Source organism: Glycine soja, chromosome 1 (genome assembly GCF_004193775.1).
Source record: "Glycine soja cultivar W05 chromosome 1, ASM419377v2, whole genome shotgun sequence".
NCBI lineage: Eukaryota > Viridiplantae > Streptophyta > Magnoliopsida > Fabales > Fabaceae > Glycine > Glycine soja.
In genome coordinates this window covers 41512325-41584413 of record NC_041002.1, presented here as the reverse complement: position 1 = coordinate 41584413, position 72089 = coordinate 41512325, and the positions used below count along the sequence as shown (strand labels likewise).

General features: G+C 36.0%; 3 protein-coding genes and 2 long non-coding RNA genes across 7 annotated transcripts; 1 reads left to right on the top strand and 4 right to left on the bottom strand.

The window, feature by feature from the left end:
• Positions 1-36341: 36341 nt before the first annotated feature.
• On the bottom strand, positions 36342-37061 carry LOC114405106. Its single transcript, XM_028367772.1, has 2 exons — positions 36791-37061; positions 36342-36604 (listed from the first exon to the last, which is right to left on the bottom strand). The coding sequence occupies exons 1-2, from the start codon at positions 36979-36981 to the stop codon at positions 36433-36435; spliced, it is 363 nt and encodes a 120-aa protein (XP_028223573.1). The 5' UTR covers positions 36982-37061; the 3' UTR covers positions 36342-36432.
• A 5723-nt stretch (positions 37062-42784) lies between these two features.
• Positions 42785-45357, bottom strand: LOC114377733. Its single transcript, XM_028336332.1, has 7 exons — positions 45282-45357; positions 44856-45142; positions 44541-44753; positions 44186-44449; positions 43415-44107; positions 43055-43308; positions 42785-42956 (listed from the first exon to the last, which is right to left on the bottom strand). The coding sequence occupies exons 1-7, from the start codon at positions 45355-45357 to the stop codon at positions 42785-42787; spliced, it is 1959 nt and encodes a 652-aa protein (XP_028192133.1).
• Positions 45358-45457: 100 nt separating this feature from the next.
• LOC114377629 lies at positions 45458-48478 on the bottom strand. The gene has a single exon (XM_028336276.1). It carries the CDS (start codon positions 48476-48478, stop codon positions 45458-45460), a length of 3021 nt encoding a protein of 1006 aa, XP_028192077.1.
• Positions 48479-49002: 524 nt separating this feature from the next.
• LOC114405102 lies at positions 49003-52181 on the bottom strand. Its single transcript, XR_003665170.1, has 3 exons — positions 52064-52181; positions 51898-51973; positions 49003-49086 (listed from the first exon to the last, which is right to left on the bottom strand). It is a non-coding gene; the product is annotated as an uncharacterized LOC114405102 (long non-coding RNA).
• A 1099-nt stretch (positions 52182-53280) lies between these two features.
• LOC114416122 lies at positions 53281-56362 on the top strand. Of its 3 annotated transcripts, none has more exons than XR_003667432.1 (5): positions 53281-53637; positions 53903-53976; positions 54261-54335; positions 55564-55638; positions 55872-56362. It is a non-coding gene; the product is annotated as an uncharacterized LOC114416122 (long non-coding RNA). The 3 variants fall into 3 exon arrangements; XR_003667431.1 differs by having other exon boundaries at positions 54540-55638; XR_003667430.1 differs by having other exon boundaries at positions 54261-55638.
• Positions 56363-72089: the final 15727 nt, after the last annotated feature.

Sequence of the window (72089 nt, the reverse complement as noted above, 5' to 3'; positions counted from 1 at the left end):
AAACCTTTTCAATTTTTGTCTTTCCAATCTGTCTCCTACAAAAACACTTACGCCCCTCCATCAAGTGTTGCCACTTTTTATGTTTTCACAAACTTTTTCTATACATGTGAGTTTTATATTTTAATAAGTTTTGAATATCATTAACATTAATTTTTTTAAAAATTATAATAATTAAAAATATGAAATAAGAAAATTTGGTACAAAATATATTGTAGAATTATTCATATTTTTGAAAAAAATAATAAAAATTTATATTGTTTTATTAAACTATTAGCCTAAATGAGTAAAAAATAAAGAAAAACTACACATAAATTTGTATAATAAATTCACTTAAAATATTTATTTTAAAAAATAATAATAAGTCCAACTTGCGCAGCTTTACACTAGTAAAATTTAATTTTTAAAATTTAATGTCCTAGAGACAAATAAAGAGGAGTGGGTAGTGTTTTTTTTTTTTTTTTTAAAAAAAAGGTGACCAACTAATAGAAAGAAATAAAAATGAAAACCAATTTGATAGACTCCTAAAATCACATATTAGATATAACGTAATTATAATAAATAAAATACAATATAGTATTTTATTATAAATGTGTACTTATCTATTTATGATATTGATAGAAATAATCACTTTTTTTGAACTTTAATTTCAAAAGAAAGTATGTAAGAAGAATTCGAATTAAAAGAATATAAATAAATGATAGAAGTTAGAGTACATTGAGGTTTTAGATATATTAATTTATCATTTTCAATCATAAAAATTTATACTTAAATATATTTTTGGTACTTATAAAACAAAAAAAAAATACTTAAAATTTGAAATCACTTTTCTTAGTTTATGTAAATGAATGGTTTTGGTTTTGATCCTAGTAAAACACTTTTTCATTCCTTTAAAACCTAAAATTACTATTTTTGGTCTCTAAGGTTAATTTTAAAATCAATAAATAACATTTATTTTAGGGATCTAGAAATAATTTTAAAGGTATCACATTCGGGTATGGTATCATAGACACCAATAAGTGTTATGGTTGTTTGGCATTCCAATAAACATATAAGAGTTATCAAGTGACACATAATAGTAGAAACTAATAACAATTTCAGCTTGAAACCTAAGATTTTTTTTACAAGAACTAAAATAAAACTCACTTAGTTTACATGGACTAAAAGTATATTTAAGTAAAAAAAATAAATAATAAAATTTTGAATTTGACTAAGACTTTTCTTTATGATCTTATTGAGACATGCAAGGAATTAGTCTACCCCTCAAAAATCAAGAAAAAAATTAAATATATTTAATTACTTTTTATCCTTTATTTTAAGGGTGGTTCCTTTAACTTTTCAAAGTCAATAAATTGTGTTCATCAATTAAAGCAATTTTTTATGTGATTCACACCTCTCCTTAAATTTCATGAAACGGTTCAATAAAATTAGTTTCTTTCATTTACACTTGTCATACCCTAATTTCGTCCGGGGATTATTATTTGATGATATACAACCTTTGATTGGCCGCTTCAAGATACTTGGCACCCTTTGTTGCACAATATGTGAAGTCCTGAGACGTGCCGAAAATCAAAAGGAAGCAGGCTTACGCGATCCGTGAAAATTCCGTAATGTGACGGAAATCGAAAGGAGGTGTTTTTCGCAATCCGTGAGTTTTCGTAACTTCTTCGAAAGCTAAAAAAGAGTAAATACATAATCCATAAGGATTCGTAACCTTGCGGAAGGAAAATAAGTATCGTTATGAAATTCGTAAAGTTTCATAACGTTACGAAAAAAGAATTACCAAAAAAGGTAGGGGTGCATTTAGTAAAAAGGGGGGGTACAAATAGCAATCAGGCCCACTTGGGCCTTCCAGATTCTTCCTCCAGAAGGCTATTGCTTCTGGAGGAAGCAACCTTGCTCGCCTGGGCGAGCTGGGTGGCAAGCTCCTCCCATATTTTGCTATAAATAGGGGGAGGAATGAAGGGAGAAGTGGTTTAGCCTTCTTGGCACTTCTTATTCTCTCGAAATTGCTGAGGAAAATTGTTTCCGTGAAGAAAATCCAAGCCGAGGCGCTTCCGTAACGTTTCCGTGAGTAATTACGCGAAGATTTTCAACCGTTCTTCGACATTCATCGTTCGTTCTTCGTTTTCTTCAGTCTTCAACTGGTAAGTACCCCAAACCGAGCTTTTCAATTCATTCTATGTACCCGTGGTGGTCCACATTTTGTTTCATGTATTTTTATTCTCGTTTTCATTCGCTTTCTATACCCCCTTTTGACGTGCTTCAGTCATTTATTTAAGTCATTTCTCGCCTAATAAAAAAATAAAATAAATTTCCACCGATCATTTGAATTGTATCATCCGTTAGTTTCGGTTAAAATGAATTTCGACCGTTCGGTCGTGCCGTAACCACGTTGGAAATCAAAAAAGAGGTAAAATAATAATATAATAATAAAAAATATCTTTTAGTAAAATGAAGCGAAAAAATCAATCGGACGTTTTCTCTTTGGGATTTCTCATTCTTAATTGGATTGACTAATAACTAAAGTTAAACTAAGGCTAAAATCAACTCGCCTAGTCAAGCTCGTCCACAAAAAATAAGGTTTGAAAGTTTATCATTTCAGTTTCTTACCAAGTAAAAAGGATCATTTTTAAGGTCCAACGCCTTAAAAATGATCACAAATTCAAGTAAAAAGAATCGCTTGATTCACTCTTAAGAAAGAACTACGTAGGTCTGATTTCCTCTCCAAAGGAGGGTACGTAGGAGCAAAAGCCCCGCTTTTGTCGACCTCAAAAAATAAAAAGAAATAAAAGTTAAGGTAATACAATTTCCACAATTCTAAAAAATAGGCTGTTGTCCTTTGAGACAAACGTGAGAGGTGCTAATACCTTCCTCAAACGTAAATACAACTCCTGAACTTAGAATTTTCATTTTGACGGTTTCCTTCGGTTTTCCCGACGTTTTCCACAAATAAACGTTGGTGGCGACTCCGCGCATCTTTCCTCCTTTGGAAAGCGCACCCATGAGCCTCGCCTCGCTCACCCACAAAAGGGCACGTTGTGACAATTGGCGACTCCACTGGGGACCTTTTTGTGAGTTAGGCCTATTCTAAAGGAATTGTGGAATTATGAAACCTTGTGTGTGCATTTATTGAACTGTGCAAAATGTAAATAACTGTTGTCTATTTCGCATTCTTTACACTGCATTCTAAGCACCCATGGGTTTGAGTGAAAAAAGGGGCCCTATACCCGGGTTCATGGGAATTTAAGGAGTGGAGGTGAATCTATGATCATGCTAGGTCTCCGACTTGCTTGATAATAGTGAAACCTCGTCTAGAGCTTTCTCTCTTTATAATATATTGTCGCTGGTATTCCATACCGCCACAATATTATTATCTTGAGTGATGATACCTCTAGAAAACAGTCGTGTGAGTTATGAATCATTGGGAGTAGTTATTAGAGACCCCTAGATACTATCCTATAGGTCCCTAAAATAGGGGCACAGAGCAAACACGCCGCGTGCCGTTTTAAACACTGCCATGCATGTAGTCCTAAATGTCATATACGCCTTTGCTTGTAATTATTTATGGATATTGTCGTACTCTGTGCATCCCCCTGTTGCGCTTTTGCGCATCTGCATCATGTCGTCACACATGCGTTGTATGTGGGTCTCGTCTTTGGTCATGGGAAGTCGAAAGATCCATATCGTCTTCTTAACTGCACACATGGGGCACTGCGCCCCCAAATGCGCAATAAGGAGAGATGATTTTCCGGGCTCTCGTGTCCGTAAATGCATTCATATCATGCACCGCATAAACATCTCTTCAGCATCATAATGAACATATCGTTCCTGCATTTGTCCATTATCACATTCCCATTTTGCATGAGTCATTGCATCATCATGCATATGCGTTCAACATACTTTTTGTTCTACATGTTTGCTCATACATGATCCTTGTATTTTCCTCTACAAAACAAAAACAAAAAAAGGGAAGCATGAAAATTCATGATGCATTCTTAGTTACATGTGTTAGGTACCATGAGCCAACCATGTTGGGATCATAAACCCATTTCTAAAATTAAAAAAAAAACACAAACAACAAAACAAAATGATTTAGCATGGTACCTAATGCGTGGTTAATTAAGAAAGGATGTCTCTTCGGGCATCTCAATCTCATAATTACATTTTCCATGCATAGCATGCGTATTCTCGAGTCTTTCATCCCTATGAAATGTTGTTGAAGTATTGGCGATCAAAATTGCCATTCTCTGGGTTATGGGGTTGAACCAAGCTCGTGCTTTTACGAAAAGGTTCATCGAGTCAAGTTGAAGTATAGAAGTAACCATCTTGCAAAAAATTGGGGCAAAAGATGGATAGTGTTACATCGCTCCTTCGTCTATTGCCAAACACATTTAGGGTTGTCGATGTCCCTGTTACTTCCAATTTCACCTTGACGGAGATGTCATGGACCATGTTGAAAATCTAAATTGATTCAACCCCATATCCTGTGTAAAAATTCGCAATACTTCAATTGTGCATCATTCACATACATCCATGTTGTTCATTGGTTGCATTGCTCATTGCATTCTTTCCTTGAAAAAAAAAGGAGAGCCTAATCATTGTTATAAAAAAAGAGAGAGAGAGAGAACTTAATCATTGTTATAAAAAAGAAAAGAATCCGCTTTACGGTGCCCTTACCGAACCTGTGCTAGAGCTAGAGTAATGGGTAAAGCAAAGGAGGTGCAAGAGAAGGTGAAGGCCGACATGGAGGCCATGAAAGAGAAAATGGCCACAATGATGGAGGCCATGATGAGCATGAAGAAGATAATGGAAGCCAATGCGGTTACAATTGCCGCTACTAGCACTGTTGCTAAGGTGAACCCGATGCCCCCATCTGGCCTCAACCAAATGAATCATCCAACCTTAGATATGGTAGGCAAAGATTTGGGAAGTAGGGGCGGCCCCCATTATGCGCAAAACGAGCACGCCTTCCCGCCATATGGCTTGCCTCTCAACTATACGCCACCCAATGTGGCGTACACTCCCAATGAGGATGTCAATAACTCCACTCCTATACCCATTGAGAGCCAACAACCCCAAACTGATCATGCACATGTCTCTTAAACCGTGGGGGAGACACATGAAATTCCCCATCACAATCTAGCCAACTTCGAGCCTTGGCTCGAATATGCCACTGAAGGGCAAACAGTTGGTGGTATACCCCTTGAAAACACTTCGGAAGGCCCTCATTATCACCCCCAGCTACACCTCTTGCATTCCACAAACAAGTAAAAACCCTCATGCTATGGCAGAAATGGGAAAGTTGGACCATCTAGAGGAAAGGCTCAGGGCCATTGAAGGAGGTGAAGATTATGCCTTTGCTAACCTAGAAGAGTTGTTCCTAGTACCCAATATCATCACCCCTCCCAAGTTCAAGGTGTTGGACTTTGACAAGTACAAGGGGACTACTTGCCCCAAGAACCATATAAAGATGTATTATCGGAAGATGGGGGCATACGCAAAAGATGAGGAATTGTTGATACATGCCTTCCAAGAAAGTCTTACTGGGGTAGCTGTTACTTGGTACACTAACCTGGAACCTTCTCGAGTCCATTCTTGGAAGGACCTACTGGTTGCCTTCGTTAGGCAGTGCTAGTATAATGTCTTCGGATAGGATGCAACTATAGAACATGTGCAAAAAGGGGCACAGATCATTCAAAGAATACGCCCAAAGGTGGAGAGACCTGGCAGCTCAAGTGGCACCTCAATGACGGAGAAAAAATGATAACACTGATAGTAGACACATTACCAGTATTCTACTATGGAAAATGGTGGGTTACACACCTTCAAGCTTTGATGATATGGTCTTCATTGACGAAAGGATCAAAGTGGGTCTAAAAAGAGACAAATCTAATCATCATGCTTTGATAAATGCCAAAAAAACGAGGGCAAATGAAGAGGGTGAGAATGAGGGAGAAGCCCATGCTGTGACTGCCATTCCTATACAGCCAAGTTTCCCACCAACCCAACAATGTCATTACTCAGCCAATAACAAACCTTCTCCTTACCCACCGCCCAGTTATCCACAAAGGCAATCCCTAAATCAACCACAAAGTCTATCTACCGCACTTCCAATGACGAACACCACCTTTAGCACAATCCAAAAACACCAACCAAGAAATGAATTTTGCAGCGAGAAAGCCTGTAGAATTCACCCCAATTCTGGTGTCCTATGCTAACTTGCTCCCATATCTACTTGATAATTCAATGGTAGCCATAACCCCAACCAAGGTTCGTCAACCTCCATTTCTCCGAGAATACGACTTGAACGCAACGTGTGCTTGTCATGGAGAAGCCCCGGGGCGTTCCATTGAGCATTGTAGGGCCCTGAAGCGTAAGGTGCAAGGTCTAATTGATGCGGGCTGGCTGAAATTTGAGGAGAATCGCGTGTAAATCCTAACATTGACAAGAGATGTCACACATGGGGCAATTTTGAAAGCTGCTGTTAGATGTCTCTAATGACTCATCAGGATTTTCAAGTTTATACCATTATTGTAAACCATAGTTACAATGCTAAATAGATGGATAAATTTGACATCTTTGTCCCTCATCCTCTCGTAATTACATCTTTGCTTCCACTGGGATGTGGGTGCAAGCCATTGGTTTGTTTGCTCAAGCGACCTGTGCTCCTAAGTTTGGACTTCCAAGACTGTTCAATCAGAGATTACTCGTCTTGCACGTTGGTGGGGGTGCCGTAAAACATCGAGTAAAGTTCAAAACAAATAAGTTTCAAAATAAAAAAAATGATAATAAAAAAAAAGAGTTCAAAAAGAAAAAAAAGAGAGCATTTGATTGACTGTGTTTTCAAGACGTTCATGTGACCTCATTTTATCATTCTGGAAAATTTGTCTTTTAGAGAGAAGTGAGTTATCAAGAATAGGATGTTGGATAAATGGCCTCAGTTACCTTAAGAAAAAGGGGGTTTGAATTAAGATACGAAGACTATTCCCCAATTAAACTTTCACTTTCTTCGGATTAACAATGCACCCTTAACATGAATTACTCAAAAGACAATTCAAAATAAACTTCTTTAAAGCAAAAGATAAATAGCAATAAATAAAAGAAGTTTAAGGGAAGAGAGGAATGCAAACTTGATTTATACTGGTTCGGCCACTTCCCGTGCCTACATCCAGTCCTCCAGCAACTCACTTGAGATTTTCCACTCTCTTTGTAAAACTCCTTTTACAAAGTCTGAACCACACAGGGGCAATCCTTCCCTTGTGTTCAGAAATCCTCTACAACAAGAGACCCACGGTCTCTTAATCCCTTTTCAGAAATAAGAAGAAGAGAAGAAGAGATCTCTCTTAAAAGAGATAGATTGTACAATGAAGATCAATCAAAATTCCTTATTGAATATGCAAGTGGTTGACCAAGGAATCTTTTTGAGAGGATAAAACATTTCAGTTCAGAAAAACTCTTAATCTTTTGAGAGGATAAAACTTTTTGGCAATGAAAACTCTCTGTAAATTCGTGTTTCCAAGTCACATATAAATAGACCTTTGATGGCCATTCATAAACCATTTGAATAGATGTGACTCTTGGAAATTATATTATGAAAATCCCCTCTGGTAATCGATTACAAGACTTGTGTAATCGATTACAGGCTTTAAAATTTGAATTAAAATGTTCAATAAACTGTTGGTAATCAATTACCATCCATGCGTAATCAATTACACATTATAAATTTTGAATTCAAATTTCTAGTGACTGTGATAAACATTTTCAGCTGCTAGTAATCGATTACCAGAGAGTAAATCTCAATTTTAGGTGATAGAATTCTTCGGTCAAACCTTTTGTTTTTTCAATTTGGAAACTTCTTCCTAAAGATTCTAGAGATCAACTTGATCATATATCTTGATTTTCTTGGATTCTTGTCTTGAATAAAACTTAGAAGCACTTGATCTTTTAGCATCATCAAGACATCAAAACATCTTGCTTCTACATAGGAGTCATTTGACTTAATCCATCAACTGAAAAATCCTTCAACTATTTCTCGTCCTTGGAAAATTCTTTTTACAAGAATCAGCTGCTTCTTCCTCACTACGAGGTTGTGAAAACAAGACAACAATTGGTACCTCTAAGCCCTACACTGGGGCAATGAAAGGCACCATGCAAAAACCTCAAGCGAACCTAGGGGCAGATTAGAAGTTTTCACCCAATAGGTTCCCAGCTACAAGGTCATGACGAAAGATAACAATTGGTACCTCAAAGCCTTACACTGGGGCAATGAGTGGCATCGTGCATGAGCCTCAAGTGAACATAGGGGCAGATCAAAAGTTCTCACCCGTCGATGTTTTTAAACAAGAAAAAAAAAGGGAGACAAGCCCTGGAATTTCAATAGATTGATTAAACGTCAAACGGCTCCATTCCCGTCACTCCAAAATGGTCAAGTGACTAAATCAAACAGAACATACACTCTGAGGGAGTTCCCGGAGAGATTTGCAAAAGATAGGATAAGGTTGCATGAATTATCACCTTTTTCAAAAGGACAGTCAATTTGTGTTTTCCAAAAAGATTAAATCAAAATCAAAATCACAAAATAGGGAAAGAATGTCATGAACATTGTACAACATTCCATTACATTGCATTGTTTCATATGAAGTCTGCATTTACTGCATTTCAAGACAAAGGTTGCATGCATCTGCATCCCTAAAAATCATATTAACTGTATAGATTTCCTACATCTAATATCAAGTCGTGTGGATTTGGGATGACCGACCCTCTCGATGAGTCGATCTCTTGCTTTCTCATAAGGGTGAACCCTTGGGTACTAGTACCCTCACCTCCAGAGGACTTCACGTCCTCACCTTTAGAGGACTACACGTCCTCACCTTCAGAGGACGACACGTCCTCGCCTTCAAAGGGTCATGTACCTTCAACTTCAGAGGACTACACGTCCTCGCCGTCAAACAGTCATGTACCTTCACCTTCATAGGGCTACATGCCCTCACCTTCAGAGGACTGCACGTCCTCACCTTCGGAGGACTACACGTCCTCGCCTTGAGAAGGCTACACGTCCTCGTCGTCAGAGGGCTGCACGCCCTAACCTTCAGAGGGTTGCACACCCTCACCTTCATAGGGCTACATGCCCTCACCTTCATAGGGCTACATGCCCTCACCTTCAGAGGACTGCATGCCCTCACCTTCAGAGGACAGCACGTCCTCAACTTCGGAGGACTGCACGTCCTCACCTTCGGAGGACTGCACATCCTCACCTTCGGAGGACTACACGCCCTCACCTTTAGGGGACTATACGTCCTCACCTTCAGAGGACTACATGTCCTCGCCATCAGAGGACTACATGTCCCTCATTTTCAAAGGGCGACACACCCTCACCTTTAGAGGACTACACGTCGTCTCCTTCAGAGGACTACACGTCCTCGCCTTCAGAGGACTTCACGTCCTCACCTTTAGAGGACTACACGTCCTCACCTTCAGAGAACGACACGTCCTCGCCTTCAAAGGGTCATGTACCTTCAACTTCAGAGGACTACACGTCCTCGTCGTCAAAGGGTCATGTACCTTCACCTTCATAGGGCTGCACGTCCTCACCTTCGGAGGACTACACGTCCTCACCTTTAGAGGACTACACGTCCTCGCCTTCAGAGGGCTACACGTCCTCGCCATCAGAGGGCTGCACGCCCTAACCTTCAGAGGGTTGCACACCCTCGCCTTCATAGGGCTACATGCCCTCACCTTCATAGGGCTACATGCCCTCACCTTCAGAGGACTGCATGCCCTCACCTTCAGAGGACTGCACGTCCTCACCTTCGGAGGACTACACGTCCTCGCCTTGAGAGGGCTACACGTCCTCGCCATCAGAGGGCTGCACGCCCTAACCTTCAGAGGGTTGCACACCCTCGCCTTCATAGGGCTACATGCCCTCACCTTCATAGGGCTACATGCCCTCACCTTCAGAGGAATGCATGCCCTCACCTTCAGAGGACTGCACGTCCTCACCTTCGGAGGACTACACGTCCTCGCCTTAAGAGGGCTACACGTCCTTGCCATCAGAGGGTTGCACGCCCTAACCTTCAGAGGGTTGCACATCCTCGCCATCAGAGGGTTACATCCCCAAACTTCAGAGGACTACACGTCCTCGCCTTCATAGGGCTGCATGCCCTCACCTTCAGAGGACTTCACGTCCTCGCCTTCATAGGGCTACATGCCCTAACCTTCAGAGGACTTCACGTCCTCGCCTTCATAGGGCTACATGCCCTCACCTTCAGAGAACTACATGCCCTCACCTTCAAAGGACTGCACGTCCTCACCTTCGGAGGACTACACGTCCTCGCCTTGAGAGGGCTACACATCCTCGCCATCAGAGGGCTGCACGCCCTAACCTTTAGAGGGTTGCACACCCTAGCCTTCAGAGGGTTACATCCCCAAACTTCAGAGGACTACACGTCCTCACCTTCAGAGGGCTACACGTCCTCAAACTTCAGAGGACTACACATCCTCACCTTCAGAGTGCTACACGTCCTCACCTTCAGAGTGCTTCACGTCCTCACCTTCAGGGGACTGCACGCCATCGCCTTTAGAGGGCTACGTGTCCTTACTTTCAGTGGGCTCCATATCCACGCCTTAAGAGGATTTAAGGTCCTCTGCCCTTAAATGCTTAACCGAGACTTGCACTCCCGGCTAAGGGGCCAGTAGTTCCCTTTTATTAGTTCCTGGGCCACCCCCTAATATTGGAGGGCGACCAACTGTGCAAGCACAACTAGAGAGGGAGGCTATCACGCAGCTACTATGCATACCGGGGCAAGATTTCACCCGTGCCGCTGCAAAGAGACAAGTGTGGATCATGCGCACCAACATGACCACTTTTACACAGATATGGATGACGTTGCTACTTAGCAACGTTCTGCCCAACGACCGTAATGTCGATCTCCCCCTGCGGAAGTATTAGTTGGTCTGTGCCGTCCCGACATAGGTAGGTATGCATTATTTCCAACTAATTTCTAATGCCATCTACTATTTGCAGGGATCGCGGCTACAAGACACCCAGTGGACCTGGAGAAATCCAACAGGGCCCTGGGGTTTCCAGCTCTGGTTACGGGCCTCTATCAGTCCTACAGGGTGCCCGTACCCCCCCGACAAAGTCATGCCATCGTGACATAGGTAAGTACGCACCTCCCCCAACTGATTTCTGATGTCATCTATTGTTTGTAGGGATCGTGCCCGCAAGACACCCAATGGACCCGAAGAAGGCCAACTGGGTATTGGAGTTGCCAGCTCTAATTACGGGCCTCTGTTAGTTCTACGGAGTGCCCGTTGCCCCCAGCAAGTTCATCAGGCCCCCTATTAACCGGGTTTTCATCAAGAAGTACTGCGCCCCCAGGCAGGCGCAAGGCGAAACACCACAGCAGCCTGGGGAGGGCCGGCAGCGGGCAACAGGCGCACCGCCACCACCTTTAGAGTTCACCTCAGCTCATCCACAAAAAGGTTAGAGCGTTGCCTATGGCACGTGGCCGAACAATAGGCGACCAAATCCAAAGCCAAAGGTAAGCAAAGTATTAGGTCCGTGACCGACAAGTCATAAGGCGTCCAGCTCAAGACGTTAAAGAACCGCTACTAGGAGGCAACCTAGTACCTTTTAAATCTCTGCTTGTTATTTGATCACCTTTGTTTCTCAAGTCATAGTAGGACACACCTAGTTGCTCATGATCCTAGGAATTTAAATAAATCAAGCACAAGCTCGAAAGGTAGTCATACCTCACAAAATATATATATGTATGTTTAGGTAGAAAGATACCTTAGATATGCATGTATGTAAACAAAAAAAAAAACACTTCACAAAATATATATGTATGTTTAGGTAGAAAGTTACCTTCGATATGCATGTATGTAACAAAAAATACTTCACAAAATATATATATGTATGTTTAGGTAGAAAGATACCTTAGATATGCATGTATGTAAAAAAAAATACTTCACAAAATATATATATGTATGTTTAGGTAGAAAGATACCTTGGATATGCATGTATATAGCAAAAATACCTCACAAAATATATATATGTATGTTTAGGTAGCAAGATACCTTGGATATGCATGTATATAGCAAAAATACCTCACAAAAATATACACATGTTTAGGTAGCAAAATACCTCATGAAAAAAAATGAAAAAAAAAAACAAACAAGAAAAAGAAATAAACAAATTATAATAAAAAAAAGGAGAAAAAGGAATAATAAGTTGTCTAGCTAAAAAACCAACATGCTTTTGAAAAGAGATAACTTCCAGCTTTTCTTTGAAAAATTCACTGATCATAACCAGTTTTTGAAAAAAGGTGTATACACCTGAAGGGTGAGTGCTGTGAAAATTTTCCCGAACGCCCAAAATGGACTCGGATGAATGCATGAGTTGATAAAAAAAAACATATTTTGGAAACACTGGGTTGACTTAAAATAGGGAAAATGAATCCTGAGCCCTAGTGTCACATGACCATAAAAACTTGATGCTTGAGTGTCCACATGGGTGCATGCATGACCAGTTTTGCATAAAATTTCCTAATCATCATTGTTGCATTTATATCATGGAAATAATGTGGGACATCCCCTTTATCCCCGAACCGCTGGCCAAACCCTGACACATATCATGACCAGTCGTTCTACAAGCCTTGAGCCAAAATCCCAACTTATCATAAACCTTGACCCAGGGTGAGAATGTCAATCCTTGCCCTCGGAAGAAAACAAAAAAAGAGAGAAAAGGAGAAAATTCCCAATCAAAAAGGGGGAGAAAGAAAATTCCCCGATCAAAGATTGAGATAAAAAAAAAAAACAAAGTTCCCGATCAAAGATCGAAAGAAAACAGAAGAAATATGCAGAAAGGTCTTTGGACCAGACAATAACTGAACAATACAGAATTGTCACCAAGTGAACAAGAAAAAGGAAACCACGACCTACAGTGGTCCTCTCCCTTTGATTGCCGACTAAATCCTATGCACTAGCGACTTTCTCGCCACGCACCAAACAAAAACAGAAAAGAAAAGGCAAAAACACTCAAAGCCAAAATTCCCCACCTAAAAACCATTCCCAAAATAAGTCCTATTGATCCATGATCACGCATGTAATCTTTGATTTGATAGGAAATGATTTGGCAAAATCAAGTCATGACATATCTATGGTTCGGAATTAGGATAAAACACTTACCTGTGTGAGATTGATACACTTTCAGTGATTTTCTCCTATCTTTGATGGACCCAGTGTTTCCTCTAAATGGTCATTTAGAAACAAAATGCTGACATCCAAAATCTCATTTATGGTTATGAGAAAATTTCATTAGCATATTCTCTTTCCCCGATAGACACATCATTATTCATAAAAAAAAAGGAGCATATGTTGCTCTGATCAGTTGGAAGTTTTGTCTCTTTACTAAAGCATGTTTGCATTTTAGTGAGGAAAACACCGAGACTATTTTTAGTCTCACAGTTATCAAGAACTACGTAGGTCTGAGTTCCTCATCGCAAATTGAGGATACGTAGGAGCAAAAGCTCTGCTTTTGTCGACCACCCCACCTTTTGTTACCGTGACCCAAGAGTTTGGTGGCATGCGGAGCCACATGACCGTGGGATCCCCAAATTCATATGTTCCATCATTTATCATTTGTATGTTATCTTATTTCTATGACTTGAGGGACTAACGTTTGTTTTTTATTGTTGCGATTGTCATTTGTTTTGTGCATATATTTTGTTTGGACTATTGCATTAGTGCTTACTTCGTTGTTGTCAATAGTGTTTGTTGAAATTCCGGAACCGTGTAGAGTTTTTCATTTAGGAACGTCGTCCTAAAAATAAAATGAACCAAAAATCCTGATAAAAAGAAAGAAGCGTTGTGAATAAATGTCATGTTCATAAAGAAAAGAAAAAAGTTTTTGTTTATATATATATATGTGTAAAAGGAAAGTGTGTATAAAAGGATTTCGTGTGTGTAAACAATGTGTGAAAAGAGATTCATGTGTGTGTAAGCGACGAGTGTATATAAAGAAACTTTTGTATAAACGATGGATATGTGTGAGAAAAAAAAAACAACGAAAAAAAAGAGATCTTTGAGCATGAATAGGGTTTGTATATAAACCGTGTTGACATAAAGAGAAAGAGTTCTAATGCGTATACAGAAAAAGTTCGTCATGTATAGGAATGTAGGTGTACAAAGGAAAGTTTTCCTCATAGAGGGCAATGGATGTATAGTTTTGTGAATATAAAAATGAAACAAAAAGGAAAAAGAAAGAAAGACCGTGAAGGTCGACATGTTATAGTTAAGAAGTATAAATCATTCGTAAAGAGCAAACGTATCTTCTGGAAACAAGGGACTGACGCTAAGAGTTTATTTTCCGGAATAACCGAGATTAAAATGGATGAATTCATTGAACTGATGAAAGAACATAACTTGGAAACGTTGGGTCTATTTATGTAAATTCCCAACCGTAGTATCACAATGCCATAAACGGGATGCTTGAGTGCCCACTTGGCTGTAGCCATGACTAATTTTGCACGTTTTCATATCATCATTGTCACGCGTGCCTTGTGGAGTAATATGGGAGTGCAGCCCGAGACCGACACCTTGACACCCAAATTTGTTTTGCCCCAGATATCAAGATTGGGTTCCCACGATAAAAGACCCCATTGAAACACAACCTTAGACTTTTTGAACCTTGGCCTATAAAAAGGAATCCTCATTCCTTCCCCGAAGCAAAGGACAGCGGAATCTCCTCAAGGGAGAGCGAATAGAATGCTAAAACCCGATTTCCCAAAGAAAGGGATGGGGAAGGAGAAGTGAAAAGAAAGAAAATGAAGAAATGGAAAGAAAGAAAAAGAAAAAAAGATGAAAATAAAGAAAAGGAAGGATTCCCGATCAAAGATCGAAAGGAAGTAAAAAGGGAAAAGAGGCAATTCTCGATCAATGAAAGAAAGAGAATGGAAGATCTTCTGACCAGATAAATTTTCAGCAAGGTAAGTGACTGCCGGCAAAGGAAAACCCATTTTTGGTGTCTCTTCCCTTCAGATTGCCATTCAAGGTCGTTCTCGACTGGCGATATCCCACCCCACATGAACAAAGAGGAAAAGACCGAAACACCCAGCGTCCTCTCCAAAAACACTACCCTCGAGAAAATCCTATTGATCCATGATCGTATGTGTGATCTCTGATTCGATAGGAAATCGTGTGCAAAAAATTCATGGTGCAGTTATGGTTAGGGAATAGGGTGAAAACTTGCCTGTGTGAGTTTTATACACTATGAGTGATTTATTTTCAGCTAAGCCCGATGTTTCCCCTGCATGTTCATTTAAAAGCTAAATGTTGACATCCTGCCCTTCATTCTCGGTTACAAGGAAGATTACCCTTGGCACAAGTATATTGTTTCTCTAAGATATAGTGCTCTCGCGAATGATTTATTTTTCTTTGCAAAAAGCATGTTTGCCTTTTAGGTGAAAAAAACCAGTGGACCGTTTGGTCCTGCCAACAAACTTTTTTCGGAGCCCCATGAATTTATTGCCTAGCGCTGTTCATGTGTCCTCCACCTTCGAGTCTGGAGCCCCGCGAAGTTATTGTGCAGCGCTGTTCGCCAATTCTCCATTCTCCACTTTTTTCGGAGCCCCATGAATTTATTGCCTAACGCTGTTCATGTGTCCTCCACCAACAAGTCTGGAGCCCCGCGAAGTTATTGCGTAGCGCTGTTCGCCAATTCTCCATTCTCCACTTTTTTCGGAACCCCATGAATTTATTGCCTAACGTTGTTCATATGTCCTCCACCTTCGAGTCTGGAGCCCCGCGAAGTTATTGCGTAGCGCTGTTCGTCAATTCTCCATTCTCCACTTTTTTCGGAGCCCCATGAATTTATTGCCTAGCGTTGTTCATGCATCCTCCACCAATGAGTCTGGAGCCCCGCGAAGTTATTGCGTAGCACTGTTCGCCAATTCTCCATTCTCCACTTTTTTTCGGAGCCCCATGAATTCATTGCCTAGCGCTGTTCATGCATCCTCCACCAACGAGTCTGGAGTCCTGCAAAGTTATTGCATAACGCTGTTCGCCAATTCTCCATTCTCCACTTTATTCGGAGACCCATGAATTTATTGCTTAGCGCTGTTCATGTGTCCTCCACCTTCGAGTCTGGAGCCTCGCGAAGTTATTGCGTAGCACTGTTCGCCTATTCTCCATTCTCCACTTTTTTCGGAGCCCCATGAATTTATTGCCTAGCGCTGTTTATGCATCCTCCACCAACAAGTCTGGAGTCCCGCGAAGTTATTGCGTAGTGCTGTTCGCCAATTCTCCATTCTCCACTTTTTTTGGAGCCCCATGAATTTATTGTCTAGCGTTGTTCATGCATCCTCCACCAACAAGTCTGGAGTCCCGCGAAGTTATTGCGTAGCGCTGTTCGCCAATTCTCCATTCTCCACTTTTTTCGGAGCCCCATGAATTTATTGCCTAGCGCTGTTCATGCATCCTTCACCAACGAGTCTGGAGCCCCGCGAAGTTATTGCGTAGCGCTGTTCGCCAATTCTCCATTCTCCACTTTTTTCGGAGCCCCATGAATTTATTGCCTAGCGCTGTTCATGCATCCTCCACCAACGAGTCTGGAGCCCCGCGAAGTTATTGCATAGCGCCGTTCACCAATTCTCCATTCTCCACTTTTTTCGGAGCCCCATGAATTTATTGCCTAGCGTTGTTCATGTGTCCTCCACCATTGAGTCTGGAGCCCCGCGAATTCATTGCCTAGCGATGTTCGCCAATTCTCCATTCTCCACTTTTATTCGGAGACCCATGAATTCATTGCCTAACGCTGTTCATGTGTCCTCCACCATCGAGTCTGGAGCCCCGCGAATTGATTGCCTAGCGCTGTTCGCCAATTCTCCATTCTCCAATCTTATTCGGAGACCCATGAATTCATTGCCTAGCGCTGTTCATGTGTCCTCCGTTATCAAGCACGGAGCCTCTGGTGACTGGGAAATATGTTTTTCTGTTATTTTCCGGATCGGTTCCTTCGCCAAACATGTGTATATGTGTATATGTATATTATATTCGTTGTTCTTGTTGTTGTTTGTATTTTTTTTGTGTTGTGCAGAAAAAAAAGAAGAAGGAGTAGAGACGAGAGTCGTCATCACGTAAAGGGCAGGACGGACGAAATCAGTGTCTTATCTTTGCTTTCCTCTTATCTCCGATGAGAGGTAAGTAAAGAGGGGCAACTGTCATACACTAATTTCGTCCGGGGATTATTATTTGATGATATACAACCTTTGATTGGCCGCTTCGAGATACTTGGCACCGTTTGTTGCACAATATGTGAAGTCCTGAGACGTGCCGAAAATCAAAAGGAAGCAGGCTTACGCGATCCGTGAAAATTCCGTAATGTGACGAAAATCGAAAGGAGGTGTTTTTCCCAATCCGTGAGTTTTCGTAACATCTTCGAAAGCTAAAAAAGAGTAAATACATAATCCATAAGGATTCGTAACCTTGCGGAAGGAAAATAAGTATCGTTACGAAATTCATAAAGTTTCGTAACGTTACGGAAAAAGAATTACCAAAAAAGGTAAAGGGGGTGCATTTAGTAAAAAGCGAGGTACAAATAGCAATCAGGCCCACTTGTGCCTTCCAGATTCTTCCTCCAGAAGGCTATTGCTTTTGGAGGAAGCCACCTTGCTCGCCTGGGCGAGCTGAGCTCGCCTGGGCGAGCTGGGTGGCAAGCTCATCCCCTATTTTGCTATAAATAGGGGGAGGAATGAAGGGAGAAGTGGTTCAGCCTTCTTGGCACTTCTTATTCTCTCGAAATTGCTGAGGAAAATTGTTTCCGTGAAGAAAATCCAAGCCGAGGCGCTTCCGTAACGTTTCTGTGAGTAATTACGCGAAGATTTTCGACTGTTCTTCGACATTCATCGTTCGTTCTTTGTTTTCTTCAATCTTCAACTGGTAAGTACCCCAAACCGAGCTTTTCAATTCATTCTATGTACCCGTGGTGGTCCACATTTTGTTTCATGTATTTTTATTCTCGTTTTCATTCGCTTTCTATACCCCCTTTTGACGTGCTTCAGTCATTTATTTAAGTCATTTCTCGCCTAATCAAAAAATAAAATAAATTTCCACCGATCATTTGAATTGTATCATTCGTTAATTTCGGTTAAAATGAATTCCCACCATTCGGTCATGCCGTAACCACGTTGGAAAACAAAAAAGAGGTAAAATAATAATATAATAATAAAAAATATCTTTTAGTAAAATGAAGCGAAAAAATCAATCGGACGTTTTCTCTTTGGGATTTCTCATTCTTAATTGGATTGACTAATAACTAAAGTGAAACTAAGGCTAAAATCAACTCGCCTAGTCAAGCTCGTCCACAAAAAATAAGGTTTGAAAGTTTATCATTTCAGTTTCTTACCAAGTAAAAAGGATCATTTTTAAGGTCCAACGCCTTAAAAATGATCACAAATTCAAGTAAAAAGAATCGTTTGATTCACTCTTAAGAAAGAACTACGTAGGTCTGATTTCCTCTCCAAAGGAGGGTACGTAGGAGCAAAAGCCCCGCTTTTGTCGACCTCAAAAAATAAAAAGAAATAAAAGTTAAGGTAATACAATTTCCACAATTCTAAAAAATAGGTTGTTGTCATTTGAGATAAACGTGAGAGGTGCTAATACCTTCCTCAAACGTAAATACAACTCCCGAACTTAGAATTTTCATTTTGACCGGTTTCCTTCGATTTTCCCGACGTTTTCCACAAATAAACATTGGTGGCGACTCCGCGCATCTTTCCTCCTTTGGAAAGCGCACCCGTGAGCCTCGCATCGCTCGCCCGCAAAAGGGCATGTTGCGACAACACTAATATGAGAAAGATAAATGCATAGTTGAAATTCATGTCATGACTCACTACATATAGAGTGACAGACATCTCAAGTATCTATGACTCTCTATCCTCATTTTACTTTGTCATGGATACTTATGTATTGTTCAACTTTCTTTTAAGCAATCCACATGCCCCTGTTCCTTCACTATTTGAAAATATGTTTTCTACATCGGTTATTTATGACTTTCAACATCGGTTTTTGAACCGATGTTGAAAGTACCGACGTTGATAGTATTATCGTTAACATCGGTTTTTAAAAACCGATGTTAACGTAAAATTACCAATAACTGATGTTGCTAATATGAATTACACCCAAAAAATGTATATTAATGTTGAAAGTTAACATCGGTTTTTACAAAAAATCGATGTTAATGAATGTGTTAATGTTGACAGTTAACATCAGTTTTTTCAAAAAATCGATGTTAACGAATGTGTTACTATTGACAGTTAACATCGATTTTTTCAAAAAACCGATATTAACGAATGTGTTACTATTAACAGTTAACATCGGTTTTTTGTAAAAAAACCGATGTTAACAAATTTGTTAATGTTGACAGTTAACATCGATTTTTTGTAAAAAAACGATGTTAACAAATGTGTTACTATTGACCGTTAACATCGGTTGTTTCAAGAAACCGATGTTAACGGTAGTTAACATCGGTTTTCTGTAAAAAAATCGATGTTAACGAATGTGCTAGTATTGACAGTTGACATCAGTTTTTTATAAAAAAATATCGATGTTAACGAATGTTTTACTATTTACAGTTAACATCGGTTTTTTCAAAAAACCGATGTTAATTAACGTTAACATCGGTTTTTTTACAAAAAATCGATGTTAACGAATGTGTTACTATTGACAGTTAAAAAAACCGATGTTGTTTGCAGGATTTTTTTTTTAAATGATGTCTCTGTTTTTACAAAAAAAACCAAAATTTAACCTGTAAATTTAAAATCAGACCACACAGCACACAACATATATCATTTGCATTATGCTTTCAAATAGGTTTTAGCAAAAAACTAGCTATCAACAAAGGTTATTCAATGTTAAGATGAAACAACAATTATAAAAAATGTAACGCAAAGTATGTAAACTAATTAAGTAACTAAAGTTACATAGTTGTCTAACATCCTATGTTTGATTTCTAACTTTTAGATAATATTGTACCCACTGGATGCGAAGCGCCTTGAATTTCTCTGCTTCCAATGGTCTAACTTCATTAAAATACTGCATGATCAAATAAAAAAATAAATTAATAATGTAATAACAATTATAAGAAAACCAACTTTGTTTGAAATAAACAATTACCGTCTCCCAATTATTCTTGAAAGATCCTAAGATTATCGTAGACATCCAATGCATCACGTAGTAGCCACATTCAGTGATTCCTTTTTGTCTATTACACTAAATACATAATGAAAATTGGATATTAATTAAACGTTAACTACAATTAGTGTACACACACATAAAATATATATAAGTAGAACTTTTATTTAAATCACGTACTTTAACAACAATCCACCTAGCAGCAGTCTTGGATTTAGGTTGTGGTGTATCATCAAGTCCTTTCAAAGCACTAGTGTTGAATATGAGGAACATTAAAATATTGATGTTGTTGAGTTATGCCAATGAAAATGTATTGAAAACAATACTGACCTGTTAATTATTCCTTTTAGGTAGTTGTCTGGCCTGTTATGTAAAGAACAAAACCAGACAACTAGGTTTTCCTTAGGCAGAATGACGGCCATTTGCCAGTGTCCACTGCAGTAGAGACGAATATAGGTTATTGTAGTAGTATAGATTATTTAAATTCAATTGTTGTTTTGACTTACCCATTCAGGTAGGCTCCAAGGTAAACATCTCGTTTTGAACTCTGCATCCAACTCTTGATGTAACTTTCGGATTCAAATTATGATTGCCCATATCTCTGAATGAACTGCGGCTCGAGGAATCCATACACATCAGAATTCCACGCTTGCACACTTGTCTCAGTCAGATGGCTGTGTTGTTAAGCCAAAGTTAATTATGTATGAATGTAAAACAATTACTTTGGTAATTAACAGTAATCTAAAATGACTTACAGAATCCACAACTGTATAACAGATATGCTAAGACATTGACTACCGTGTGCAATTTCAGAGAGATCTTCGTGCTTTATATAACGGGAAGTTTTGATTAAACACCCCGAATATGGTAGCATCCCACATAACCTGGAGAGGCTTCAAAAACAGTTGTGGGATGGTCAATGTCATCAGGTACAGGGGATCATCGACCTCTTCATCCGGGCTTTCTGGAGGTTTTGCTGGAGACACAACTGCTTGTTGATCAAACATAGTTAATTAGCAAGTTTTGATTACAGTGAACAAATTAATTGAAAAAAATAAACATATAACCAGAGTAAAATACATGTTCTAATAAACGCTTCACAAGATGTGTTAGCCAAGCAAGGAAGGTGTTAAGTGCCTGCCCCATTAAGGTAACCTCATCAGTGGGTACAGGAATGAGAGCTTCTGCATCTTTAACCTCTTCAACACCATCCTTGACTTGGCCATGCAACAAAGGGATGTTGTGAACTATTGTGGATCCCTCATAAAGTCTTCCTAGGGCAACCAAGCGGGAAGGATTTTCTTCAATGTATAGCCCGCATTTGTCTGAGTCACCCATCCCTGGATCGTTCCCTGAGGGAGCAACACAACTCTCCTTTGTGCTGACACAAGGACCTAAGGGACCAAACTCTGGCTCTGGAGGTAGTGCAAGTCCCTTTGATTGCATGTGAGACTGAAACTGGGACTACATCTAGCTGAAGGATGCCATAAGCTTCCGAGTCACTTTTTCTGTGATTGACTCCTCCAGTTGGTCTCTGATTTGTTGGGTCAGCTGTTCTAGGTCTTCAGGAGGCATGGAGGAAGAACTGCGGGACGTTCGTGAAGCCGATCCAAAGTATTGCTTTATGGTGACACCGGCTCCAACAGCACAAACACGGCCAGGGTGTTCTGGTCGCCCAATGGCAGCAGTCAGGATATCCTGACGTCCATGGGGAACGAACGATCCCTGTGACGCCTGCTCGTCCAAAGAATCCTGTACCAAACACATATTTGTCCAATGAATTCACAGAATACACAAAGATAATTACAATTATTAATTAAAAATGACTTACAATCCTGTCAGCTATTTCCTTTGCTGCCTCAAACGTCATCTGTCCAGTTTTCTTCGTGCGGGCCATCTTCCATTTCACGTGGCGTCTGATAGGAGATTGAGGGTCAATGATGCCCTCAGTGCTTCCAGACTGGGCAGCTTCTTCCAGTCTTTTCTTTGTCTTCTCAGCCATGAGCTTTTCTTTTAAATATTCATAACCCCCATGAGACAATATGTAGGGAGCAGTGTTTTGCTTCTGGGAGGCCTGTGCCTTTTTCCGCACATCCTGCAAAAGTTTAACATTAATGAAAATGATTATTACAATAAATTATAAGAAGTGATTTTGTTGTGGAAAACAACTAAAATGAAAAAGTACATACCTCCCATGAGGGGTCTCTGCGGGTCTGACACTGGGCCCATTTCTCCTTGCTAATGCCATATTTTTCACAGAAAATGTCGTCCACACCATCCTTGTCGGCTGCAAGTGCCCATTTCCTAGTCAGGTCAGATTTAAACTGCCTCCAGCGCTCGCCGACAATCTGAAGAATTTTCTTCTTTGTCCTACTATCAAAAGCTTCAGGGATTTCAAATTACGCCTGACAAACAATAAATTAGGTTTTATTGTAAGTAAATAACAAATTTAGACTATTAAAGAAAATCAACGAAGAAAACTCAAATACCTGAATATCCTCCCATATCAAATCCTTCTGAGTAGTAGGGACTTCCTTCCAGGTATCATATGTCACGTCGACCTTATCACGAACGACAATCCCCAAATATGTTCTTAATTTCTTCTTGTGGGGACCGTCGGCCTTGCCGGTAGCAGGATCGACGTTGACTACAGGTCTTTCTGCCCCAGGTTGCCAAGTTATAACATTTCTTTTAGGCCCATGAGCAAGCTTTCTTAATGTTTCAGAAGCATTTTCGTCAGCAAAGGTTGTATCTTTAAACCAATCAGAGAAAGTCTTGTTATGATTTTTCAAGACCCAGTTCTTTGACATTTTTGGATTACTTTGTTTGACTAAACGTTCATGCTGAACTACGTATGGCAAAACTTCATTACTGTTGTTCAACACATACAAGTGAGCTTGTAACAAATCTTCTACACTTGGAGTGATAACATGCAGTCTTCTTGAACCCTTACCGCCCACACTGTCGTCATGGCGAGACTTAGGAAGGCCAACAGGTTTAGCCTTTTCAATGTACTCTGAACAAAATTCAACGGCTTCTTCTGTGATGTACCTTTCAACAATAGATGCTTCTGGACGATGTAGATTCTTGGTATACCCTTTTAAGATCTTCATGTAGCACTCAACCGGGTACATCCAGCGCAGATAAATAGGACTACAACATTTGATTTCTCTGACCAGGTTAACAATTAAGTGGACCATGATGTCAAAGAAAGCAGGAGGAAAATACATCTCTAACTGGCACAATATAATTGCAGCCACATTTTCCAGGTTATCAAACTTGACCAGATCAAGGACTTTGCTACATATGGCATTGAAGAAAAAGCACAGTCAAGTTATGGCTAACCTGACTTTGTTAGGCAAAATGTCTCGTATGGCTACGGCTAACAATTGTTGCATCAACACGTGACAATCATGAGACTTTAACCCCACCAGGTTAAGCTCCTTGAACTGCACAAGACTCTTAATATTTGAAGAGTATCCTTGTGGGACTTTAACCCGGCGCAGACACTGGCACAAACTGATCTTCTCCTTTCTGGATAAAGTATGACAAGCTGGAGGCAAGTATATTTTTTTACCATCAGACCTTGGATGCAACTGCGATCGTATGCCCTTGTTAGCTAGATCTTGACGGGTATTTAGACCATCTTTCGTCTTGCCCTGAATGTTAAGGAGTGTCTCAATGATACTGTCACATACATTTTTCTCTACATGCATAACATCAATACAATGTCTAACATCTAGATCAGACTAGTAAGGAAGATCAAAGAAAATGAACCTCTTCTTCCATATGCAACTCTTACTTTTATCCTTCTTTTGGGTCTTTCCAAATACAGTATTAAGGTGTTCAACCCGCTGGAAGACCTGCTCACCAGTTAACGGTATCCGCGCAGTTTCATGCTCTTGACTTCCATTAAAAGCTTTTTTCAATCTTCTGTAAGGGTGATAAGCTTTTAGAAAACGGCGATGTCTAGTGTACACTGTTTTTCTACCATGTTTCAGCTGAATGTAGCTTGTGACTTCTTCACAGATGGGGCATGCATGATGACCCTTAACACTGTAACCGTTGAGATTCCCATATTGATGCAAGCTCCATTGGAGCTTGTAGGCCTAGGATCTTCTTCATCAATTGATTCCTTTGCTCCTTGGAAGATGAATGGCAGCGGAATGGAGAAGGAAGAGAGAGAGGAGACGCCACTTCAAGGAGAAGATGAGTCTAGAAGAAGCTCACCACCATAGGAGGCCATGGATAATAGCTTGGAGGAAGAAGGAGATGAATGAAGGGAGAGGGAGAGAAGAGCACGAAATTTTGTGCTCTAAGAGAGCTCTAAACTTTGAAGTTTAATATTCAAATGATCAAAGTTGAAAAAAATGCACACACATGACCTCTATTTATAGCCTAAGTGTCACACAAAATTGGAGGGAAATTCAAATTTCACTTGAATTTGAAATTGAATTTGTGGAGCCAAACTTTGGAGCCAAAATTTCACTAATTATGATTAGTGAATTTTAGTTATGGTTCAGCCCACTAATCCAAGATCAATTCCAAGATTCTCCACTAAGTGTGCTTAGGTGTCATGAGGCATGAAAAGCATGAAGGACATGCACAAAGTGTGACTATATGATGTGGCAATGGGGTGTAGTAAGCAAATGCTCACCTCCCCCTCTAAAATTTAATTGGATTGGGCTTCTACCAATTCAATTAAATTTATTTCCAACCACACACATCAAATATCCACTTAGTGCATGTGAAATTACAAAACTACCCCTAATACAAAAACTAGTCTAGGTGCCCTAAAATACAAGGGCTGAAAAATCCTATATTTCTAGGGTACCCTACCTACATTATGGAGCCCTAAATACAAGGCCCAAAAATAATGAAACCTTAATCTAATATTTACAAAGATAAGTGGGCTCATACTTAGCTCATGGGCCCGAAATCTACCCTAAGGCTCATAAGAACCCTAGGGCCTTCTCTTGCATCTCTAGCCCAATCTACTTGGAGTTTTCTATCCAATGCCCTTGCGGGGTAGGATTGCATCATTCCCTCCCCCTTGAAAAGGATTTGACCTCAAATCCCAAGGTTCTTGAAACTCTGGGCTTTTTTCCTCAACACCTGTAAAAAGAACAAAAACATATGTATTAGTGGTGTTTAGTATGTTGAAGTAAGGTAAGGTCTGAAAACTCATTTCCTGGGCATCTTCCCATGAAGGAACATGGTTCTTCACCAACTCAATGAGTGGTGCTACAAGTATAGAAAAATATGGGGCAAACCTTTTGTAAAAGTTTGTTAAGTCTTGGAAGCCCCAAATTTTTCTTACACTTGGTGGAGCGGGCCACTCAGGAATGACCTTTATTCTCTTAGGGTTCATGGGAACCCCTTGATCACAATTTAAAAAATTAAGAAAAGTAAAGCAATAGAACATACCTTTTTCTGTATTTTCATGTTGATTATTCCTACCAAAATGTATGACAAACCTAAGGTGTCCCATATGAGTGCCTAAGTTTGTATTGAAACTAAAAATAAGAACAAACCTACCTAATGAGTCCCTATGTACACAAATCATGAAGATGTTAGGTGCACGAGTGATTTTACAAAAGAGTGTTGCACCACCCAAAGCATTCATCACACCACCTATTTTAGGGATTTGGTGCCTAATAATACCTATTTTGGGCACCAACAAAGCACAAGGATTTAATCTCTTGCGAACCAAACCCTCATCCAACAACTCCTTTACTTGAGGAATAAACTCAAGCCTAAGAGATGTAGCAATGCTAACAAGTGTCTTTTTACAAAGGAGAAAATGTGGAGGTTGTCTAAGAAGGGAAATTTCTTTAATATTTGTCTTTATTTCAAAATGTCTTTCCTTCTTAGCTAACCTCTTGGAGGAGACACTTACCTCCTTACACTCCTCCTTAACCATTAAAGGTTGTTCTTCTTCTTGGGGGTATATCTCTTCACTAGATTCTTCCCCTTTTGCTTCTTCACTTTTACTAGAGGAAGGTGAAGTAGTAGCCTCATCTTGGCTACTATAAATTTCTTGGCCCCTCATAATCATGGTTTTCTTGGTGGGGCATTGAGAAGTAATGTGTCCTCTTCCAAGACATTTAAAGCACTTCATGGAGCTAGTCTTCTCTTGCATACTATCCTTAAGGGGTTGCTTTTCTATTGTCTTCCCCTTATCATATTTGGGCTTAGAAGGTCTCACCCCTAAGATTCCTTGACCTTGGTCTTTCTTTGGATAAGAGTGAGAGCCATAAGATTTTGAAGTAGACTTCCTTTTAAGTTGTTGCTCTACCCTTATTTCCCAATCTAAATTAGCCTCTACATTGTCATTCCCATGGAAGTATGGGAGTTTAATGTTAACCTCTTGAGGCTTTCTTTCATTTTCTCTCATATGGGAGTGAGGTCTAAGATGTGACCTATGCCTTCCTTCATAATAGTCACGAAGTTCTTCACTTAGGCTCTTGCAAGAGTTATGACTACTATAGGAGACATGTTTTTCTCTTTTCATTTCTTTCATTATTTTTCTTCTTTCTTCCTCTCTTATTTTCTCTCTTTCATCTTGACTTATTTCTTCCACTCTTTTTTTACCTTTTTCTTTTCTCTCTTGTTTTTCTTTCCACAACTTAAGGGATCTCAACTCATCTAATATCTTATACAAGGGGTCCTTAGGAGTAGAACCCTCACCATTGACACTAGATGAAGAATGAAGACTCATGTTGGTTCCTAAGTTATGGTTCTTTCTTGTTGGGGGTTTGAAAAAAAGGTAAAAGAAACTATGGTTGAAACTAGCCAAAATAAACACTAAAAGAGGTGTGAAAGATAAAGGTAAAAACTAATTGGTAAAAGGCAAGCTATCTAGGCGGTTTGACAATGGAGGGTAAAGGAAATAAGCTATGAAAATAAGCAAGAAATTAAAGTGCAAGAAATGCAAACTAGGCGGATCCTAAGAGTGTTTGGATTACCTCATTTAAGGTTCCCAACAAAACACTCACTATCCTAAGGGAAAATTGCCTAAAATTATTACACACAAATGGAAGTAGGGTGACCTATTGGAGGCTCCCAACTTACTTCCAATGAAAGGCCTTTTTGTTACAAAATTTGAAAGCAAAACAAATTGCCAATTACAAAATTACAAAAAAAAAAAAAAGTCCTCAATTGTGGTGGCTATTCTCTCTTTAGTGTTTCACTCAATTTGGAGTGCTTCTTAGTCCAATAGCTCTTAAGGTGGTTGGCCCCTTGCTTCTTGACTCAAATTCTTCAAGATATGACACCAATCCTCCTTTCCAATTCCCTATATGGTAACTCACAAGCAAGGAAACAAAGAGACAAGCAATAACCAAAGACCAAAAAAAAATGAAATGAAAGCTAAACCAATAGAGTTTTAACAAGACAAATTTCCAAGGATTATTCAACAATTAAAGCAATGAAAAGCACAAAAAAGCAAGCTAGGACTCAAAGAGAAACCTAGAATGGCTCTAGAGTAGAGTAGAAAAACTCTAAAAAAAAGACTCAAGAAACCTCTAGTTTTGGCACTTGTTTTCACAATAATTTTCAATTCAAATTTCAGAATTAGGATTGGTATAAAATAGGCACCAATTATAGAACAAATTTTGAGCCAAAACAACAAGCACACTTTCCTTTCACTTTTCTTTTTTTTTCCTGGACATTGATTTTTCTGCCAACTTGTGAGATTTTTCTTATTTTTTCCTTTAATCCAAATCGCTTGGTTCTTTTTTTATAATTTTGTTCCAGATTTCTAGAAAATTCAGTAAAAGTTTCAGCTCAAAAAACGTAGTGATCAATTCCCAGTAATTTATACAAGTTCGTATGTTCAAGCTGCCAGCACCAGCGATTTCAACCAAGAAATCAAGAGTAGTGTTTATGTTGCTTAAGGCTTGGATAGTTACAATTTGTGTTTGCTTATGCTCAATTATCTTGAATAACACAATTCAAGAGAGCTTAAGACTTATTTGATTCACAAATCCAGCCAAAACTCAGCACCACAACTCAACTTCATCATAGGCATCATGTAGGAAACTTAGAAAGCAAAAAAAAGTTCAAGAACAAGACTACTTCTAGGAATTGATTTAGAACATGTTATGAACTAAATAACATGCATGAATTAGACTCAAAATTCAAAAGATAGGCTAAGAATGACAACAATACATGAACAAATGTATCTAGAATTCAATCAACAAAATAAAATTCAACACAAACTTAGAACATAATGTGACAATTACTATGACTAAACATGACTCTAAGACAACATGGATTAAGTGATTTACACTTAGATTTTTGTGTTTTTTTTTTCTAATCAATATTTTGGAACCAAATTTAGATCTAAAGGTTCAGCACAAGAATATTATGAATGAAAATTGATAGAACCTAAAATCAACACAAAAACAAGATTCAAGAGTAGATCTACAAAATTTGAACCATAGAAATGCAAGAACAAGTGTAGATCTAAGATTTAATCGGTTTATTTTTTTTTTTTTTTGAATCTACTCTAAACAGCACCAAAACACAAGACAATGGAGGATATACATGGAGAATAAGATGAAGAACAAGGAATTAAAGAGAATTCACCGAACAAAAAGATAGAGGAAGCAAAAGAATATCACCTAGATGAAAATGCTCTTGATATCACATGATGCAAGCTCCATTGGAGCTTGTAGGCCTAGGATCTTCTTCATCAATGGATTCCTTTGCTCCTTGGAAGATAAATGGCAGCGGAATGGAGAAGGAAGAGAGAGAGGAGACGCCACTTCAAGGAGAAGTGAGTCTAGAAGAAGCTCACCACCATAGGAGGCCATGGATAAGAGCTTGGAGGAAGAAGGAGATGAATGAAGGGAGAGGGAGAGAAGAGCACGAAATTTTGTGCTCTAAGAGAGCTCTGAACTTTGAAGTTTAATATTCGAATGATCAAAGTTGAAAAAAATGCACACACATAACCTCTATTTATAGCCTAAGTGTCACACAAAATTGGAGGGAAATTCAAATTTCACTTGAATTTGAAATTGAATTTGTGGAGCCAAACTTTGGAGCCAAAATTTCACTAATTATGATTAGTGAATTTTAGTTATGGTTCAGCCCACTAATCCAAGATCAATTCCAAGATTCTCCACTAAGTGTGCTTAGGTGTCATGAGGCATGAAAAGCATGAAGGACATGCACAAAGTGTGACTATATGATGTGGCAATGGGATGTAGTAAGCAAATGCTCACCTCCCCCTCTAAAATTTAATTGGATTGGGCTTCTACCAATTCAATTAAATTTATTTCCAACCACACACATCAAATATCCACTTAGTGCATGTGAAATTACAAAACTACCCCTAATACAAAAACTAGTCTAGGTGCCCTAAAATACAAGGGCTGAAAAATCCTATATTTCTAGGGTACCCTACCTACATTATGGAGCCCTAAATACAAGGCCCAAAAATAATGAAACCTTAATCTAATATTTACAAAGATAAGTGGGCTCATACTTAGCTCATGGGCCCGAAATCTACCCTAAGGCTCATAAGAACCCTAGGGCCTTCTCTTGCATCTCTGGCCCAATCTACTTGGAGTTTTCTATCCAATGCCCTTGCGGGGTAGGATTGCATCACATATGCTGCAAATTCATTAATGGTACAAAAAAGCATTGCACGCATTTAAAAAGTCTCCTTGCGAAACCCATCAAACACTAAAACCCCCTCATCCAACAACTTTCTCAGGTCTTCAATCAACGGACTTAGATAAACATCAATGTCATTTCCTGGTTGTCTTGGGCCCGATATCATCATAGACAACATCATGTATTTTCGCTTCATTCACAACCAAGGCGGAAAATTGTAAATTACTAGTAGAACTGGTCATGAACTGTGTTGAGTGCTTAAATTGCCATATGGATTCATTCCATCACTGGCTAGTCCAAGTCTAAGATTTATTGGCTCTTTGCCGAAATCTTCTTCCATTGGGAGCAATCAGCTGGATGACGGACCATTCCATTAGATTTTCTCCCATTTGCATGACAGGTAAGATCTTTTGCGTCGTCCTCATTAGCAAATAAACACTTAAACCTTGGAATGATGGGAAGATACCACAACACCTTCGCTGGAGGGCCCTTCTTTGAATTTTAATCAGAACTGCAGTCCTCATCCTCCTTCACCTTGTACCGTGACGCCCCACACCTAGGGCATTTCGACATTTCTTCAAATTCATGTATGTACAGTATGCAATCATTAGGGCAAGCATGAATCTTCTGATACTCCTTACCCATCGGACACAATATCTTCTTGGCCTGATAGTAGCTTTTAGGCAATGTGTTATCCTGTGGAAGTAGATCGTGCACTATTTGAAGCAATGAAGTAAAGTTTTTGTCACTCCATCCATATCTGGCCTTGACATTAACTAGACTTAACACCGCCGACAATAGCGTCAAGGAATTGTTGCACCCCGAATACAAAGGCTTCTTTGAGTCACTCTGCAATCTTTCATACACAGGGGCATGTGCTTGCTGGAAAGACTCTTGTCCAAGGTCACAAATCATATCCTCCAAGCGATCTCCCATTTATACATCAAACGGTTCGGATTGTTGCCCACTCTGCATGTCTGTCATTTCACCATGCCATATCCACATCATATAATTTCTCTTAATTCCATCACACAACAGATGCTCTCGTATGTCATCCAGTATTTGTCGTCTTCCGTTCAAACAATTGATGCAAGGACAATAATATTTTCCATCTTCATCCGGTTGACCTCTTTCTGAAGCAAATTGTAAGAATTGCTCGACGCCTTCCTCATATTCTGGGCTGATGCGACTTTCATTCATCCAACTTCGATCCATCTAAGTAATAACTCGGTCATACTCTCAAAGTTATTCGATGCATGAAAATCTTACTTTTTTATTAAAGGTGTGGCCCTATCCCATTCGGGAAGACTGTCTTTTATGGTAGCTTCATACATCAGGGTTAATTCTATTTGGTTAAATTTGGCAGCATTTCGCATTGGTCTCCAAGTACACGACATGAAATCGGTGAAATTAATTTCCCGATAATCAAGTATGCACTCAGAGAACAACTAGAAATGCATTACCGAAATTTCATCAAATTAAACAAAATAATTTAAACCTTAACACATGAATCTACCATAAAAATATCAGTCTCCCCAAACTGTCCAAACGGACAATTCAATATTGAATACAATGATTAATGCAAAGTGTCCGCAAGAATCATTGCATCCAATCTCAAACGGGAATCTAAGGTTCACTCATCATGAACACAATTTGTATAGCATATATCAATTGTCAATAATGACAGTGAACACATAATAAAAATATTCATTGGTAACAAACATTTGTACCTGTGATGATGGGCAGCACGGTCCAAAATAAAAGTAAGAATCAAAGAAATAACTGAATGAACACCTACATCAATCATCATTCCGAAAAACAAATATCAATATAAATGCTACACTCAGAAGCAAAACTAATAAACAGGTGTTGATCAAAATAAATTTTATTAAGTTCTGTTTCTTAACTGATTCATTTATGCTACAAATACAAATACAGGTGGCTGAATAAGCACATTTTATGCCAACTTTAACTATATGGTGGACTTTCATTACACCTTTATATAGGTAGCTTTCGTACGTAGTTTAATTTACAATGCACCATGGCGTGCACAAATATAATAAGCTTGTAGACTTTATCCATACATCAATTAAAACATGTTAGGAAATAGTACTATTCTATAAGAATTGCACTATATGGATTTACATTCTCTGCAGTTATTTTTTATATAGCAAATAAAAATAAATTTGAAAAAGAAGATAATCTATCCCCCAAGAAATATTAGAGACTATAAAATTAAAATTAAATATAAGAAAAGATGAATTAGCAAAAAAAAGATCTATCAATTACTCCAACTATCAAATTACGACTTTCAAGTTTATCCATTGAAGTGTATCGGACAAGATCTATCATTTCAAACTCATAATTTTGCTTGTTAAGTAATATATTTTTGCTTGTTAATGATAAGCAAATAATAATGATCAGTGATCAGAGTTAAATGATGATCTTTAATGAATTTGAACAAAGAGCTTTAGCGAATAACCTTTAACTCAGACACCCTGCTACAAACACATGGGATCCTCTGCCTAGAAGTTTTAAAATAATGCTAATAAATTCATGAATTTTACAGTTTATATCAAAGAATGTCCACACGCACATGAAAATGAGTTGCTATATTTAGCAATGTAAATGATGATAATACCATAATTGGAGCTGGTTTAGAGATGTAACCTAATATAAATTTAAAAGGTTTGTTGTACGTACGCGTTTTTCCTGAAAGCAATGTTTGTAATTCTACTAATTAATTAATAGAAATAAATGGTTTTACTTTAAAATATTAAATAAATATTTACACTTCATATTTAATAACTACATTGATTAATTTGTTTATTCTTTAACATAGTTTTCCATTAAGAGCACGTGCTAATAAAAGCGTGATGGTAAAAATTTTCAACTACTAATCAAATAAAATAATAGTAGTATTTTTTTTGTTTCTAAAACAATAGATATAATTATATTTTCATTTAATACTTTTTATATTATTTCTTAAGATTTAGGTTAACAAAATTCAAAAATACTTTTTTAATAGAGCAATTTTACTAATAAATATACTAAGACTATATATTAATTAAGAAATAAAAAATATTAAAAAAATAGATAATTAAAGATATTGAAAATTCAAAAAAATATTTTTAAAAAATTAATAAGAGTATAAATGTTATAGCTCTTCAAAATAAAAATCTCAATTGAATACTATAACAAAACTCTTTTTTTTTCTTGCACATACATTCATGATGGTAAATTGGCAATGATATGACGTTCAAATCAACCTAGGGACACTTTTCAAAATCTTATTGCCTCTCATTAAAGAGTCTTCTTCTTATCCAATTATTAACCATTTCATTTTTCTATCTCTAAATTCCCAAACTACCCTACTTTTAAATGTTTTGACACTTATTCCCATCTCTAGAAGGCTACTGTATTTTGTTTTGGGTGATTTGTGTCTTTCTGCATTTCTTTTCTTCTCCTTTTTAGTCTTCGATTTTTTTATTTTATTCTAACTCCATTTCTTGACTACCAAAGACCTCTATTTCTTGTTTATTAAATTTTATATATTATTGAGTTCTTACAATAATTTTATTTAATGAAAAACATATATAGCTTAGTTTTATAGATAACTTAATTGGTATCAGTACCTCTTGTGTAATATGCTCATGTTGGCTCAAGGCACAACTTGTGCTTTGAGTTGGTTCAAATAAATATATACACTTTGCTTATAAAAAAAATGGTACTAGTAGTTTAGTTCAAATCACCGCATACAAATAAACAAACAAATATTGAGGAAACGTTTTTTCACGAAATAATATTACATAGGAATATGATAATTAAATATATTAATTTTTAGTATATTTAAAAACATGTTTAATTACGTTTTAATATTCTTAGGGTAATCAAGAAAGTCAATTAAGTGCTGGTAAAGAGTAAATGAATGTTAAAGTAGATGAGGATTTGAATATATTTAAGTTTTAGTTAAAGAGGATATCGTTAATATCGTATTGATGGTGTGGTTTATTATCGTGTTTTGCCTGCATCATGCATTCTTCTAATTTGAAAAAAGAGAAAGAAAAAAAAAATCCAAGCACAGTCAACTACTGGACATTTTGAACAAAGGGATTTGCTAATATTGGATTTCTTCATCGCCTAGTTAAGGAATTAAATTAAAAGTAATAAAATATTTAATACCTTAAAATTCCTTCAAACAAAGTCACTAATGAAATAATCAGCAACTGCCATTTGAACATCTTCCATGATTACCAAACCATTCTGTAAGGCGTCCGTTTGGTCCTGAAAAGTGAAAACGCAAAGGGTTAGGGTTAGGGTGAGTCAAGATTTGAAGAGAAAACAAGGAAAGAGAAAGAGAGAGAGTACCCGGCGCCATTTTTTGAAGAGCTTACGTTTGCGTTTTCCGGAAATTTGTGAAGCTGTCTTTTCTTCTCTGCTATTGGAGCTTGCGTTTGGGTCCTTTTTCTTTCTCTGCAATATTGCGTTTGAGAGAGTACCCCTTTTTCTCACACAAGTCAAAGAGAGAGTATCCCTTTTTCTCAGATCTTTTGAAGATGTACGAAACCCCTTTTTCTTTCTCGGAACCTTTTCCAACTTTCTCAATTATAAGAAGCCACAAGTCAAAGAAAAATAAGTGTGAAATATTATGAAAAAATTACACGAGAAACTTTGGTAGCTTAATTTATTGATTAAAAATGCTCTAATGAGTGCAGATCTGTTCCTATATATAAAAATAAAGTGATCTTAACTAACTAGCTCGGCGTCACAGTTCACAAATACTACTATAAATTTGGGTAGCTAAAAACTTGGGGTTTTGTACTGTAAGAAGCGATTGATAGAAGGAATGAATGTTTTTTTTTTTCTTTCCACAACTCTCAATTTAAACGTACACTTTTGATTCATGTCTGAGATTTCAAAGAATAAAATAAAATTTGAAAATTTTTATTATTGATTTTAAGATTTTATTAAACACGACTTTCACTTTAATTATGAATTTTTTTGAGGCACCGGATTCCTCTAAACTGAAAAAGGGCAAATTATATAATATTTATAGCTATTTTTTCATTAATAATTAAAAATTACTACTTTTTTTTTGAAATATTTTTAAATTTAGAGCAATCGAATTGTTCATGACAGTGACAAAAACAATAGCACTAGAAAACTTAATTATTGATTGACGTCGAATAAACTAAAACTGAACCAAATTCAAACCCCTCCAAAAACTAGAGTTGAATTTTCTAACCTCTCCAAAACGTAAAGTTGAATTTACTGTAACAAAATTCTATCCCCTCCAAATAGTAGAGTTATTCATCACTCTGTTTATATCTATATATACCTTTAACTTCAAACGTAGTATGCAATACTAATATCTAGCAGCATCAAGGCATTGCAACGAACTGATCAAATGGCACAGAGTGTGCAAATTCCGAGAAAAATAAGACTATAATTCGGGAACTACTCTCGTATGCTGTCAAAGATTGAAAAATAAATACCACTCATATTCAATTATACTTATGATATCCAATTTTCTTATACAAATTGGCTTTAACCCAATTCGTAATCTTGTTAATCTTTTCTTTAAAAATCGTAATCTTGATAATCTAAGTGATAAATATTTACATTAAAAAATAAAATAGATTATTCAGATGAAATTATATTTAGTTTTTGTTGATATAAAAAATATTACTACGGTATAAAATTGTTGTATAAACACTTGTCAAAAACATAATTTATTGTCTTTCAGAATTCACTAAATTACCCGAGAGTTACCACTACTGCAAATACGACATTTTAAGTCGGTTAAGTAGTTATTTTAACGTCGGTTTTGAACCGTCGTAATAGCCGCCGTTGTAAAAGGTACAAGTATTTTAAAGACGGTCTTCTAAACCGTCGTTGTAAATAACATTTTTTACAACGGTTGCCATAAACCGTCCTTGTATGTTCATGCGTTTTACGCCAATTGATTTTAAACCGTCATTGTATGTTCATGCGTTTTACGATGGTTGGCCATGAACCGTAGTTATATGTCCACGAGTTTTACGACGGTTGACCACGAACCGTCGTTGTATATGACATGCGAAAATGGATTTTTATGCCGGTTGTAAAATAACCGGCGTAGTAGGTGCAACATACTAAGACGGTTATACAATAACCGTCGTAGTATTGCCTTTTTTTTAATCTTTTTTTATTTATTTTTTGCTTGACTTTTTTTTTTGCCTTTTTTTTTAAGGTATTGCATTGGCTTTTTTTTTAATTAATGTATCTATGAGAATTTTTAAAAAGCAGAAGTATAATGGAGAAACAAGAATTAGAATAAAAAAAATGAGTCAAGACTCAACACTAAAGAATAAAATACAAATTGTATACAGGAATCAAAATGGCCTACTAATTGATAAAAAGTGAAAAGTATATGCTGGATAAAATGATCAACAAGGTAAATATTAAAGCATTTTTTTCTTCTTGAGTTAAAGACCAGTCAAGCTTGAAGGCAAAAGGAAGAAAGAACTTGTAGCTGTTCAATGTACTCTCCATAATAAAGTGTGTTCAATGCAAAGTTACCACTCCATTCCATCGAACCTTGAGGATTGATAAAGCCATCAAGATAAGTCTTCATTAAAATTGTTCTTGAATATTGCTTCCATGGTCTTCGAAGATAAGTCCTAACCGGGTTTTGAAACAACAATATTCCAAAAAGTTCCTCGCATATCGTGATGGATGCTTCATAGAATCAGAAGCCTCTTGATTGAAGCTCTCCAGAAGATCACTTGAAGAGGTCCTAAGGATTCTGCATTATTTGTTTTATATTACAGTTGAATTTCCAATCAAAAGTATGACCCATTGTGTCAAACAAAAAGGAGTGAAAGGTCCAATATACCAAATAAACTAAATCCAACAAGACTGAAAATTGAAAACTGATTATGAAGCAATAATTTCCAAGAAAACATGCTAAGATGTACAGAAATGCACTTACTTTGAGCATCTACGAACAACTAGGTTTGCAACAGGAGAGAGCTCTCGTATAAAGTTCTTCCCAGCAGAAGGAGAATTTTCCATCTCTTCAAATTCTTCACCAAAGTAACTCTTCTTGCCAAGCAACCATTTCAATGATCCTTCTTTTATCAGACCTTCAAGCATATTTCTGGTTTTGCTAGCGATGGGCATATCTCTTTCCTCCCCACTATCTTATTGAGTTGGAATACAAGATACCCAGTACCTAATCTTTCTTAAAGTTCTTGCATTTACTGAAACATAAAAGGTTCACAAAAAAATCAGTCACACCAAATTGAATCCTCAAAACTATAAAATCAAACTACCAGGTACCAACCAAAAAGGCTCAACCTATCCACTCCCATCTGCATGACATATAGGTATTACAGTTGGAACTGAGTGATCAGACCTATAACTAATAAGCTAAAAACAATTCTTACAATTGTAAATAAACTTGTTAATAAGCACTTATGGAAGAAGAAGAAAAATGAACTAAACTTCTCAAATCAGATAAAATTAATTTATACATCTCAGCTTTTGGAGAAGTAGAGCGAGAGAGTTTTTTTTTTTTTTATAAAAGTTGAAGAACATAAGTTGAATTATGAAACTTTTCATAATCCTGCAAATTCTAAGATCTAGTACTGAATTATATTTCATATTGTTCCCTCTCTAGCTCTCTTTCCCTTTCCATGCCCTTAAATTTTCAACAGGTATATGCAGAGCAGTAGCATCTATATCCTTGTAAGCCCCTCCCACAGTTTCATTCTCTTATATATTCATAGGATAGCCATTACAGAAAATAGATGGGAGGGATTCCATTAAATTATATCATAAAAACATTACAGTAAAAAAAATGTTAAACTATATGTGCTAAAAGTTACAATTACGTCTGGATTCTAAAACTTAAATGTCTTCATCTTTTTTCCAGGCAGGGTAGCATCTGACCCAACTTTTTTTGTGCTTCTCTCCTCCTTAAAAGGAGAAGTCAAACCAAACACCATTATAGTGAAGCTCTGGAAAATAAAAGTAGCTTTTAAAATGAACAAAAGCCCAGAAAACAGAGCTTCTGTAGAAGCTCATTAGAGGAGCTTCTACTTTGAAGGAGAAAAGAAGCCCAAAAAACAGTAGGTGAAACACTACCCAAGTAGAATTCTATAAAACTAGGTGAGTAATCAATCTAAGCAGATGTATTATGTATATCCAGTCAGTTTTCTTTTAAAGTACAAATCAACAGTGAAAGAGATATACGTTCAGCCACTCCTACAAATATGTCCTATGCCCTGCCCCCAAAAAATGAAGAAAGGATAGGAGGAAAAAATAAACAATTAATCATATATACATAAACATACACAAAATGAAGGAAAGGTGGCTTGCATAAAAAAACTTGGAAGTCAAATCAATACCAGACAAAGGGGAAAGCTACAATGTATTTCAAGGTAAAGGTTGATACCTTTCCAGGCCAGTGAGGTACTTGTCATAGATGGGGAACTGAAGGCCACCACCAATTGATGAACTATGATTTAAAGCCTCAGAAAACCTCTCATCGCCTAATTGCTTTAGCAATTTCTGCACTTCAGTCTGCTGTAACACCAGTATTTTGCTGAAAACACAACAGTATACATAACTCAAGAAATATCCCACAATATTTTCTTTAAAATGATTGAATCTCTAAGAAACTATCTCCATGCTATATGTGGTTTTTGTCAAAGATAAGGATGTCTACAATATGAAGTACTTATCAACTTTAACCAACCATGAAGTTCATAACTTGAAAAATACAATAAACTAGATAAACATAGCTTAAAACAGGAACATAAGTTAAGAAATTAAAGGTTAGGTTAAGCGTATACTTATACTTTTCTGAATTCATGTCCATGTGGGTTACATTAATTTCTTATGATATTATGTTACATGCATTGTTTGCTATTGTGTTGCAAGAAATATAGAAAATTGCACAGGCTGAATACGATTAAATAATCACTAATCTCTCTTGACTATGTCCAACACATGAGTGCAGACATTAATTTCAAGATCACTACATATCTATTAACTTTCCATCATGTAAGGTTAAATGAGAAATCAGGCCAAAATTTGGAATAAAATTCAGAAAGATAGCCTTAATATTTTTCCTGTATTGGCCCCTATAATTTTATTTTTTAGTCCATGATGTTATTTTTTCAGTTCCTATAAAATTGTAAAGTTTTGATGAGTCCTTATATTAAAATTTCATTTTAGTCCTGCAATTTAGGAAACATTAGGCTATTTTCTAATCTCTATTAACACCATGTCATCACTAACCAGGACAGGGATCCAAATGAAACAAAAACATTTTATAAGGACCAAAACATGAAAAAAAATTAAGAGGACCACAAAGAAAACAACCCTATAAATATTATAGGGGCTAAAAAACTATTTAAGTCTTTCCTTAAAATCTTTAGATGTACTTGTATACAATTATTAATAAAAGGATGTGAAATTTGTCATTACTTGATTCAAGCAGAATAATTTCCAAAATCCAATTTTCCAATGCATAGTGGTTCGTTTTTTATATGATAATTTAGATACTTACATTCTATAATAGACCTTTCTTCAATTTTGAAGACAAAGTAGGCCTGCCTATCCTTTAAATTGTAATAGTAAAACCACATGGAATAAAGTTACCACCCACTCCTTTAGGTCAGCATCGTAAGTTTCCCCACTGTTTGGATATATAACAATTAGTTTTGTAGTCACCTGAAGATATCATATGTGAATCAAGAATAAGTATTTCACAAAGACAAGTCCCATAACTATAATAATAATATAATAGCTTATTAACACTGACACATTTCTTACATGAAAGTAACACAAAAAAACAAGGGAAAATGACACTATCAACATTTCTAGAGACAAATAGTTTCACATTAATGTGAAAACTGTATGAAGGTATAGGTTAAGTACTTTACTCAGAGAAGTTTCCATTCATATAAGCCATGTTCATAAAAAAATAAAAAATAGTTGAAAGCTATTTTTACAATATCATGCAACTCTTGAATGGTTGACTCTATACAGACTTATCAAAATAAGCCATTTAACTCCATGAGTTTTTATTATTCAGCCTAATGTACATGACTAACAGATATATATAAGCCATTTTCCATGTGCATTTATTATTCACCCTAATGTACATGACTTATCAAAATGAAAACAACTTGGCAACGTGAATACTAACACTTTTAGAACTGAAACAACAATACTAATTAAGACCTAAAAGAATAGGAGAGGTTATAAAAAACAAAAAAAAAATTTATGATGTGTAAAAAAATACGTTCAATAATTAGCCTACACACAACATAATTGATTGGAAATGAGAGAACCTAAGTTTTACCCTCTTAAGCAAAACAATTAGACCATGTATAAATCTTGGTGGGGTACAGTTGATTCCAACAGCGACAACTTTATTACCTGATTCAACAATAGAGCCACATTCCATTAAAGAATCACCACTAACAACATTAACTCCATGAGTTAAAAGAAAACCATGCTGGAATCTTTATGTCCTCTTGTTCCAGAAGCTGAGCAAAAGCCTGCTTAGTCAATATAGTTAGATAAATTCGGGAGTCGAGACAAAAAAATGAACATTGCAAGTGAAGGCTTACAAATTTAATTGTCCAATACTAATATTTAGCTTTAAATAACTATTATTTTGTACCTGTTCCGAGATTTTAATTGATCATATATGCTTGAGTGAGTTACTCATTATAGTTGCTTTACTAGTGATTTTACCCTTTCACAAAAGCAATGGAAACTCCAGAATCGAAAAATTAATGCTTTGTAGTGGTCAAGGGAAGCAAGGCAAAATTTGGGCCAAATTTTGTTGAAAACTTCTTCACTCAAAGAAAACATCCATCAAAAGTTTATGTGATTCACATTTGATGGTAACATGGAACAAAAGCACATCAACCAAAATGAATTATACAAATATAACAAAATTTCTTCAATCATCAAGGATTTGATTTCCGTTCATTATCTAGATTTTAAGGTTATTGCACAAGAAATAAGAATGTCATTAGATAGCCTCGATTATAAGCAAAACAAGTTCCTTTGACTGAATTACCCTTCCTTAAAATATTAAAAATATTATTATGATTTTATTAATCTTCTCTCACTCATAAATATTAATTAAGGGTAAAGTTAGAAAAAAATTTATGATTCAATGATTTTAAAAAGACGGATGACACTTTTAACAGAGATAAAAAAGAACCATGGGGATAGATTTTAGCATTTGGTTGTCCAAAGCTTTAGGATACCTCAACTTCAAGCTTATTGGGCACTGTTTCTAATGCAAGCAGGTCAGCACTTGAATCTACTAAAATTTGAACTCTTCTCCGAATTTCCACCGTGATAGCATGACCATAATCCCCACTGTTAGAAACAAAATATCAAGAAATGTGACACTAAAAAATATATAATATCTATCAGTGCTGAGAACAGCAGCAAAACATTATCAAACCCCAACCTTTCATATCAATGTTGTCCTGAAAAAGACCCAAAATCAATCACTTAATTCTTTGCACCTCATCCTTAGGCAACTTGAATCTCTCAGGTAAAAGTCATACATACCTGAGTTATGAATTCAATGGTTTTAATGCATCTTTTTTAAACTTATTTATAAATTTTAGCTCCTGCATGAATCCATATTATAGCAATTAAACATGCAGGATGAACTGTGATTATTCATGAATGGAAATGTCCTAAGACACAGATTACAACAGAAATAAAATTCAGCTACAAACCTGAAATTCTCAGCAAGAAGGCACATATTAGTGTTTAAGTCATCACCACCAATAACGACGAGGCCATCCAAGTCTATGTTGTTAGCTGTTTCTTTCGATTATTTAACTTGCACCATGCAAGTACACTGAACAAGTGCATCACACTTCAAACAAGCTAAACAAGTGGTAAAATTAATTAATCATATAGTAAACATGAGCCCTAACAAAAGTCACCTATTAAAATGAATCTATGAACTAATAATTGCGTTGATCCTATTAAAATGAATATTTTGTAATAAAATAAAACCACAAACTAAAACAATTTAAGCATAAACAATGGAGACCTTAATTGTGCCTTTCATATACACTTAGCTAACCGAACCATCAAGTAGTTTGTTTGCAACCATTAATGTCACATGAAACAATTGTTTGAAATTTTAAACGAAATGATGTAATCACACTAAAAATGTTCTACTACATAATGAAAATCCTCTTTAGCATCCGCTTTTCCTAATACTTAAAAAGAATGTTGCCCATTTCTGGCGAAGTGTGGTGATGGTGTCCACGTCTAACGGTGATCCATCAGAAAACCACTACAAATTTAAGAATTGATGACATTATTAGTAACTTAACAAATATTAACCAAACCTACAATTGTAAGTCCATGCATTACGTATACCTTGTTCCATTCATCCTTTAATCCACCAGTCACTATGCACCACATCCAATGCATCACATAATATCCGCACTCGTACGCTCCAGTTTGGACATGACTCTAAATTTAACAGTGAAAATTGTTAGTTAAGATGCAAGACTTCAACATGTACAAAGGCTTCATTAGAAACAGGTAGAACTTCAATAATTGCTAACCTTTGGTTCAACCCAGCGAGGTGCAGGTTGATTAGACATGCCTTCGAAAGAACTGGTTATTGTCTTCATTGCACTAGTAAAAAAAATACAAACAACCATATATATGACAACCATTATTTCTGAATATGTAACAACAGTTACCTACACAAACCATCATTTGTATATTTGAATAGAACCTGTTAATTGTGGCTTTGATGCTAATGTCTGGCTTCTTCCTCAGAGAACAAAACCAAACAACTGTGTTTTCCCTTGGACACAAAACAAATAGTTGCCAATGTGCCCTGAAGTTGACAATTACAATTAGGTTTTTATTCAAGCAAAAAAAACGACTTCAATTACAAGAACAGTTCAACTTACTGATGCAAGTAAGCTCCTAAGTACAACTGGCTTTGTGATTCCTTGACCCATGTTTGAATGTATTGTTGGCATTGTTCACGTCTGTCCTTAGCATTGTGTATAGATTGAGGCTCCAACAGACCATACAGTGACTGATCAACTTTGCTTCTACCACAGTTATTCATAAAACTATTTCCAACACAAGTCATGAATATTGTAAATGTTTTAGATTCAACAATGTTGGTTATGACGTAATCAAACATAAAGGTTGACGAAAAATGACTTACATGGTCCACAGCTGCAGGATAGATATGTTCAAACACTTGTCACCTGATATTATTTCCGCTAGATCAACATGTGTGATGAAAAATTTTGCCCCAACATCAGGAAGTCCAAATTGCGTTGCCTCCCACGGCACTTCCACTGGAGTCTTGTACACGTAAAATAATGTTTTCATCAATTCGCCCAACGGATCAGCTTCAGCTGCAACCTCAGCCTCACCAAGACGTCCAACTGGAAAACGCGCATTATGATTTGAATCCTATATGGTACAACAAAATAAGTAGTAAAGTTAATCACAAATGGTGTATTACCAAATTTGTATTCAATTAAATGACATTAGGCAGGGCGATAATTATATTACTTACATCAGTTATAGGCTTCACTAGATGTCTGGGCCATGCAATGAATGTGCTATTCGCGTCCCTGACATACTGAATATCTGAAGTTGGAAACGGGACACTGGCGTCACCATCGTAAATTGTCTCAACAAAAACCCTTACTACATCATCTGCATAAGCAACATTGTGTATAATGCCACCAACTCCATACATTTTTCCCGCAGCCACCACCTGTGTACTATCGCCACACACAATGTATAACCCCACAATAGAAGCATCAAGTGTAGACCGCTCCTTAGCAACAACATTTGCAGCAGCCTCGGCACAGCTTTCTTTGGTGCTGACACGTGCAACCAATACATCAGGGATAGACGGTCTAAAAGGAGCTGACTGTTGCGTTTGAATTTGTGATAACTCACTCTTGATCGCATCCAACTGCTTCTGCAATAAGTCGATAGTCCGTTTGTTTTCGTCTTCTACCTCTTTCCTCAACTCTTGCTTTATACTTCCTATGATTTCCACCAATTTATCTGCACTCATTGTCGCCGAAGAAGTGTTGGAGCCACTACCACGCGGTCCATAGTAATTACCTATAGTGACACCATGTCCAGCAACACGAACCCGACCTGGGTGCTCTGGACGGCCAATGGCAGTGTTCAGAATGTCTTCACGACCATGCGGGACAAAAGTTCCCTGTGTTGATTGTTCCTGCAAATCATCCTGTAACAATCACAACAAGTAAACTTATAAGTGTCATTACAACTTAAAATTTTTAAGGGTGACATATATTGAGCTTACAATTTTGTCTGCAATTTCTTGAGCTGCAGCAGATGTCATTTGCCCAAATTTGTTAGTTCTAGCCTTCTTCCACTTCACATGTCTTGCAATAGGGGATGGAAGGTCGACGACCACATCTGTATTGTCAGTACCGTCACCTTGATTGACTCTTGACTTTGTTTTCTCAGCCATCAATTTTTTTTCAAGCACGTCGTACCCTCCACGAGACAGTATGTGGGGACAGTCGTTGAATTTTTGAATTTCCTGTGCTTTTTTACGGATTCCCTGTCAACATTATTAAATACAAGTCAATATATCAAAACTTTGACAACAATTAAATAAGTTAAATGTTGAGTAAAAGCAATTCAATTTAAACCTTCCAAGTAGGTGTCTGTCGAGTCTTTGAAAATGCTTCCCATGTTTCTCGATCAAAACCATACTTAGCAGATGGATCAATGTTTTGTTGATCGTCTTTGTCATTGTATACATATCTGGAGGTCAGGGAGGACTTAAATTGCCTCCATCTTGTCGCAACCGTGGACATAACCTTCTTCTTCGCAGTTAAACCTTCAGGAATATCAAATTTGGCCTAAAATAATAAATACTTTTCAATCAGTAACTGCATAAACCAAATTTCCACAGGCATTAAATATACACAAAAGTAAACTCGTTACCAGTTGAGTGGACTTACCAAAATGTCATCCCATACAATAACTTTTAGAGTGTCGGGGACATCTTTCCAAGTAGCATGAACAATAGGGATTTTCTCCCGTGCCACTACCCCCAAGTAACTATGGAATTTTTCTTTATGCGGGCCAGATCCTCTACCAGTACTAGTGTTGACGTGGACAGTTGGTCGTGCTTGATATAAGCTTCGTGCAGTCAACCTTCGGAGCCTGGTAGTTTGTCTAGTCTTCCTTTTTGTGGTTGCACTAGGAGAATCTGGTGGTGGAGGGGATCTCGGGGGTGTTGTCATGGCTGCAATCAAAAAGAAAAATTAATTATGCCAACTTAATTGTCACAACATACAAGTATGAAATTGAAATTATAATGAAAGACAAATAATAGCAAATTGAAAATCACAATGGACAACATAAAGAAAAATTGGGTTATATACCACATTCAAGTAGCAATATTTTCCCATAAGCCTTCATCATGATCGATCCGATTTGCAAATACATCATCCTCCTCATTTTTAGCATTTACCGAAGGCATTTCTGTGCAGAACGTTGGGATGTCGTTAACATCAAGGGTTGAAGCATCAATATCGGGAGGGATACCAGTTGTTTTACCCTAAAGAACCACTGACCATCTCGCGTCACTGGGATCTTCAACGTAAAACACTTGTCTTGCTTGCGCTGCCAGGATGAATGGCTCGTCCTTGTAACCAATCTTTTGAAGGTCAACCAAAGTAAAACCCATTTTGTCTTGTCGGACACCAGCATTTCCATTAACCCATTGGCACTTGAAAACAGGCACTCTAAATTCACCATAATCAAGCTCCCAGATTTCCTTAATTAGTCCATAATAAGGCATGGACGCTCGAATAGGATGATTATCTAATGCACTACTAAAGTGCTCCGAATGAGCATCAATCGTTACTCCACAGTTTTGCACAGTGCTGTTATCATCCTGGGATTTTGTGTAGAAAGAATAATTGTTGATATCATACCCCTTCCAAGTTAAGACATTGAGATTAGGCCCAACAGCTAACAATGATAATGTCTTAGAAGCGCTGTCGCTAGCAAATATTGTTTTTCTAAACCAATTGACGAAACTCTTATTGTGCTCTTGCAACACACGCATCATATTCATGCTTGGGTTACAAGCTGTAACATATTCTTTGTGAGCATCTATGTATGGTATAACTTCAGCTGTGTTGTTTAGTACATATAAATGTGCTTGTGACAGTTGCTGGCGATCCATGGTTACAACATTGAATCCTCGTGTCCCCCTACCTTGGTGGCTAGACTCGTGACGGCTTAGAGGAAGACCCACAGGTGAAGCATTTTCAATGTAGTCAGAACAAAACTCAATAGTTTCTTCTGCCACATACCTTTCAACAATGCTTGCTTCTGGCCGATATTGATTCTTGGTATAACTTTTCAATACCTTCATGTACCGCTCCACCGGATACATCCACCGCAGATACACGGGCCCGCACAACCGTATTTCTCGAACCAGATGAACAATCAAGTGAACCATTATGTCAAAAAAGGCTGGTGGAAAATACATCTCCAACTGACAAATGATAATCGAAGCCTCATTTTCCAATTCATCCAACTGTTTCGGGTCGATGACTTTGCTACAGATGGCATTGAAGAAAAAACACAATCGAGTTATTGCAACCCTTACTTTGTCAGGCAATATACCACGAATGGCAACAGGCAACAATTGCTGCATTAAAACATGACAATCATGCGACTTCAAACCAACCAACTTCATTTCAGTCAGAGATACAAGGCTCTTGATATTTGAAGAGTATCCTTGTGGGACTTTAAGATTTTTCAAACAATGACAAAAACTTTTTTTCTCAGACGTTGACATCGTATGACATGCTGGCGGTAAATATGTTCGAAGCCCTTTTGACACTGGATGCAACTGTTGACGTATGCCCATTTCTGCTAGATCTTGACGACATTTCAAACCATCTTTTGTCTTCCCTTTAATGTTAAACAGTGTCCCAATCAAACTATCACAGACATTTTTCTCAACATGCATAACATCTAAACAATGTTTCACATGTAAATTGCACCAGTAAGGCAGATAAAAAAAGATGGACCTTTTCTTCCAAATTTTGTTTGTCGAGCCATCCTTTTTTTGTGTCTTCCCATAGATAACGGCAATGTTGTTCACCCGATCAAGAACTTCAACACCTGACAAAGGAATCGGTGCACTGTCAATCTCAGATGTCCCATTAAAGGCTTTCTTCATTCGCCTATATGGGTGAAAAGGTTTTAAAAATCTTCGGTGTCTTGTATACACTGTCTTTTTGCCATGCTTTAATTGGATGTAACTTGTTTCTTTCTCACATATGGGACATGCATGGTGGCCTTTCACACTATATCCACTCAAATTACCATATGCTGGAAAGTCATTAATGGTACAAAATATCAAGGCACGCAACTTGAAGGTCTCATGAGCATTCCCATCATACAAATCAACCCCTTCTACCCACAATTTTCTGAGGTCTTCAATCAAGGGAGCAAGATACACATCAATGTCATTTCCTGGTTGTCTTGGACCGGCTATCATCATAGACATCATAATGTACTTTCGCTTGATGCACAACCAAGGAGGGAGGTTGTAGATTATTAGCAAAACAGGCCACGAACTATGATTGCAGCTCAAGTTTCCAAATGGATTCATTCCATCCGAAGCAAGACCAACCCTTAGGTTTCTGGGATCTTGGCTAAACTCCGGATACAGCTGATCAATTGTTTTCCATTGAGGAGAATCAGCAGGATGACGGAGCAATCCATCTTTGATCCTGCCATCAGCATGCCATGTTAGATTTTTCGCGTCTTCTGCATTAGCAAACAATCGCTTAAACCTTGGTATTACTGGAAGATACCAACAAACTTTGGATGGACGATCTTTGTATGTGGTTGCATCTTCACCGCAATCGTTGGAATTCACTTTGTAGCGTGACACGCCACATGTAGGGCAGTTGCGCAGTTCAGCATACTCATGCCTATACAAGATACAATCGTTAGGGCAAGCATGTATTTTTTGGTATTCCATTCCAACAGGACATAATATCTTCTTTGCCTCGTAATGATTCTTCGGTAGCGTGTTATCTTCAGGAAGCATATTCTTCAATAACAACAGTAATTCGTTGAAGCTTTTGTCACTCCACCCAAATCTTGCTTTCAAATTCACCAAAGCTAACACCCCTGACAACCGTGTATACTTAGTGCATCCGACATACAACGGTGTCTTTGAATCATTATCTAACTTTTCATAATATGGTGCATGTGTTTGCCTAAAACCCTCTTGTCCAAGATCGCGTAGCATGTCTTCTATACGATCACCAACTTCTTCATGAAATCCAACATTTCCAGGGGTTGATGACATTTCTGATAACTCACCATGCCATATCCATCTTGTATAAGTAGGACAGATACCATCACATATCAGATGGGTTCTAATGTCATCCAAAGATTTTCGTCGACCATTCAAACATTTCACACATGGACAGAAGTATACCCCACGAAAGTCTGGAGCATTTTGTTTGGCAAATTGCAAGAAATCTTCAACCCCATTCTCGTACTCTTCAGTTATGCGTGGTCTTTTCATCCAACTCCGATCCATATTTGGTGTACTGTCAAACGAGGTTCATTATCTGATATGCATGCGGACCTCTCTTTTTTATTGTAAAAAGGTGTGACCCTACCCCATTCGAGAAGACAGTTTTTTACTTCATTCAAACAAACAAGTTAAGACGGTTATGTTAAATTTGACTAAATTTCGGCAGCATTTCGCTTTGGTCTCCAAGTACACGACATCAAAGCGGTGACATCAATTGACATCGCTCATGTATGCACCCAGAGAACAAAGCAAGATGCAGTGACCGAAATATAATCAAAAATAACACAACATACTTGACTTGTAAGTCAAAATGAAGTAAAAAAAAATTGTCTTCCCAAACTGTCCAAACGGACAATTCAAGATTCAATACAACAATTAATCCAAACTATCCGTATTAATCGTTGTATTGAAGCTCAAACGGGGAACTATGGCTCACTCAATGAGGTAGAATGTAATAATAAACAATACTTACATCAGGGGCAAAAATATAATAGTTAACCACAGCAATTTAAGAATGGCATACATACCTCTGAAGATGAGCAATATGACAGTATTTGTTGCAGTAACAGTGAAGGAGCAAGTACTTTTTGCCAATCCGTAACAGTCGGTACCTACAAATTAAGAATAATTTCATATTTAATAGCACAACAAGATTACAGTTGTGTAACAAAAAAAATTGAAACACACATACAACATATGGCTGTAAGGTAATTCAATAACACAAAAACATTAGTTCATTTTCAAGACTTCAGACTAACTTCTGTTTGTCTTGGGAAATAGATTTAGTGCAATCACATTTTCATGCATTCAATTTATTTTATATTTGTTCTAAATTTCAGTAGTTCAATTTTGAACAACTGAAATTTGGATTTCATTTTTTAAAATTAATTGGTCGAAATAAAATATGAATTATTCAATCTTCATTTGATAGTTCCAAGTTACTAAATGCATTGACAAGTGAACGCAGAGGATATGATCCTCTGCCTTAGTCTTTCAGTCAATGATAGGTATTCTCACACAACCTTCCAAGCTAATTTTTAGGAATTGAAGGAAACGGGGTGATGTAGAGCCTTAGTGGCTTCTAGTTTTAAGAGCTACATGTGAACTTACTCTAGAATAAGGTAAGGTTAGTGGTACCCCTGATCCTGCCACTTTGTTTGCATAAGAATTGACACTTTCACATACATAATTTAATTGACACTTTCACATCCTTTCATTTATAAGAGTATAAGGGCCTTTGTAATATTAGATTCATTATAGTTTCAAAACTGCTCAAAAGAGTATTTATAATGGCAGCTGTGTGTTATTCCTTGTGATAAGGTTAATCTTTTATTTTTATCCTTGTGTAAGTATCTGTGTTTTTCATTTGCTTTTTAAGCCTTGTGCAAGTTTTTTGGCCTATTAACATGTAGAGAATTCTAGAGACAGAGATTAAGTTCTTACTTACAGCATATAAATAAAGACTTACTGCACTATTATATCATAGGGAAACTTCTTTATGCAAGAACTATTACTTTCTTCTCCTTTGAGAAAAATGAAAATTTAAAAAAGTATAGACAAAGTGCTTATCACTTTTTTCGTGTATTTAAAACACGGCCTTTATTTATATCACACAAAGTATAAACAAAGTCACAAAACACTTTAAAAAGATACTAGTAAGCCCATACAAAAGCTCAAATACCATTTATCACTGTTGGTATTTTCCTTACTTCCTCACATCTTATCCAATGTGTGTGTCCAGCTGTTGGTAATTCTAGAGTAAGTTCGCAGGGGCATGTAAGATTATGGATGATAAATTGATAATTAAATATATACATTTTCGTATAAAAATTAAGCTTAATGTCACTTTTGTTCTATTAAGTTTATTTTAGTTTCATTTTGATATGTTTTCAACAAAACGGATCGTTTTTGTATTTTTTTTGGTTTTTTTCTAAAACATTTAATTCTGTCAATGTTTTAAATTTTAAAACAATAAATTTTAAATAGTGGTGATTAATTAAAAATCATTACTATCTTTATTTTATTTTAAAAATTATAAAACAATCTAATTCCTAACCTCTTTTCTTTCCTAAACACCAACAGTCATTACTTCACCCCTCCCCCCACCATGCCCACCACCTTGCCCCCGAGTTCCTCCTCTAGCATGCCTCCCTTGTCGCCTCCTTCTCCCATCAATTTGTTTACAAAATCACAAAACATACTAATCATGCCACTACCATCTTTAAGCTTGTTGCCTAAAGTAGATGACGAAGCAATTCTTAAGACAGACATGGATGGATTAACGGGGTAAATGAAGTGAATGTTTTCATACCAAGTGACAAAATTGTATTTGTTACCATTGGATTCAATGTTCAAAAGTGTCATTCAAATAAACCAAAGCAAAACTGCCAATTCATGCACAATGGGATGATGGCAGCCGAAATGAAGAACGTAAGTTTTGAATGGTACTAGAACAAAGGTCCTTAAGTATGGCAGTATGGTGCAAGTCTTTCTGCAAGACATTTATTTGAGAGATGCTTTTGGGTAATTGGGAAAGGATGGCAGCTGCAGGGAATTATAAAATAGGTGCAGCACATTTTCAATCATTGTATTGGGTTCAGGTGGTCCCTAATATAATGGGTGCAGGACATTTGCTATCACAGTGGGTGTGGTTGGTGATGTATGTAGAGGCTTCGAGGAGAAAGTACTGGTTTATTGTGATGGGATTATTACCCAATTGCATGTGGAATTGTCCAGCAATCAGCTCCATAGGTCTGTTAAGCCTCCTATTTTTTCAAGTTTTGGAGACATAGCCTTGGCAATTGGAGAAAAGTCTTAGAAGTAGTTGTTGTATGCAATGCCTATGCTTTAGAGTGGTGCAGAACTCGCTGCAGATATATATGCTGCTGATGACAATATGACAGAATACACTAATTGTTTGACAAATGGAATTCTAGAGGCATACTCAGGGATCTTAGAAGGATTTAAAGGTTCCCCAAAGACCCAATTTCTAATGTCTTAAATATGCTCGTTTGCCACTGTTCATAAATAAAAGCCGCTGAAATTTGTTTCACAAATTAAATCTTTTAATATAATTTGAAGACCAAATTGATAACTAAGAAACAAAAAGCTAGCCTGCAAATATATTTATTTATGAGCATTCATTTCTGAACATTCCCCTCATTTTGAAGTTGCTGCCTCTTAAAGGTTATTATTGGACATTTGAATGAAATTAATTTTGTCAAAATTTTGTTAAAGAGAGCTACCAGTTAAATTAGGAAACTTAACATAATATATTAATTTTTTGTAAAATTAGCCATGAGAGTTCAAAGATCTAAACGACAACTTTATATATCCATCTTTATGAGTGAAATTTCTTCAAATCTTGAATAAATGAACAAAAGAAGTAGGCAATATAATTACCTATAAAGAAAGGAACCAACCTCTATTCTTGGAATTGGATGACCGGGAGTTGTGATTTGTCTTTACTTGTCACTATTCCAAATCGTAAGCAATAAACTGAATGTGAGAAAAAAAAAGAGCAGCTTTAGGAAGAAAGCTGAAATATGTTGGCAAGCTAAACATGATTTAAGCATATGGATGATGTACTACTAGTCCGAAGAAGACCAAGATCAAGTTAAAAAGCAACAGAATACTGAGAGCATGACGAAAGAAACCAGAAAACATACTCGATCACAAATGATCCTCCCTGTTTGAGTGTTTGGAATGAAAAAATATCTTAAGTTTATCTTTTTTTAAATTATGTAAAAGCTAGTTTAAAAAAAAAAGATGATATGTGACCAACTCTGTAAAAGTCTTTCACTGTCTTTGCTTTTATGTTTGCCTAATACATGACAGTGAGATTGACAAGTTTGGTAGAGGGAGATAATTTGATTCCTTTAATTTTTCAATTTAAGTTGCAGTTTGCATGTGAATTGTATATGTGAGAAAAATGGATTATAAAAGGTTGGCCTATCAAACTCAACCTAACAAAAGTGAATTAATTTGATTCGATTAGTTTAAAATTTAATAATAATTTTTTGGATCATAATAATATTAAATTTATGAAAAGTTTGATTACATTAATATTAAGTTGAACTCAAATATTGTATAGTTACTATAAGTGGATCAAAAGTTCTCTCAGTTTAATTAATAATATAAAGTTCTCTCATACTGGAGGTTAGTTTTTCAAGTTGAATACTCGAGCGCAAATCTGATAAAATAAATTCAAGCCAAACTAATAAAATAAGTTCAGCATTATTCTTTCTACTCCTTCTATTCCACTGCCCCCCCCCCCCCAAAAAAAAAAAAAAAAAAAATCAAACAAATAACTCTTATAAAGAATACATACTTTTACATTTTAAAATTGGTAATAATTTGAAAGTCATAACATAGTTTTTTCCTAAGCAAAGTCATATATAACCTAGTTAACAAGCATTGAGCTTGAAAAATAAGTATATATAAAAGCTAATTTAAAACACGTTGTGTCCTCCAGTAGAAGGCAGAGCTAAAGTAGTTTTTTTCTTCTTTTTTTTAGTTATAAAAAATTACAAATAAAATTGTATACTGAGTGTTTTTTGGGGCTGTATGTAATTGTCTTTAATTCTAATTCTGCCTATTTGGGAATTTCTCATCTTCAAATTTTTTAATGTTATTTTAATTTATTGGTTCCTCTTGTCCTTCGAGGGATGATGTTGTTTGCTAAGACAGCGATTGTCGTGGTTGGAGATTTAGGTGATACTATGGGCAGTAATACTGGCCCCTTGATTCAGGAGAAGGCAGAAACAATTTTAATATGTAGGAAACATATCCCATTTAGGAGAAACTTAACTCCTCTAATTATGTGTGATTATTACTATCAGTCTATATAAACAAGCATATGTTGTGTTCTCCGACTCACAGTTTACACACAAATATCCCTAAGTTTATCCTATTTTACATAAACAAATTAATTTCCTATCCTAAACTAGAATATGACTACATGAGATAAAAAATTTCTTCATAAACCAATGTCTATAGCTGAAATCACGGGCAATGGCAGCAAAAGTCTATAGGTCTAGCTGTGTAGGGGACAAGGAAAGAACATGAGTACTGCCTCAAGGGAAGAACAACAAACAGAACTGAACGCAGTCTCAACAAGGACATTGTATTTTAGCAGATACTAGGTTTCTGCAACATGTCAGGTTAATTTTGAATTTTTTTAATTTCTTGGTTTGTCAGCAGGTGAAATGCAAAACCCAGACAATTGCATAATCTCAGTGATTTGATGAGTTTTTTTTTTTTCCGGATCAGGATATCCCTGATCAGAGTTCTTGTCAAACAATTGCAAATAAAATGAAAATACAACAAGAATTCAGCATTCTTTTGTCTTTGTTTGTGGCATTGTTTTGATTATCATCTTATTTATTTTGGCCGAATTCTCATGTGTCTATGAAATATCTTTTGTAGCTTCTCCTCTGGATTCAACTGCACAGACCGGACAGTCAAGTGGGGGTGATTGGCAAGAACAAGTGTATCAACATGTAATATGTTATTTTCTTATAATTTTTTTCCTTATTAAATTAAATGTGTGCGGCAGGAAGTGCTTTAACCAAAACAAATTTTTATTTTTTGGTTTTCCATAAGAATCATTTTTTTTAATTATTATCTTTTTATCCTCGGACTCAGTTGTAACAACGGTAAACATAGCTATCAATGTCAAATCCAGTATAATATTGCGAATAAATAGTGGAGAAAATTGCTCAAAATTCCTGCACTGGTAGGAGATTGCAAGGTTTCTAATGCATTGATTATTTGTTTCTGGCAGATTAAATCTATGAAAGAAAGTTACTTGCTAGAGTTGAATGAAATGTACCAAAAGATTGCTACCCAACTTTAACAGGTATGATTTGTCAGACAATTTTTAATAACTGCTATTGATAAATAATCTTTTTCCATTATTGTTATTCTTGCAAACTCTAGAGATTGTAGCATGTTCTAAGCCCTATATCAGGTCATCACCTTTCCTCAAAGGGAGTCCTTTATTGTTGTTTTTTCCTCGTAAATTATTTTTACTATGTTTAACCCTGTATCTTTCCTTTATCAGCACAATTCCCTTCCAACACAACCAAAGTTAGATCAACTTGAAAAGATGAATGTATTTAAAATGCTGGAACGTATTATAGCATTCCTTCAGGTTTCTAAGAGCAACATCTCACCCAATTTCATGGAGAAACTAGGTTCATATGAGAACCATATTATAAACTTCATAAATAGAGAAACTAGGTTCATATGAGAACCATATTATAAACTTCATAAATAGAAAAAGACATAAGAAAGCTATGCCTCCAATGCAGTCAAGGCAACTTCCCCTACCTCATATTGATTGGCAATAAGAAGTGTATCAAAAGGTAAGGTAATGTAGTTTTTTGTTATCATTTTATTTCTAAGTGAATTGGATTGAACAGCAGATATTTGTCAAATGAACAAAACCCAAAATGATGAAGAATGATGGCTTTTATTGTGAGAAATTATCAAGAAGAAAATGAAACTCTTCAGTAGTCTTGTAGGAAAAATAATGAGAACTCTTCTTAAATCCATACTACTCAATGTTTATATATATTGATGAACCTTCACATAATATTTGAAAAAATGTGTAATGTAGCAGTAGAAATTACTTGTGCTTTACCCAATAAGGATTTTTTTTGTTTTTTTTTCTAGAGTTAATTTCTTTTAGTGCTGTCGTTTTATTCTCTATTGGTTATTTGTATTGAGAATATCTGGTAATTGTTAACATGTCTTTGTGTTGATATGAATGGTATTTCTTTAGTGAGATTTTTGAAGTTTTCAATTTAATATTCAAAGTCATGGTTGGTGTGCTTAAGTTCCACATCTAGTAGTATGGTACGCTTGATGGAGTATTAAGTGACATGGTTCTCCAAGTGTTTAGGTGCTTATCTTACATGCATGATGTGTGCACAATTAAGCATGAAATTTATAATGCATTACAAAATGAGAAATTTTTTATCATCCTTCCTTAGTGGAACAATGGTACAAATTTTCTTGCACAAGAGACGACAAGGTTTCTAATTAACCGATCCCTATTTGATTTGGTTGATTTTATTTTGCAGATTAAGTCCATGAAACAAAATTACTTGCCAGAGTTGAATGAAATGTACCAAAAATCTGCTAGTAAACTTCAGCGGGTATGCTTAGTCAGATAAATTTTTAACAACTACTCTATGAATAAACCAGCCTTTTCCATTATTATTATTATTATTATTATTATTATTATTATTATTTTGGTAATCTCTAAAGATTGCTAAGCACTATTAAGTCATCACCTTTCCTGAAAGTGAAAGGGTGCCCTTTATTATTTTTTTTCTCATCAATTATTTTTAATGTGTTTAACCTTGTACCTTTTTTTTTTCTTTATCAGGATACTCCCTTCCACAACAACCGAAGTCATATAAACTCGAAAAGTTGAAGAAATTTATGAAGATGTTGGAATGTGCTATAGCATTCCTTCAGGTTTCAAAGAGCAATATCTCACTTAATTACAGGTTGAAACTGGATTCATGTGAGAAGCAGATTATAAAGATCATAAATATAAATAGACCTAACAAAATCGTGCCTCCACTGCAATATGGACAATTTCCCCCACCTCATATGCAGTCTCATTAAAATCAAGTGAACTCTCAATTGCAAACAACAAATATGCAAGGAGGCTTTGTAGCAGCAACCCAGTAGAATAATATCACAAGCTTAAGAATATGGAATTGAACAAAGTTAACAAAAATGGTAGCATGCAGCAAGCTTCATGTGCTTAGGATACAGTAGAACATGAAAGTTTGTATTAGAGTCAAGTTGCGAACTCAACTCATTTCTAGACCTTTTTTTTTTTTCTGAATTCTCATTTAGTGTCAACTATCCCTACTCTAATTTTATTTATTATGTTTTAATATTTAATGTTCTATACTTTTGTAGATTTAATTTATTGTTTTAAATATACTATAGCAATGTGTGTGCGCGCACGAATTTATGCATTTTTAGGTTTGGTGTATATTTTTTATCAACAATTATTAATATACCTCCTCTAATTGTTTACTTTTTTTTTAATCCCAAATTCAAAAGCTAGCCTCCATAATTCTATATTGGGTTATCCGATTTTAACCTTTGCAATCATATTTTATTGTATTCTCAATGTCCCTTGGTCCATATGTCTCTCAATTGAACACGAGAGTAAGAGTGTGTTATTCTCGTAAAGTTCTGATCATTGATTCTTTTATACTTGAGTGAAAGAGTAAACACAAATATGTCAAATATCACATATTGGTATGCATGGTCACACATATTTCATGTTCTACTCTATCGAGAGGTCCAATAGCATAACTCCATATGTAACAAATCTATATATGTGACTGTTTTACTTAGAGTATAGTCTAAAAGGGACATAAAAATCTAACTTAGGAACAATGATTTGAATGAAACAAGTGAGTAATAATGTTGAAAGTTGAAATTGCAGAGATAGATACCTGGCAGAGAATGTGAAACGCAATGAGGACGAGAGAGGCACTTGCAGAGATAGATACCAAACAAATGTGAACCCTAGCACAGATCTATATGAATAAAGTAATTTTCCTTAGTAAGGAACAGAATTCAATTTGCTGCATCAGGAATTGTAGCAAGGGATAACGAATTGGTGGAAATAATAATAAAGAAGGGTGAGGGTTACTTACGTAGACAGAGTGAGTGGTCGAAGAAAGAGAGAGGAATGGACTGCGACGGAGGTGCAGCGGAGGACGGAGGTGACGGCGAGCAGAGAACTAAAGATGCGAGACTACAATGAAAGGGTAGCAAGTCTGGTTCAAGGTTTTGATTATTAAATTGAAATAATTAATTTTATTGTACAAAGTAAATGAATAAATAAATAAAAATATCTAAAATAGTTATAATTTTAAATCAAACCGAGCTAACAACTGCTCATAAGTTTGGTTCGGGTTCAATATCAGTCAAAAATAAAAGTTTGTATTAGAGTCAAAGCTGCGAACTCAACTCATTTCTAGACATGTTTTTTTTTTTTGAATTCTCATTTAGTGTCAACTATCCCTACTCTAATTTTATTGTATTGTCAATGTCCCTTGGTCCATATGTCTCTCAATTGATTATTAGTGATCATCATTGCTGGGCAATCTTACAAAACATGAAAACACAATCCATTGACAAGTGGAAGAAAGCCTTAGCCAAGTAAAAGCCTTATTATAAGATAGATTCATTTAGCAATTAGCATGATACAAAGTAACTTAGGCCATGTAGTGCACAACTAAATGAAAATATGAAATTAGAGAAAAGGGCCCCACTTTGCTTCAAAGATATAGAGAGACATAATATGCAAGATACATGGTTCCTGGCCCCCGAATTGAGGCAAGTGCTGAGGTGCAGAACTGAAATTACAATTATGTTGTATAGAGAGCAATAACATGTATTTTCCAATGAATTGTCCCCCCCCCCCAGTCAACCACAGGACCCTCCGAGCACAATGCACTCAGCTTTGTACAATAAATCAAACTGAATAGCTTTTTAGTATTTTAGACTCGCTAATTTGAACTTCTGGTCTAGAGAATACTATAATCTGAACAGCTTTGTATTATAAAATTTGCCAAAACCTATGCCAATGTTCCTTAGACCCGAGCACACATGCAGCTTATAGTCAGAGGCTACTAATATAGAGAGGCAACATTCACATATCATTTAATCTTCTCTCAACTATTATCAGAAAAAGGTACAACTAAATTCAGCTTTAGGCATCCCAGGCTTATCAACCCACAAGCAGAATATCTTTTGCACAGTAAGGTGATAAATTTATCAACATATAATATGTTTATGTGGAGATACCTGGATTTTAGCTCCACGATACGTGATGACACCTGGGATGCAAGTTAAGGTGGTAAGCTCATAGGAAGCAACCTATAAACAAAAACAAGTAAAAACTTCAGAAAGTTCTTTAATACAAACTAAACTTTAGATAATTTGGAAAATTATTATGCTACCCACCACCCAAACCCAATACAAAGATAAAATCACCCTGCATGCACATTATAATTGATTACTTAATGAACATAATGCATAACCTCTGTTGCATTATTAGAAAGAAAAAGTAGAGCACTCTAATCCTTCTTGAAATCATACAACAAAACTCAAACGTAACCATCAACAAAAACCCCAAAATAAGTTAGGAAACAATCCTATACCAAAGTAAATAAAAAATACACTAACTGAAAAGTGAAAAGACATGCATTTTGCTTAGCCAAATACACTGCATACCAGCTAATTAAGCACACACCCACAAAGCACTGCAGTGCCTCTTTTCCTTATAGAAACTAAAGAGCCAAAATATGACTTGACTAGAAGCCAATATTGGAATCAGAAGTTTACATGATGATTATTCCTTTTTATGTTCGATCTTTTTTCTTTTCTTGTTTTACTATATGGATAGTTTACATGATGATTATTCTTGTTCCACTATGAATAATAAAATTTATCATTTCAATATAAGTATATTGGACAACAATATGCTCCATTTACCAAGTGAACATTTTTTTGGGTGAATTTTACCTAGTGATTAGTGAACTATTAAACAGTGCAAATAGGACATGCAACTTCCTTCACCTGTCTTGCACATCCATCAGACTTGGAACCTACAAACAACACCACTTAACAGAGTTATAGAGATAAAATTCAAAATCTAAAAGAAAATAAAAATTCAAGCCATCTCAACTAAATTATCTATTACAACAAATTGCTTCAAACCTGCTTACAAGTTATGAATAAAAAATTAAAATTCTATATAGTAATTACATTACCTGATGCCTTTTGATTTCTCTCTAGTTCCTCCTGCCAAGACATTCACCAACAAGAAAGATTACCAAAGTAACTAAAAGTCTATTGGGTTTTACTATGTAACTATGCTATTAACTAATAAACATGGGGAACAATTTGTTCTTGATTGCTGATTATATCTCTAATCTTTAACACTACTTGTGCTTAAGATTAGCTTTTTACATCAATATAATTGTTTGCTTATTTAAAAAAAAACATTGACTTGTAATCAGTAAAATTATCGATTTTCATTTGACCTGTGATCTTGTAATTCTGGCTTAACTTAATGTCCAATGAAACACTCAGAGACCCATTTTTTATTTCACTCACTTGAAAGCAATCTTCAATCTGGTTCTAATCTTGGAATTCATATAACAAATGTGATATCAAATGGGAGAGAATTTTTTTACGAGTGAGATTATTTTTTTTAAAAGTTACTTGTTGTTTCGATTATTGTTATTTTTTATACCTAAAACAATAATAAAATGAAATGTGATTTTCTTGGTGTGATTAGTACCATGCTGACTCAACTGAGTGAGGCTTAAAATAAATTTTATGAGGTTTTTTTTCTTTTAATGAGAAAGTTATATGTTTGAGTTTTTTTTATAACATATGGTCTTTTTTAATTTTATAAAATTAATGAAAATATTATTTTTGTTGGTGGACCTTAAACTTAGGTCCTGATTAGTATTGTGTGACTTAGATGTATCTATCAAAATTGATTTTCATCCAAACTTATATAAGTGTACTGGTCAACAAGTAATAAAATTAAAGAAATGGTCATCTCATATAGATCAATTAGCATGTTCTTATCACTAAGTATTAATTTAGTGAATCAAAATACAAGATTGTCATGGTTAGTAGTTAGTGAAAATTGAAAATCTAATAGCCTATGAAAGACATTTGGACTAATCAAATATTCAAATACTCAAGAAACACAATGACTGAAGGTGGAAAATATAAATCAAGATCCTATACTCCCTTGTTCCTAAATTCACTCACTTGAAATCTTAACCTCACACATTAGATGAACGTTCAAATGTTGCAGTAGAGTAACTAGTCTTGATTCCTTGTAACTATAATTTTATGAATTATTAAATAAGAGCTTTAATTCTGTAAGCACTCTCACTTAGCAAGTCTGCATTAGGTTCAGGATTCTAAAGAATGCACATAACCATATACTTATATTCCTAAATCTACATAATAATGTCTCTTAATTTTAATCAGTTCAACCTTAGATCCAACTTTCCAAGTGCAACTAAAGACATTGAGAAAAGAGAACAAGATTGAATCACATTATATGAAATACAATTGAAGGAATCATTCACAAATTTATAACAGAGTTTTATTAATTACAAAAAAAAGTACATGAAAATGAAATTAAGAACTTAGCACAAGATATATATCCAACACCACCAACAGCCTTTTTCATTGCAAAGTTACCTCATCGAAAGAAGTTACATGTTCAAGAACTCCAGCTCTGATAGTAGCAACATTCAACACCTTTATTCAGCCAAGGATCTGAAGTGGTCCATCAAATATGATTTACACAAGATAAGGAAAAGGTTATTACATGCTTCAGGGATACTAAGATCACTATTATACAAGTTCATTCCCACAGAAGACAACCAGGAGTTCTCAAATGAAGAGCACAACAATGATCTATATTATGTGCATGAATACTTAACAGCACACACTCAGGCAACTCAACAAACAGATTCACTGAAAACCTTAGCTGTGTCGTCGTGTCATTCTACTAACAATGATGTTCAGGACAAGGTTTTGCCAGCAAACATGTTTCGGACACTCACACTCCCCAAATTGAGAAGATCAGAGGTAAGTAATAAGGGATTCTTTTATGCGACCACAATAGGAAATTCATACTCAAATCACATTATTTTGAGTGTATACAATTTCATAACCCTTTACATTATAAATTAAGCAATCTGACTCATTAAGCTAACAGGTTCATAAAGGAACCAAACCATATTGGATAACCTCAAAAGAGAACATGCAACAATTTAGCAGAGAATCAGGATGGAAAGAACCATTACCTAATGCAGGTTCGACACTTTCACTAAAATAAGAAGGGAGGAAAAGTATTAACAAGCATGCATTAATTTTAATTTTTAACTAGCTAGCATTATTTTCATTGTGGTGGAACAATGTGTGACTTAAAGAGTTCAGAGGGCCAGGCTCCAACTTTGTCCCAGAAACTTGTTAGAGAGTATGTTAGAAAGCTACTAGTGAACTCAAATATTCTGAAATTCAGACGTGCAAAAAAAGACAAAGACAAAATACAGGAGATATGCGGAAGATACAGAAGGAAGCAGCTACAGTTTGACTATGTAGAAAATGAAGGTAAAGCAATTTCAGAATCTGAAGACTTCAACTTGTTGGAGAAACAATATAGACAGGTTAAAAAGATGAGCCAGTTGTTGTACGCAGAATCCTGTGTAGTATCAGAAGAGTGGAAAAGCTTCCAAATCGTAAATTGGGACATATGCAAGGAGATAGGAAATACCCACAACTCCATATGTTAGTTTGTCGTGCCCATGGAAATACCCACAACATGCATAAAACTCTGTGGCTTGAACTAACAGTCCCAAAAGGAAAAGCACGAGAACATACCTTGATATGACTTTCTTTGTGGCTTTTCCTCTTCTTCATGGCGTTGGGAGACACTGTGTGATGGGGGGTTTTGTTTCCAAGAGATTGCGATTGAAGGAGAGGGCGGCGTAAGACTGCGCGGTTGAAGGAAAGGGCGACCACGGATGAGAAAGCGGCGTAAGAGCAAAAGAACCTTCGTGGGCTAGGTTAAAAATTAAAAAGATATACAAAGACGGTATTTCATAAAAACGTCGTTGTCTTACTTTTTGGTAATTACAAAATTACCACTGGAGGACATTCTAAGACGGTCGTCTATAACCGCCTTAGAATGTATGACGTTAAAGACAAAAATTTTCTCTTTTATTACAAAATTGCCACCGCTTCATATTCTAAGACGGTTTTAAACAACCGCCTTAGAACACGCGTCTTAAAAAATGACTTTTGTAGTAGTGTACTCTCTTTATTTGAAGAATCTCAATTACTACGTAGTACGTACAATTATGTGATTTTAATATTAAATTTATTAGAAATAGTACTGTACTACTATACTAATTAAATAGAAATAATAGTAACACTTTGTACTTTTTGAGAGATGGCATGTTCGGTAATCGGCAATTTTTTAATTTGGGAGTGAGAGATGTTGCTTATTTAATTATTATAATTTTTTATTTTTATAATAATTAAATAAAAATATATTAATAATAAATTTTAATTTTTTTACAATATAACTAGTTTTACCAAAATTCTATAAAAATTCTATAAAAGTTAAACTTTATTATTAAAAACAATTATTTTTTTCAAAATAACTAATATCAAATAATTTCTATAAATGTGTGTTATATTTAAATGATAATTATGAAATAATAAAATTAAAATTATGAAATTCATTTTAAAAATTTAGTTTAATTTTTAAATGCTTACCTTTTGAATTTATAATTGTTTATTAATTATTATATTTTTTAATTAAAATATAATTAATAACGCAATATATGGTTTTTTTAAAATATATAAATAATTAAAAAAAAGTTTATATTAACATCGGTTTTTCCAGAAAACCGATGTTAACAACATTAGTTAACATCGATTTTTGAAAACCCGATTTTAACGTGTATGCATTAACATCAGTTTTTTGGAAAACCGATGTTAACATATCATACGTTAACATCTGTTTTTCCAAAACCGATGTTAACATCATTAGTTAACATCGGTTTTTGAAAAACCGATGTTAACGTGTATGCATTAACATCGGTTTTTTGGAAAACCGATGTTAACATATCATACATTAACATCGGTTTTTTCAAAACCGATGTTAACTAATGTTGTTAACATCGGTTTTGGAAAAATCGATGTTAACGTGTATGCATTAACATCGGTTGTTTGTAAAACCGATGTTAACATCATTAGTTAACATCGGTTTTTTTGGAAAACCGATGTTAAGAAGGATACTTTATTTACAAATATGCCACCGCATTTAACTTAACATCGGTTTTGTCCAAAACCGATGTTAATAAGCCGATGTTAAAACTGCTTTTTGTAGTAGTGCTTTTCCATGGCAAGCAATTCTTGATATTCAGGTACCTCTATAACTACTTCTAATATATATGACATAATAAATGTATATTTTTCTTATTATTTAAGAAAATTAATCCATATTTAATGATGCAATCCTACTCCGCAAGGGCATTGGATAGAAAAACTCCAAGTAGATTGGGCCAGAGATGCAAGAGAAGGCCCTAGGGTTCTTATGAGCCTTAGGGTAGATTTCGGGCCCATGGGCTAAGTACGAGCCCGCTTATCTTTGTAAATATTAGATTAAGGTTTCATTATTTTTGGGCTTTGTATTTAGAGCTCCATAATGTAGGTAGGGTACCCTAGAAATATAGGATTTTTCAGCCCTTGTATTTTAGGGCACCTAGACTAGTTTTTGTATTAGGGGTATGATGTGTGTGGTTGGAAATAAATTTAATTGAATTGGTAGAAGCCCAATCCAATTAAATTTTAGAGGGGGAGGTGAGCATTTGCTTACTACACCCCATTGCCACATCATATAGTCACACTTTGTGCATGTCCTTCATGCTTTTCATGCCTCATGACACCTAAGCACACTTAGTGGAGAATCTTGGAATTGATCTTGGATTAGTGGGCTGAACCATAACTAAAATTCACTAATCATAATTAGTGAAATTTTGGCTCCAAAGTTTGGCTCCACAAATTCAATTTCAAATTCAAGTGAAATTTGAATTTCCCTCCAATTTTGTGTGACACTTAGGCTATAAATAGAGGTCATGTGTGTGCATTTTTTTCAACTTTGATCATTTGAATATTAAACTTCAGATTTCAAAGCTCATTTGGAGCACAAAATTTCGTGCTCTTCTCTCCCCCTCCCTTCATTCATCTCCTTCTTCCTCCAAGCTCTTATCCATGGCCTCCTATGGTGGTGAGCTTCTTCTAGACTCATCTTCTCCTTGAAGTGGCGTCTCCTCTCTCTCTTCCTTCTCCATTCCGCTGCCATTCATTTTCCAAGGAGCAAAGGAATCCATTGATGAAGAAGATCCTAGGCCTACAAGCTCCAATGGAGCTTGCATCATGTGGTATCAAGAGCATCTTCATCTAGGTGATGTTCTTTTGTTTCCTCTATATTTATGTTCGGTGAATTCTCTTTAATTCCTTGTTCTTCATCTTATTCTCCATGTATATCCTCCATTGTCTTGTGGTTTGGTGCTGTTTAGAGTAGATTAAAAAAAAAATAAACCGATTAAATCTTAGATCTACACTTGTTCTTGCATTTCTATGGTTCAAATTTTGTAGATCTACTCTTGAATCTTGTTTTTGTGTTGATTTTAGGTTCTATCAATTTTCATTCATAATATTCTTGTTCTGAACCTTTAGATCTAAATTTTTTTCCAAAATATTGATTAGAAAAAAAAAACACAAAAATCTAAGTGTAAATCACTTAATCCATGTTGTCTTAGAGTCATGTTTAGTCATAGTAATTGTCACATTATGTTCTAAGTTTGTGTTGAATTTTATTTTGTTGATTGAATTCTAGATACATTTGTTCATGTATTCTTGTCATTCTTAGCCTATCTTTTGAATTTTGAGTCTAATTCATGCATGTTATTTAGTTCATAACATGTTCTAAATCAATTCCTAGAAGTAGTCTTGTTCTTGAACTTTTTTTTTTGCTTTCTAAGTTTCCTACATGATGCCTATGATGAAGTTGAGTTGTGGTGCTGAGTTGTGGCTGGATTTGTGAATCAAAATAAGTCTTAAGCTCTCTTTAATTGTGTTATTCAAGATAATTGAGCATAAGCAAACACAAATTGTAACTATCCAAGTCTTAAGCAACATAAACACTACTCTTGATTTCTAGGCTGAAATCGCTGGTGCTGGCAGCTTGAACATACGAACTTGTATAAGATATTAGATGAGGATTCTACTCCTAAGGACCCCTTGTATAACTTAGGAACCAACATGAGTCTTCATTCTTCATCTAGTGTTAATGGTGAGGATTCTACTCCTAAGGACCCCTTGTATAAGATATTAGATGAGTTGAGATCCCTTAAGTTGTGGAAAGAAAAACAAGAGAGAAAAGAAAAAGGTAAAAAAAGAGTGGAAGAAATAAGTCAAGATGAAAGAAAGAAAATAAGAGAGGAAGAAAGAAGAAAAATAATGAAAGAAATGAAAAGAGAAAAACATGTCTCCTATAGTAGTCATAACTCTTGCAAGAGCCTAAGTGAAGAACTTCATGACTATTATGAAGGAAGGCATAGGTCACATCTTAGACCTCACTCCCATAGGAGAGAAAATGAAAGAAAGCCTCAAGAGGTTAACATTAAACTCCCATACTTCCATGGGAAGGACAATGTAGAGGCTAATTTATATTGGGAAATAAGGGTAGAGCAACAACTTAAAAGGAAGTCTACTTCAAAATCTTATGGCTCTCACTCTTATCCAAAGAAAGACCAAGGTCAAGGAATCTTAGGGGTGAGACCTTCTAAGCCCAAAGATGATAAGGGGAAGACAATAGAAAAGCAACCCCTTAAGGCTAGTATGCAAGAGAAGACTAGCTCCATGAAGTGCTTTAAATGTCTTGGAAGAGGACACATTACTTCTCAATCCCCCACCAAGAAAACCATGATTATGAGGGGCCAAGACATTTATAGTAGCCAAGATGAGGCTACTACTTCACCTTCCTCTAGTAAAAGTGAAGAAGCAAAAGGGAAAGAATCTAGTGAAGAGATCTACCCCCAAGAAGAAGGATAACCTTTAATGGTTAAGGAGGAGTGTAAGGAGGTAAGTGTCTCCTCCAAGAGGTTAGCTAAGAAGGAAAGACATTTTGAAATAAAGACAAATATTAAAGAAATTTCCCTTCTTAGACAACCTCCACATTTTCTCCTTTGTAAAAAGACACTTGTTAGCATTGCCACATCTCTTAGGCTTGATTTTATTCCTCAAGTAAAGGAGTTGTTGGATGAGGGTTTGGTTCGCAAGAGATTAAATCCTTGTGCTTTGTTGGTGCCCAAAATAGGTATTATTAGGCACCAAATCCCTAAAATAGGTGGTGTGATGAATGCTTTGGGTGGTGCAACACTCTTTTGTAAAATCACTCATGCACCCAACATCTTCATGATTTGTGTACATAGGGACTCATTAGGTAGGTTTGTTCTTATTTTTAGTTTCAATACAAACTTAGGCACTCATATGGGACACCTTAGGTTTTTCATACTTTTTGGTAGGAATAATCAACATGAAAATACAGAAAAAGGTATGTTCTATTGCTTTACTTTTCTTAATTTTTTAAATTGTGATCAAAGGGTTCCCATGAACCCTAAGAGAATAAAGGTCATTCCTGAGTGGCCCGCTCCACCAAGTGTAAGAAAAATTTGGGGCTTCCAAGACTTAACAAACTTTTACAAAAGGTTTGCCCCATATTTTTCTATACTTGTAGTACCACTCATTGAGTTGGTGAGGAACCATGTTCCTTCATGGGAAGATGCCCAGGAAATGAGTTTTCAGACCTTACCTTACTTCAACATACTAAACACCACTAATACATATGTTTTTGTTCTTTTTACAGGTGTTGAGGAAAAAAGCCCAGAGTTTCAAGAACCTCGGGATTTGAGGTCAAATCCTTTTCAAGGGGGAGGGAATGATGCAATCCTACTCCGCAAGGGCATTGGATAGAAAAACTCCAAGTAGATTGGGCCAGAGATGCAAGAGAAGGCCCTAGGGTTCTTATGAGCCTTAGGGTAGATTTCGGGCCCATGGGCTAAATTAGATTAAGGTTTCATTATTTTTGGGCCTTGTATTTAGGGCTCCATAATGTAGGTAGGGTACCCTAGAAATATAGGATTTTTCAGCCCTTGTATTTTAGGGCACCTAGACTAGTTTTTGTATTAGGGGTAGTTTTGTAATTTCACATGCACTAAGTGGATATTTGATGTGTGTGGTTGGAAATAAATTTAATTGAATTGGTAGAAGCCCAATCCAATTAAATTTTAGAGGGGGAGGTGAGCATTTGCTTACTACACCCCATTGCCACATCATATAGTCACACTTTGTGCATGTCCTTCATGCTTTTCATGCCTCATGACACCTAAGCACACTTAGTGGAGAATCTTGGATTAGTGGGCTGAACCATAACTAAAATTCACTAATCATAATTAGTGAAATTTTGGCTCCAAAGTTTGGCTCCACAAATTCAATTTCAAATTCAAGTGAAATTTGAATTTCCCTCCAATTTTGTGTGACACTTAGGCTATAAATAGAGGTCATGTGTGTGCATTTTTTTCATCTTTGATCATTTGAATATTAAACTTCAGATTTCAAAGCTCATTTGGAGCACAAAATTTCGTACTCTTCTCTCCCCCTCCCTTCATTCATCTCTTTCTTCCTCCAAGCTCTTATCCATGGCCTCCTATGGTGGTGAGCTTCTTCTAGACTCATCTTCTCCTTGAAGTGGCGTCTCCTCTCTCTCTTCCTTCTCCATTCCGCTGCCATTCATTTTCCAAGGAGCAAAGGAATCCATTGATGAAGAAGATCCTAGGCCTACAAGCTCCAATGGAGCTTGCATCATTTTTGTTATTTTAATTTATTGTTCTTGATCAGGTCACAAAATAGGCTTGTTTACTACCACCACAATGAGACTGGATTTGTGATATACGATTTTAGGCCCTTAGTCAATTTTGGATGGGGAGTTTTCTTTGAAAATACTATTTGGTCTAGTTTCATAGACCAAGACGTTCTTCAACAAATAAGCAACCTTCAAGATTTTCATAACATTCCAAGACTTTTTCTCTTTTGCACAATTTGTAGTGGCGTAACTTTTTATGGCATTGTAGAACAATCGGTAATTCAATGCACACTATGCGAGTGTATAATTCGGTGGATTTCATTGTTTGGATGAGTTGTCATTGTTAATTTTTTTCTCTCATCTTGTAATTGTTTTAATGGAAAGAAATGAAATATCAATATTAAATCACCTTATTTTATGGTTGGATAATTTTTTGTAGGTTCTAATAATGAGTATTTATTGTTTATTTAGATGCTTCCGTCATCTTTTACTAGAATTTATTGTAAATGGAAAAGAAAATAAGTTTTCTCCAAAAAGTCCCTCATTTAATTTTTCTAATGAAACATTAAAAAAACAATTATAAAGGTGCATATCTTCAGAATTACTAGAAGTGTTTAGAAAGTTGAGTATCAATTTTTCTTACATAAGATTTAAGAACGAGTAATCAAATGACTTGAAGATGCAATATGTGAATATTCATCCTTAAACATTATCTCCCCTTAATTAACATAGGTTCAAGAAGCCACTTGAAAGTTTTTTCTATTGATATGTGCTTAGAGAATAATTGAGTAGCTTCATCACACAAAATAAAGTTTCAAGTATTTGAAATAATCCTCTGGGTTGACCTTTGCCTATTCTTCAAGATCCTAAAGATTCACATCCATTTTGATATATTCAAGATTCTTGCCTCTACTGCCACATTATCACACACACACAAGATGGAAATATGTGATAAATACATTTTATTAATAAATTTTAAGTTATAAATTGACAATAAAATTGAAAATTCATATCCATCATTGGTAATGAATGTAACCCACTGCCGTTACATGGAACAATGAATTACCTCAAGTGGAAGACTTTATTTTGATCCATTAAAACTCTTCAATTAATTTATTTATGAAAGTATTTGTAATCTCTTCGCGTCTTAAAGGCAAAAGGCTAAAATGCACAACACCAAAAAGAAACATCATATGATATATATACAACATCATAGTAACTTAAATCTCCTCAATACATGCATATAAACATAAACCACTATATAAGGACAAACTACATAAACTCTAATCCGATCAACGTTATACATAACTTTAAAGAGGAACAACAATGGATAATGCATCTTCACATCCATAAACACATACCTATGGAGTCTCCAAAGACACAGAATCATCTCCTATCCATCTGCTCCCACGTACGTCAGATATAGGATCATCACAGGCACGAACCACGCGTACAACAACGTAATGGTAAGCTTACAAAAAACAAGCATATTAAAATGGGATAAAACTTAGCAATTGAAGCATGATCTATCATCATCACATATATAACATAATATGTAAAAATCATAATAAAACATAAGTCTTTGAATCCACATAATAAAGAATATCACAACAATCATTAGTTCATCAATCATCATACACCACCACCATCATCAGTAAATCAATAATCATCAACATGATTTATCCAACAAACATCATCATCATCATCACCAATCCATCAATCATTGACACCAGAGAAAGACTTGTCTCTAAGGAGATTTCACCTTTGTGAGTGATTAACTCAAGTACATCCTTTAACATAGTCACACCTTGATCATTCGAGGAGACTTAAATTAACCCTACGGAAGAAGTGTGGTTTTATAAAAAAATGGATGAACATGGATAATGACTTACTTCGATAAGGCTTGTAAATACTTTAACTTATCTAGGGATTCACCCATCCATCCATTCTATAGGCCCATTCCCATTAGCCACCACCGACAACTTCCAACACTAGGTTGAGGTCCCACTAAGTATCAGCTTATGTGCCTACCCACAACAACAACTAAACTTAGATTCCTTGAGGTTTAAGATACAACACCTTCGTACCCACCATCTCACTCATTCTTGGTCTCAATATGGGAAGCCATTGAAATTGGTCCCTTCATTCCTACAACGGTAGTGGGAAATGCAACTATAGATAAACCTAGAGAGGAATGGGATGAAGATGAAAGAAGAAGGGTTCAATATAATTTAAAATCAAAGAATATAATTACTTCTGCATTAGGCATGGATGAGTATTTTAGAGTTTCAAATTGTAAAAATGCAAAATAAATGTTGGATACATTACAAGTTACACATGAAGGCATAATTGATGTTAAGAGATCTATAATAAACACTTTCACACATGAATATGAACTGTTTAGAATGAATCAAAATGAGACCATACAAGATATGCAAAAGAGATTTACACATATAGTTAATCATCTTGCATCATTAGGAAATATATTTCCTAATGAAGATCTCATTAACAAAGTGTTGAGATGTTTAAGCAGGCAATGACAACCAAAAGTAACAACAATTGTAGAATCAAAAGATCTCACCAACATGTCTCTTGCCACTCTCTTTGGGAAACTTCAAGAACATGAAATGGAACTTATGATACTCTATCAACATGAAAATAATGACAAAAAGAAGAAAGTAATTTCACTCAAAGCCTCATCTTCTTCTATTCATGAGGAAAATGACAAAGAAGACTCAAATGAAAAGAACTTAGAAGAAGATGATGATTTCAGTCTCTTTATGAAGGGATTCAATAGATTTATGAGAAACAAAGGAAATCAAAAGAGATCAAACTTCAATCCAAAGAAGAAAAGAGAAGATTTCTCCTTAGTTCCAAAATGCTATGAATACAATCAACCTGGGCACTTGAGATTTGATTGTCCTATCTCTAAAAGAAGAATGGAAAAATCCGACAAGAAAAATTTCAAAGATAAGAAAGAAAAGAAAGCATACATCACTTGGGAAGATAATGGCATGGATTCATCAAGTGATTCAGAAAATGAAATCATAAATTTAGGCCTCATGGCCAAAGACTATGAAGTGAAGAAGAGGTAACATCTTCTAACTATGACTTATCTATTTCTTTTGATGAACTCCAAGATTCATTCAATGAATTGCATAAAGAATCTATCAAACTTGCCAAATTAGTTTCATATTCTAAGAAAACCATTTCAAGTTTAGAAAAACGAAATTTTGAAATTAAATATAGAATTAGAAAATCTTAAATCTGAAGTTAAAACATTAAAATTAGTATATAAAAACCAATTTTCTACAAAATGCTTAATACAAGAAAACAATAAAGCATCTCATTCATGTGAATGTTGTGATAAATTTAAAGAAGAAATTGTAGATTTAAAAATTTCTCTTGCCAAATTTACTCTTGGTAAAAATAATTTAGATATTATATTAGGCAAACAAATATATGTTTTTGATAAGGCTGGATTAGGATATAATCTTGAAAATCAACAAAAGATGTATAAAAATTTCTTTGTCTGCACTTAAAAGACTAGTTCTCCCTTCTTAACATGTTTTTACTGTGGTAAGAAAGGTCATAGTGTATCAACATGTTATATTACAAAGAATGGTAGTAGCATTGGAAAAATGGTATGGGTTCCAAAAGGATCTTTACTCAAAACCAACATTTAAGGACCCAAGAAAATTTGGGTACAAAAATCAAAATATGATTATATGAATAATGGACTCCTTGAAGCAAAGTTGGTACATCGATAGCGGTTGCTCCAAACACATGGAGTGAGATGCATCAAAGTTTATTCATATTTCTCCAAAAAATAGTGGACATGTGACCTATGAAGACAACAACAAAGGTAAAATTCTTGGAGTTGGAAAAATAGGTATGAATCCCTCTACTTCCATAGAAAGTATTTTACTTGTTGATGGTCTTAAGCATAGTTTATTAAGTATTCATCAATTATGTGATAAAGGCCTTTTGGTATCATTTGATTCTCATAATTGTTTTTTATGAGACTAACTCTATTAGGCCAAGAAATGGTACTTTGAACGATATGGCATGCTCTGCTCTATTAATTCATTA

Excerpts from the sequence above, each read along its gene's own strand:
- LOC114405106 (XM_028367772.1), bottom strand. The coding sequence starts at position 36,981 with ATGCCCATCGCTAGCAAAACCAGAAATATGCTTGAAGGTCTGATAAAA. Across the intron at positions 36,605-36,790 it reads GTTGTTCGTAGATGCTCAAA|AATCCTTAGGACCTCTTCAA; the intron begins GTAAGTGCATTT and ends CAAATAATGCAG.
- LOC114377733 (XM_028336332.1), bottom strand. The coding sequence starts at position 45,357 with ATGAGGAGGATGATGTATTTGCAAATCGGATCGATCATGATGAAGGCT. Across the intron at positions 44,450-44,540 it reads GACAGACACCTACTTGGAAG|GGAATCCGTAAAAAAGCACA; the intron begins GTTTAAATTGAA and ends TAATGTTGACAG. Across the intron at positions 44,108-44,185 it reads AAGAAATTGCAGACAAAATT|GATGATTTGCAGGAACAATC; the intron begins GTAAGCTCAATA and ends TGATTGTTACAG.
- LOC114377629 (XM_028336276.1), bottom strand. The coding sequence starts at position 48,478 with ATGGATCGGAGTTGGATGAAAAGACCACGCATAACTGAAGAGTACGAG.